Here is a 72,089-nt window from a genome sequence, read left to right on the forward strand (position 1 = left end):
AATATACGAAATACGTGAGATGCTAAAATTTTCTAGAGCACTACTGCCTCACTAGAGCCCTTGAAACCCAAGGGCCCAGAGGCATGTGCTATACAGAGAATCTATCCTAGCGATATTCTCTGGGAAGAGGACGCGCTACGAAATGGATGGGCTTGTAACATGTAGCACATCAAGAAAGCGAGGACTGCTTTGGTCTTGAAAAGCGGTTCTTCACCGAGAAACATAGCCGGATGCAGGGGAATGCAATGGCAGTATAGAAAAGAAAAATGTTTCCTCCTTTCTCTTTCGGCTTCTCGGCACTCCAGCAAGACATGGAGGACGGTCAGCCTGTCGCCACATCTACCCAAGGTTGGAGGCTCGTTACCAGTGAAGAGAAAGTTACGAGTGCCAAATGTGTGTCCTATTATTCTTAGTGTGGTGAATAGGACATCTGTTTGTGTTTTCGTTGTCGGATACCAGAAACCTAGCTTCAGCTCAATTAAGTGAAGCTTGTTACTCGTTTCTGCATCCCACAAGCATTGCCAGTGGCTTCACAGTTTCTTTCTTAGGAAAGGCTTCATGTCTGTGGCAGGGACTGCAGCAGAACGAGTACCCTGCGATACCATTGATTTGGCCATCTCGTCGGCAAGCACATTTCCATCGATTCCTCTATGGCCAGGAACCCAGCATATTACTACATGTCTATGTGATAAGTAGATGTTACATAAGTGTGTGTAGAGTTCACTGAAGACAGGATTTGTATGCTTTTGTAAGGAAATGAGTGCTTTTACAAGGCTTAACAAGTCAGTGAATATGCTTGCTCTGTGAGGTTTTAGTTTCTTTATGTGTTTTACCGCAGACGGTACCGCGTAGGATCCTGCAGTGAAGATACTTGTTTGGGGGTTTAACACGTCAGATTCAGAAAAAGAGGTACCAAGAGCAGCGTAACATACGCCAACATGTGATTTTGACACGTCTGTGTAGAATTCGCTGCAGGAGTACTTCAACTGAAGTTCACGGAAGTGCATAGCGATTTCGAGGTCAGGAGCATGCTCTGTGACATCTACAAAGGATATGTGACAGTCTCACCTGCCACTCCCACGGTGGTAATAGCTCAGCTGGAGGCATTAGGCGATGTTCGAGAACTGGGAAATCCGTTTCCCTGCTAAGTTCTCTTGCATGCAGTGAGAAAGGAAGTCTCATGAAGGATCTATTCCAAAAAAGTGTTTCAACGTCAAGTTGTTTACTGTCGTGAAACACGGATGTTCCTTATTAGAGCGAACCTTAAGAAAATATGATAAGCTGATGTATGTTCTTTGAAATTGGAGTGACCACTCATCTGACTCGACGTATAGACTTTCGACAGGGCTTGTTCTCAATGCGCCAGTGGCCAGGCGGATATCAAGATGGTGAACGAGGTCTAACATCTTTAGCACGCTCAGGGTGGCAGAGTGACATACTACCGCACCATAATGTAATCTTGATCGAACTAGGCTTCTGCAAAGATTCAGTAAATACTTCCTGTCGCTACCCCACGTCGTATGGGATAGGATTTTAAGTAAATTCATAGTTTTTAGACATATTGCTTTAAGACATGTTATGTGCGAGATGAAAGTAAGCCTCGAGTCAAGTATTACAACTAGGAATTTGTGTTCGTTGTTCACAGGTATTTGTTGTCCGCCCAGTTCTACGCAATCTGGGACCAGACCTCTCTTACTTGTGAAGAGAACGCAAGAACTTTTGTGGGGGTTGATTGTAATCCATTTTGGTCAGCCCACTTGGACATGGATTGAGGCAATAATGAAAATTTGAATAAGTCACATCTAGCAGCAAATGGTTGTATGCACATGTCGTGGTTGATTCTTTTGGAGCAGTGGTGTGGTGGCGGCTTTAGGTACGCATCTTTAGTTATACTGATGCAATCTTAACAGGAAAAGAAATTTCATACATGCAGTTAGTTGTCGGCATTCTAACGTCAAGATACTAGCCCTTTTACGCAGAAGTTTCACGCTATCGTAGCGGGAGTAACGGGAATAAATAAAACGGAGTGCTAGGCTTTGAAAGAATTCTTTGAAGTTTCTTTTTCAGATAAGACTGATGGGGGTTCCAAACTATGGTGCTGTTCTCAAGAATGGGTCTTACTAGTCTTATAGGCGTTTAGTTTTACATGGGGGGTGCAGCTGATAATTTCCGTCGGATGAATCCAAGTTGTCGATATGCTTTTGTACATATGTCATCTATGTGGGATTCCCAACTCAATTTTTCAGTAAGTGTTACCCCAAAGTATTTTGCTTCATTATTATGTGTCACAGCAGAACCTGATAAACGGTAAGTAAAAAAATGGCCGTTTTTTTTCCATTGTTATGGTGACAGATGACACTTTGCTTACATTTATTTTCATATGCCACGTATTAAACGAACAGTCAATGTTAGTCAGTGTCAAGTGCAAATTATTTTGGTCGTCTTGTGAACGAATCACAGTGCACACAAGGTCATCTGCTAATAATTTCAGTACACTTGGAGTGACACAGGAAAAACTCATTTATATAGATTTTAAAAAAGTATACGTCCTAATATCGATCCCTGGGAACACCAGAGCAAACGTCTACATTATTGGATTTGGCATTCTTTATTTCGACATATTGAGTACGGCCTGAGGTAAGCTGCAATCCAGAAAAATGTTTGAATTAATACGAATAATTTGAAGCTGCTCGATTAATTTACGATGTGGGATAGAATCGAAGGCCTTCGCAAAGTCAACAAGCACTAGCAGCCATGAAGTCATGTGTAATTTCATGTAATTGCGTAACTGTTGATAGTCACTTCCTAAAGCCGTGCTGCTTTACACATAAAAGCTTGTTGCTTTCCAGATAGATTATGACTGCTTTGTTAATTATATGCTCCGCTAACTTGTAGCAAGAGCTGGTTAGTTATAGGTCTATACATGCTTACTAAGAGCCTATTCCCATTTTTTTAACACCGGGACCACTTTTACACAAAACTAGTTGGCGGGCACGGATGCTCTTTCTATAGGTAAGGAGACATTTTTTGAAGGAGAGACAGTTGTTGCATCTAATGATTTAAAAAAGCATTGGGTAATCCATCCGGCCGAGGCAATTTCTTTTCATCAAGCTGTAGCAGTAAGTTAAGAATGCCGCATTCTGTTATGACAAGATCGGGCATGAGAGAATGGTATTCCGCTTGATTGAATTCTGAGGTAGAAGCACGAGTGAACACAGACTGGAAATAGTGATTAAAGACATTCGCGATACAGTTCTCGTCATCTGTAACGGCTCCATTTCCATTTGTTTGATTGAAGCCCCCGGCTTCGCCATGTAACGCCAGAACTGTCTTGGCTGATGTGTGATAAAATTGGTCAGCATATTTGTGAAGAAATTCCTTCCAAAAGAAATTTCCACTCTGATCATTTACGAAAGTTCGTTTATAGCATCGACGTTGCTTTCCTTTTTTTGCATTCTTTGCAACCTTCCTTTGAAGTGGATAATGCTGTATGTAATCCAAGGTGTCGTGCCACAAGTTCTTCCCATAGGAAATACACGGGCTCTTTGGTGCCGAATTGTCTATCACAAAATTCCCTATATAGTAGAGCACCAAGACCTACGTATCTTCATCCAGAGGAACACTTGCACACACACTTAGTATACTCTCTTAAAATGGTGAAAGCCTGGGATCTGTTTCAAGGTTGCACTCCGGTACGGGAAAAATGACGTGACTCAAACATGGCCACACGCTCTGTTAAGAATGGCGGGCTGCAAGGCAAAATTGCCACCCAATTACGACAAGGGGGGGCAAGACGCGCATTCCGCACTCTCCGTCGCTACAGCTAGGAGGCGTTCGAAGAAGCGGCCTTTGCGCTGAAAACCGCCTCCTTCCACCAGCCCCATCGACATTGTGACGGAACGAGTTCGGTGTGTGAACAATGGTTCCAGAGTTCCCCAACGCGGAGCTGATTTGACACGCATGGACAAGCTGCCGCGGGAATGACGTATTTTGGTGCTTCTCACGCTTCGGCGTGACGCAAAACAACGAGCTACCCTCGATTGGCACCGATACTTCCGGGAACGGCACCCCTCCAACGCCGTCGTTTGGGCATCGGAATGTGTGTGCCTTTGTGTCTGTAAACTGATCTGCGGAGCAGCGGCGAGTTGGTGATGAGTAAACGAACAGTCGCCGCCTCGTATGGCCGGCAGACCGAGTGTATAAAAACTGTGGTTGTGCGAATGCTGGACACACTTCTCTTAAGCAGTCATGTTAGACTGAGTCACTTCTCTCATGCAGTCATGTTGGACTGATACTCTTTTTCTCAAGCAGTCATGTTAGACTGATTTAATTTCTGTAAATAAACCCATTTTCCTCGTTCTCGATGAGAAACAGTTCTTCACTTCATCAACGATCTCAGCGTAAATAAGTTGGACGACGGCATGGGCCAGCTACCTTCGAATTCATGCCGTACTCCAATCTTGGCAAAGGACCACGGACGATGGGATTGAGCCCCCAATCCTGACAGCTCACAATATCATATACAGCTGAATGAGAGATTATTGCTTAGCAGAGTTAATTATTGATTAGTGACTGGATCAAGGTGGATTTACATTAATTACATTACATTCACAGAAACGAGTTGCCGCCATTGAAGCGTCAGGGGACTGTGAAGAAACAAAAAAACTGAGAAATTACCTTAATCACCTTGAGCAGTATGGACGACACAATATGGAAATACACGGCATAAGGTTCACCGAGAATGAGGACTTGCTCAGCAAGATTAACATCTTTGCTAGTGAACTTGGTCTGCAGCATGTCACTACAAGGGAACTCGATGCTGTTCATAGACTTCCAGCTAAACAAGGAAAGACACAGCCAATACTAGTCAGGTTTCAATCTCGAAATACTAAGGAAGAATGGCTCAAAAGAGCTGTCTCGAAGGAAAAGAAATCAACCGTGGGTTTGCATGAGAACCTTACAGCTTGCAAGACTTCAATGCCACTTTTTAGGACATAAGCTCGCATATGATATGCAACATTGTTTTGCGCATTAAGTTATGTTCATACCGTCGGAAAAGTGCAACGCATTCCAGAATCCCCCAGGCAAGGGTCAAGTAATACTTCTCATGTCAAACTTTACGTACATAACGAAGAACACTGCATATTCCTTGTGTCTCTGCATTTTAGTTACTCGTGTGAATGGTGAGAATTACTGTTTTGTTTAACACGCTAAATTCCAAGAACTTTTTTCCTTATTTCTTTTCTAGTCACCAAATACACCTACTCGGCCGTGCCAAAAATTCAATCGCTCAGGTTTAATTACATGTACGCACTATCAGCACTGCCATCTCATCTTGCAGTACTCCTCCAATCACTTTTCTGCCAACGTATTCCTTGCAGCTGCAAGGGTCACCCTTCTGGCTGTGTCACCCACAGCCTGCTGCGAGAGGCAGCCTCTTGTTGATGTAGGTCTTGAAGGCCCTGCATAATTTGGGAAGCACACTAGCTTCTAAGCTGCATGACTAACGAACTGTAACTATGCTGTTTAAGGATAAGCAGCGCAATTAGGGCAGCAATAACAACAGGCAATACAAGTATTCATCTGCATGAGGTTTCATGTTGTACTTGACTGTACATACATTTCATACCTGAAATGTTTTTTGTTTTTTTTCATCAGTGAAACAGGAATACTTCACGTTTTCACTTGAGGAGCATAGACCTTGAAATCGTTATAGAAACGTGCGAAATTGGAAATTACAGTTCCTTTCACAGCCGCACCACTAATGCAGCTCATCGTTTCTTTTATGTGAAGTGAAGTGTTTGCATTGTGCATTTAACCTTGTAATATATCGACTTCCCACAAAATCCCAGTCCCCAGCAGTCCATAATAGCATGTACAATTCAGGCGCATAGGAAGTTTCTTGGTCTATTTTAATCTTTAATTTCCATACCACTGATATAGACGAACAGCCATTCACGAGTGCTCAGCCAAGAACCACATTACATGATGTCACGCAAGTATTGATTTGGCTTGACTATATGTATCTGTTGTGTGACATGGCATTTGCATAAATACATTTGTCGCATTCACCTCATAACAATCTCACTTCGAATTTGTGGAAGTTGTCCGAAATGACTTTGCCATATGAAGCTCTGCCAGTTAACAAAGGTGACATTGGCCCCCTAGAATACACTCCTAGCTTCATACACAGGCAAGCTTTGTTAGCAAGCCACTAGATAATCGCACATGCATGACTGAAAGTTTGTGCAATATTTGTTCAAACGTGCAATGAATACATAGCATGCAGGCATGCATTCAGTGTGCTGTTGTAGTTGCCTTCATTCAATTTTTGCTACCTTTTTGTGGGCATCTCCCATGCCTTAGGTTTGTCAACCCACCAGTGACACTACATACCCTCAAAGAGGTCTTCACAGTGACCTTTGTTCTGCTCGCCAGTTAAAATCATTCATGGCTATGTTCTTTATTCATGTACTGCCACATTACTAAATATCCAAACTACGTAAACCCTACAGCATCGAGATGCAGTTTTTATGCACAAGATACGTAGCATTACCATTCAATACCAAGAGTATCCATGAAGTATGCATTCAGTTTGACTTCACCACTCCAACTAAAACTGAAAGCTAAACGTTCTGCTCCTCAGGTGAGTGTGGTTGAAACATGAAGTTGCCTAAGCATGCACGTAACATATAACATAGCCAATAATTACCAAGACTGTTACATTCATTAGCCAGACGTCTCACCCAACTGCATTTTACCGTGTGGCTGCAGGTGATATTTCCCAACTAAACTGCCTTGTCAATACAAATGCTTGGACCTTTGCCAAGCGTCTAGTGATCAACGGGTTTACAGTGGTGCATTAGAGATATCCTGTTGCATACAGTTGATCCTCAAAAAGGAAAGATTGAGGATTGGGTTATCAGATGACATCCACAATGGTGGAAGCAGGCTTGAGCATTTTGGAGCAGCTCATGGAGCAGTAATAATGCCATTCCGGAGCAGCTTTGGAGCACGAAAGATATGTTTTGGAGCACAAAAATTGTGTTTTGGAGCATGTTTTTTAGAGTAAAGTACTTGTAATAATTGCAACTTCACACTGACATACAAAAAAACGCAAAGACAATCATTTTATTCAGCATGCAATTTGCTTGTTAGAATTACTTGTTAGATTCCAGCGTGGAATCTATCATTCTAATGCGCTCAAGCACCGCCGGCAATTTGGAATTCACATCAACGAGCAAAACGTTTCCAGTTTCCACTTTGTCCATGTCCTTCGATTTTACTCATGTGCTGATGAGTTCCTCGGCACTGGTAAGTAATGCCTTCAGGGTGGATAGACGGCACTGCAGGGTGGCCTTTTCCTCTTTCAGCTTTTTTTCTTCGCTGCTTTCTGTCAGTGGCTCGTCACATTTCCGTTTGCGTGATTTTGATTCTTCTTCCATTTCAACGCGTTTGCAATAACCACTGTACGACTTTCCAACACACTTCAGGAGATCTCTAGTGATTGGCACCTTTGTGACGTCACCCCCATAACGCTTCAAGTATGCTTTCGTTTGACGAAGGCTTGACACACTTGTTATTGACAAAGAGGCTCCATGGTGAAGCGCCTGCTTGTTTTCGCTGAATCCTCTCTCGCAGTCTGCGTTGCCATGCGGCAAGGAAAGAACAGCCCTTACGAGCCTTCCCAGTCTTGGGTATTTGGGTTCGCCAGTGGGCATTTTTAGTGCAAACACATTAACCCAGTGTTCAACAACATTTGTTAAAACATCCCAGTCAGAAATTTCGCCGCAAAGGTGCAACCACTCATCAGTTAGAGATGATACTTCGCTGGGTGGCATGACTTGTGGCAGGGCATTCGCGATGTAGCGCAGTGACGTTGTATAGTGGTCTCCTACTACACCAGGCTTTAAAAATCTACTGTGGAACAGCACTTTGTTGTCCAAAGGTAACCTTGAGACGAGGTACTTTGTGCTGGATATATAGAAAGCTCTGGTCTTGACATAGAAAGCCTTTTTCTGAGTTGGTGTCCAAAGCTCCATTTCTTTCTCAGTATCTAAGCCAAGCTCAGGTTTCACTTTCCAGTTAGCTTGCGATTCAACTTGAACATTCTTCAAATGGAAACCAGTTACATCTACAAACGACTCCTGCCGCAAAAAATCTGCCCATCAGCTGTTTGACCACAGCAACTATTTCATCATAAAATAAATGAAGAAGAGGCTCTTTGCTCTGAAACAAGGTTTGAAACTTGTCAAAGAGCTGGGCGGCATTCTGAACAAAAAGGAGTCGTGCTCGGAGCGTGTTGTCAGAAAATGCAGATGCGAGGCGATTGTGCCTTATAGATGAGGATTTTCTTGGTTCTGCAGCCTTGGAAGAGAAAGACTTCAAAGCATCATACAGCTTAAGCACACGCTGTATACTTGGTAATAGTGTCAGCCACCGCTTACGTGCCGCAGGAACTCCAGCTGTGGCAATCCAAGTTTCTGTTGGAGATCCTTGATGTCCACATGTCTTGTGATGTCCGCATGTGTTTGTAGAATACTTTGCAGCGGTTTTTTTTTTCTCGAAAGTTTAGACTGCACACGAGACAGCTAAATACTGCCCAAGGGCGTATTCTCAACATTCCATTTTCTATGTCGGATCCATTTGGTCCTCTGGCACAGGTTGGGTGACGAAGCCGCAGCTTACAAGCATTTGTGGATAGCAACTGGACCGCTGGCTCCTGTGGAGCGAGTGGTAAAATGCCACAAGATCAAATGGATCCAAAATGACCAGTGGAATGTTAAGAGAATACAGCTCCAGCTCACGTGCGGCCTTACACCACCCGGCATGTAAATGTACAGTAAAATCTAGCCAATTCAGCCTTCAAGGAAATAGCAACCATGTTAAAATTATCTGAAAGTCCAAATTATCGAATGGCCCTAAAAAAACTGCTGAAAACAGTTTGCGTCACAGCAGTTTTATAAAATGAACACCTGGAATATTGTTGCAGTAAATTTGAGATGGAAACAAAGTGACCGCGACAATTTTTTGCAGTTTGGTCAAGTTTTTTTGCTTTTCGCACACTGTCGGGAACGTCGTACAACTGCTCCAGAATCATAAGCGCCTCCGCGGCTCTTTTCGCAGTGTGACGCAGTAGCCGTGGTGCCTATTCACAAATGGCCCCATCACGATTTGAGGATGCTTCACCGCATGAACTCTGATGAGGTGAAGCGTCCTCAAAACCCGGCGGTTTAACATACTCGAAGAGCGGAGAAAGCACGTGGACGCAAGAGAGAGATGCGTAGACGTTAGAACGCCGTGACCTGGCCATCCCAAAGTAAACATACAAAATAAAACTACACGACCCGTGACGCGCAATGTACGAAACGGAGCGACTGGCCGATGCGCACGCCCGGTGGCAGCGGAGGGATGGCTTGAATTTAAGAGATGCAAAACTGAAAATATGCAGCTGATTTATACTTCGGCAGTGGTGGACTACCGATAGACGTCGCGCCTGCCATAGCACACGCGCCTGAGGTGTGCGGGCATCACTGTTCCCTACACAAGTTCGGTGAGGTCTATTAGGTCAATCACTGACATCGCGGGTGGTACCTCGAAGCGGCCCCGCCATAATTAACCAGTGCGAACCTTCTCATGTGCGAACTAGCGAGCGTCCGACACCATAGGGTTTGGGACAGCGCTGCTATTTCGAATTATATGAGAAAACGGGGGTCAAATAATCGAGAATTTAGTATGCTCGACAACCTGACCTGATGACAAGCGAGGACCAACAAATACAAGTGGCACTAGCTTGTTTCCTACTGCATACCATATATCACGAAAAATCAAACAATGGCGCCACATTTTCGTCCACTGCAGCTACAAGGCATGACCACCCAGCTTCGCTTTTAGACAATCCCGTCTGCGCTGCCCTCAAGGCTGAGCATTTAAGTTACATAACTGCTATAATGTAGCATTTTCTAGATTCGGTAGCTTCAATACACTTACTTTTGCTCATGTCCAGGCTTGCAGGCGACCCAACGGCAGCAGCTTACAAACACAACACCAAACCATAGAAACCAAACAGCTTCGCACGAAGTATCGGATCGGATCGGATTGGATCAGATCGGCTGGCCCACAGTGAGAGGAAAAATAACCCATAGGCTTCGCTAAATTTGACGGTAAAACATCGAAGTGGCCGGCGCGGCGGAGTTATGGCGCAAAATTGTTTTAGAGCAGGATGGCTTGCACAAGAACATGCATTCGATTTTAATTGCGCATCCAGAGCTACAGTGCAGTAGCAGAAATAGTTCAGTGAATGGGCATGCATTCATATGTGAGAAAGCTCGAAGTAGCACAAAAAACCGCAGCTAAACGGCAGATAGCACAGAGCAGCCAAACAAAGCTACGGAAGCTTTGTTTCGCAATACAGGCTTGCATATGTTGTGTGTTGTGAGGTTGACATTACATAAGAGTGCATTGTTCTCTTGAGAATGTTTGTAACAATAAGACATATGTTGCAGTGCCTACCCAACAATTTAGCCACACAAAACAATATGTTGGTGTCTCCTTGCAGTGACACAAGCAGCACGGAGATTGAGACCACACACATGCAAGTAGGAGTCGCTTCCCTAGCAATAGCAAGTTCACATGATGTGCTGTCATTGCGACACCTCACCCAAATGCGGGTGCAAACATCGCGGGACGTCACCATGGCGAAACAGCACTGGATGATACCTATGCAAGAGCAAGGTTGCAGCCAACCTACCACTAGGCATGCAGTCCATTTGAGCAGTATGTGAAACCAGCTGTCATTCTGCTGACCGAGAGGCACCAGCCAGACATGCATGCCTGTGTCGAGTCACACCTGCACCACACCAGATGATCAGTCGCCGAAAAAGTATACAAACGCTGCATTGGCGTGTTTAGGCTGGGCCGAAATTGACAATAATCACATGCGAATTGCTGCCTGTGCAAAAAACATCGTTTTGTGCCAGTGAAGGCTAGCCATGTTCACTTACAATGTTACTTACATTGTTACTGTTACTTACATGTTACATGTTACTTACACTTACATGTTACCTACAAGTGACAACCACACTATGGGTTCATTAGACTGTCTACACGTATCGCATGCCTGGCTTTGACACAACCTGACTCTTGTGCTCCCAGTGCAATTGCATCCAGTGCTGCTTCACAACACTACCACTTATTCTCACATATTCTTGTCGTGATGGCGGCAGTACATTGTATTAGCAGCAAGGCTGAATGACTGGTGCTGCACGCTAGTAGAGTGAAAGTAGCAGCCTCACTCTGTCGGTTACATCTCTGCATGTTTTCAGGACAGCAAGTGAGAATGTGACAGCACGGTTTGTTAGGTAGATGTGTAGGAAAGCGCCCAAGTTTGGATGAAAGTATCAGTGCTAGTGGCATTGCATGGCCATGTGTTTTGCCGTCTAAGATGACTACACGTTCAGCAAAACTCTGCCTTTCACAGTAACATGTGTAGAAGCATTGCTGACGAAACATTTCTATTGCAGCAAACTGGTGAGTTACAGACGCTGAACCACCAGGTCAGCAGACTAGCTGACACAATGGAACAGCAGCTGAGGCCCATTTCGGAGTTGGCCACAATCATGGCCTCGTTTATAACGAATGGAACCCAAGTTTAGTGTTGATTTATAAATAATGTGTTATCCTTCCATATGTCAGAATTAAAAGTTCTTAAAAATACCAGCATACGTTTGAAGGTTTATTAGTAATGTAGTGTGGCAATCTCATGGTTACAACTGACCGAAGTTTTTTTTCAGCAATTCTTGGAGCAAGTAACATTGGGTGTTGGAGCAGTTTGGAGCAGACAAAATTCTATTTTGGAGCAATTTGGGGTAGAGAAATTTATTTTGAAGCAGTTTGGAGCGGGCCAATGGCAATTATGGTGGAATGGAATGTACAGGGCACTTCGAAACCACAATGAAATATAAAAGACCAACACGAAAAGAACAATAAAGTATGTCAACAGGCAGCATTGCGCATGTTTTTCTGTATAAAGGTAAGAGCATTGGTGGCACTATGATGGAACTATATATTCTGGTGCCAACGCTCATAACTGCAATGTTATTAAATCATGTGGTCCAATCAACGTGGTAACACACTTTCTGGTTCACCATATGTCACTGCAGACGCAGAGAGCCGCGATCAACCCCAGACTGGTGAAAGTTGAAGCTATTCCAATCTGTTTTTATAACAATAGCAATTACATGGACACTGTAGGCACATTTCTGCCGTCAGTGTTGGTGTGATGTTCCAGATAAATTGCAGGGGTGATAACGACATTGCCATGCACTGTATGCTGTAAAGTATGTGCAAGTCAAAGCATGTGAGGATGAGCCAGCGATGCCATTTGGGGAACTCAAGATGTATTCAAATATTATAATTACAACCTCCCAAGTGGCCGCACATGCCCCGACCAGTTGCAGGAAGCGCTGAAAAGTCCACTGTTGCGAGTGCAAAAATTCATGCGAGAGGCACGCTGGCTTGGTGTGCAACATGTGAACGGCTGTAGACTTTTTTTGTGTGTGTGGAATTCGCTCTCTGTTCGCGGTCACTGCCGGAGCACACATATGCCGCAGTCATTGTGGTGTAGCATGGCACAATTTCCTCCAAATTTATGTTTGTGGCACAGTATGGTACAGGAATGTGCCTTTCTGTCAAGATGGTGCAATCGACAAAGGAGTCCCACCCTTGAAATAATCTTGTCAACTACCATGCACTTCCAGTGCTTTTCAAGTGTGGAGAGGTAGTGCACAACTTTGTTGTGGCATTGGTGTATTGAAAAAAGCCTATCTTTAATCTAATTCTTGCACCCTCACTGCCAACACATCATGTATACTTCGTGTAGATTACACAAATATATTCCAAAGCTATAAATTCCATGGTCCGAGCAGCTAAATCCTACGCTCAAGCTGAAAGGAAATAGTAATGAGGTATTGCGCACTCACGCTTGTTCGTAGTACATACTACGAGCATGACATGTCGAAGTAAACCTGTTTGGTCTCCTCAGACGGAGGAGAAATCTCATGTCATATTAACGACTTCCAACACAAATAAATCACAATGTGTGTCACAATGTAACGTATGTAGGAAACAATATGGAAGTATTCAACAACAAACTAAAAGAAACACGAGGAATATGGCCAATCGTTGAAGGAGGACAAATTATATGAAAAGAATTGTCGCACAAAACCAAGTGAACAAACACAGTCACAGCAGAGGCGACAGAACATGTCTTCCAGTGCATACAGAACAACAAACTGTTGCCACAAACGTTGCAGTGCATACCTTTACGACTTATGCTATCGAAACCTAAACTGTGTGTAATAAATAATTCACATGGACATAAAGAAGGTGGAAACTACGAATTGGCATATAAAGTGCATGCATTTTTGGTTTCGGTCATGAGTCAACATGACCTTGCAGAAGCACATGGAAATACATGGTAATAAAAAGCTTTTCTTTGTCAGCCATTCCACAAAAATCAGACTTTCTGTCACAGCGATGCGGGTGAGACTTTGAGATACGCTTGATATTGCAACATAGCTCGTAACATAACATTTAAGCAAATGTGGTGACTGGCTAATTCCAAAATGCACCTAAAAACAAAAAGCTTCGTGTGATGCACCCCACACTGCTTTTTTAAACAATGCTTCGTTTCCGTTGCTTCATTTCCGTTGATAAAAAGTTTTACTTTTTAACAGACATAAAGCTAACAGTTCAAGTTCGTACAGGTGTTGGAAACATGCTGCCAATTTAATATTGCACATCACAAAGCTTACTGAATGTGCAGCAATCCTGCATACAGTGCACGACATGTTTGAAGATCATTGTTGTGTGTCACTCACGTACATACAAGTGTGTTGTGTTACACATTTCACGTCATGGTGAACCTCTTTCAGTGAAGCTTTCCGAAATTACATGTTAGCGGATTTATTATAACATTTGTCCCTAGGTTACACACAGGTGCCATTTTTCTCGCAAGACCGCAATTTCAATTTTAAACACATTTCATTGTGATTGCTTTGACGGTTAACTCAGGCAAGGCACTTGTACAGTTTGCATGTACTTTAAAAGGAAGCTTTGGTGTTTAAGTACATTAGGATGTTTACATATGCAAATGCCATTGACATTAGTGTTACCAGTGGGATGGCATAATTGGCTTAGAAGGTCATTGCTAATTTTAAATTGCGAACCAAAGCCAAAAGGGGTAGCTGCTTCATATAACGTTGGGATGACTCGGAGATGTCACATCCTACACTAACTCAACATAGATACCTACAACGCTTCTTAACACACCACATATGGTGCATGCGCTGAAAAAAATCCAAGCTGATGATATGTCCTGATGTCATGGAGAACTTTTGTAGGTAACTCGAATTAGCCTTCATCGATTGCTCAAACAGAGTTAGCACTGCAGCATCGGTATTTTTTTTTTTTGGCCACTGTGCAAGGCAGCTGACATGCCTAATCTCAATGCATTGTGCTCCAGGTAGACGAAGAGAAGCACCAGTTGTGACGTCTCTCAAAATGATGATTGCTGGCCATCGACTCATGGAAAACAGATGTAGCTTCGTCATTTGTAGACAAAGTGGTCGTGTAGTGCGACATCACAAACACGGGGGCGCCTCGTGTAAAGTTACACATCTGTGGGCATGGCCTGGGAGCACGCAACCAATATTTGAAGTTCGTGATAAGTAAAACCAAATGATATTTAGTCACATCGTGCGGCATGAAGAATCAGAGTGGAAAAGAGAATGTATGCTCAAAATTTCTATTTCAAGGTCAGTGGACATCCAAAATTTGCCAAAGTTGCACTTTCAGTGAGAATTTTCAGTTGGCCGAGAGGTGGACCTTCCACTTAGATATACGGTGGAGGCTACAAAATGCTTCAACTATTTCAAGAAAAGGAAGTACGCAACACTTTCACATGTTTTGAAAATTCTGCAACATTGAAGGTTAGGAAAATATTACACATTCAGCCTGAAGTAACGCTTTTGTGTTAGAAAGACGCAATCACGTGAGATTAAATCAATAAAAGAATACTGCTCCTCCACATACAGTGAACCAGTGGCGTAGCCAGAAATTCTGTTTGGGGGGGGGGGGGCTCACTTGGAGCTTGGCCTCCTCCTTCAGAGGAAGTTTTAGCTCAGGTTATCATCATCATCAACCTGGCTACGCCAGCTGCAAGGTAAAAGCATCTCCCATACTTCTCCTCTAACTACCCCAGTCATGCGCTAATTATGGCCAACTTGTCCCTGCAAACTTCTTAATTTCATCCGTCCACCTAACTTTCTGCCACCACTTGCTACGCTTCCCTTCTCTTGGAATCCAGTCCGTAACCCTCAATGACCATCGGTTATCTTCACTCCTCATTAAATGCCCCGCCCATGCCCATTTCTTTTTCTTGATTTCAACTAAGATGTCATTAACTCACGTTTGTTCCCTCACCCAATTTCTTATCCCTTAACGTTACACCTATCATTCGTTGCGTCGTCCTCAATTTAAGTAGAACCCTATTCGTAAGACTCCATCCAAGTTTGTGCCCCATACGTGAGTACTGGTAAGACACAGCTGTTATGCACTTAGTTTTACACATGTTACACTTGTTATACATTTAGCTCGGGTGCTCCTATCTAAATACATGTAGAAGGTGAATTTGTTTTTCTCGGCAACCACTGCACCAAATCTGATGAGGTTTGTTGCATGTAAAAGAAAAACTTGAATTCTACTGACTTCTGCTTCGAATTTTTCATTTAGGTTGTCAATTCTTTATTAAAAATTCACCAAAACCACAAATTTTCAAAAATCTAAACTATCAAACTCAGCAATGAACAACAATATCACAATTATGTGAATTGGACCTAATAGTACATCCATAGCGGACAAAATTTCTATGTTACACGTGAATCTCAAGAAATTTAGCATTATGGAAATACACCTTTCACAGAATCCTTGTACACAATGTAACCAATTCACGTAAGATACCAATTGACATACCAAATTTGTCGACTTTGGCTCTTATAATAGTTGCCGTTCACAGAACCGTGATATCTGTTCTTGATGCAGAGCTATTAGTTTGTAAACGTCATTCATTCATTCAAATAACTTTATTCAGTGCCCTGCGATTTGGTGGGGTGGGCCTGGACCCCGCCTAGGTTTCAGCCAAGGGTTGTTGGCCCTTGGCAGCTTCCTCGGCTCGCTAGACGGCCCAGAGTTGGTGCTGCAGGTCAGAGCTGAGCAACGCAGGCTCGCAACGCGCGCGGAGGCTGTCGCTGTTTGAGACTGCATCCCCGTTACCCTGCATTACAGCCGTACATTCCCATAGGATATGCTCCAGGGTGGCTTTAGAGTTGCAATGTGTGCACTTGTCGGTTGGGTATAAATCTGGGTGTATTAGGTGCATGATAGCTGGACTTGGATAGGATCTGGTCTGTAACTGCCACCATTCGACAGACTGGTTTTTGCTTAATTTTGGGTGCAGCGGCGGGAATGTACGCCTCTGCAATCTATGGTGTTGTGTAATTTCGTTAAATTTGGCCATTCGATCTTCCCACTCCCACTCATTGGTAGTCAGTGAGGCAGGGCTAACCGAGGCTTGGTTAAATTTTTTTCGCACTTTCGAATTCTTCAAAATATTTTAAACAAAATTCAGGCCCTAAATCGAAATTCCACTTCCAACAGACACTGGAACTTAACTTTCTTTCTCAAATGCAACAAATTTAATTAAAAGTTATCCAGGGGTTATCTCAGAAAAAAGCGTTTCGGCGTTTTACATGTATTTGAATAGGCCACGTCAGAGTTGGGTCCGAGCTAAAGCTTCCTCTTAAGAAATTTCTGCACTGCACTGCACTGCCCTGCCATTGCAAAAGATGCTGCAAACACAGTGTCAAAAGCAGTAAAATATGTATTTTTTCGTAAGAAAATATACTCGTATGTTGCGAAAATTATGCCAAAACTAACTGATATCAATGTTTCCATATTTCTGTTTATTTTATTAGTAAAGAAAATATCACACGAACTTTAGAACTATATCAGTTTGAACCCAGCAAAGCAGTGCATGCCACTGATGTGAAAAATGTGAAGGCCATGAAATGAACAAGTTGAGGACAAATATGGTAATGAAATTTCGTCATTCAACAACCTTGTTTACATTTTTGTACATATGCAACAGCCAGTGAAAAATCTCAATGACGCTGTCATTTATTCCAATGTATTACGCAGGAGCAGATGTCACCGGTCGTGTATCGTTAGTAATTTCACCGAATTTATTGTCCCAACAGAGAGCACCTATATAAAGACGTTCTGCAAAATATACGAGGGCGAGTCAAATGAGTGAGCCAATGTGAATACATAACGGGGTACTTAATTTAAATGTAGTCTCCATGAGCATTTAGACATTTATCCCATTAACTAACGAGTCGGGTGATTCCAGTCTCATAAAACTCCTTAGGTTGCTGCTTCAACAAATCTGCAACTGACTCTTTAACGTCATCATCCGACCAGATCTGTTTCCCTTGAGCTGTTTTTTTCATTTGCCCCAAAATGTGGAAGTCGCAAAACGACAGGTCTCAGCTGTATGGCGGATGTTGCAGCGATGCCCACTTGAACTTTCCCAGTCTTGTATTAACCACAACAGCGACATGGGGACGGGCATTGTGGAAAAATTTAAACTTAAATTAAGGGGTTTTATGGGTCGAAACCAATTTCCAATTATGAGGCACGCCGTAGTGGAAGACTGGAAATTTCGACCACCTGGGGTTCTTTAATGTGCACCTAAATCTAAGTACACACGTGTTTTCGCATTCTGCCCCCATCGAAATACAGCCGCCCTGGCCGGAATTCGATTCTGCGACCTCGTGCTCAACAGCCCAACACCATAGCCAGGTTGTGGAACAAGATGACCCCATTCATCAATTTTCCACGTCGTTTGTTCTTGATTGCGACCGGCAACCGATCCGGCGTTTCACAATAAAGGAAAGGATTGATAGTCTCTCGGGCTTTAGAAAATTCTATCAGTAATGGCCCCTGACGATCCGAAAAAAACATAGTAAACAACACCTTTCCGGCGGAAATGACGGCCTTTGCTTTCTTTGGGGGCGGTGAGTTCAAATGTTTCCACTGTAAGCTTTGCTTTCGTGTTTAAGGCTCGTAGTAGTGGCACCATGGTTCGTCCCCGATCACAAATGCAGGCAAGAAGCCGTCACCCTCATTGTGATACCGGATCAGATGAGTCAAGGCAGTGCAGAACCTTCTTCTAGCAGTGGTTCAAAGTCTTCGGCATCCATTGCACACGCAAAAGCCGAAGACCGAGACATTGATGAACTATGGTGTGAACCCAACCCCGACTGATGTTTGCACGCTCTGCCAGTTCATCTATGTTTATCCTCCGCACTTGTGTTGGGGGTGATTGCACGATGGCTTTGGCGCGGTCTTGGGTTGCCTTTGCAACTTTCACATCCTTTTTGAACCGTTTGCTAAAAAAAAAAATTAAATTATGGGGTTTTACGTGCCAAAACCACTTTCTGATTATGAGGCACGCCGTAGTGGGGGACTCCGGAAATTTTGACCACCTGGGGTTCTTTAACGTGCACCTAAATCTAAATACACGGGTGTTTTCGCATTTCGCCCCCATCAGAACCGTTTGCTCCAATGGTTCACAGTGGCCAATGAAATGCAATGTTCAACGTACACAACAGCCATACGGCGAATAATTTCCTTTTGGGAAACGCCTTCAGCTGTCAAAACCTCATCCCATTGTACAGATAAACTGAAGTGTTGGTGACACAATCAATAGCCTTCTTCCTAATCTGATACGCCTTGTGTATTTCTCGCTCAGCTATCTTGGCATCAGCACAATATCATAACTTCAGGATCGGTTTACACGGGCATACCAAGCAATGAATAGGAAGGTGCCCACTGACTTTATTATTGAAAATTCATGCCAACACAAGCATATGTTCACACACCTTCCTGTTACCCGCAGTGGTTGCTCAGTGGCTATGGTGTTAGGCTGCTGAGCACGAGGTCGCGGGATCGAATCCCGGCCCCGGCGGCCGCATTTCGATGGGGGCGAAATGCGAAAACACCCGTGTACTTAGATTTAGGTGCACGTTAAAGAACCCCAGGTGGTCGAAATTTCCAGAGTCCTCCACTACGGCGTGCCTCATAATCAGAAAGTGGTTTTGGCACGTAAAACCCCATATATTACACCTTCCTGTTTGGCTTACGTAGACTTCACTGCCTTATAGAGGAATCTGATAGACTACCCCAACACTGCAATGTACGTAGGAATTGGGGCGCTTTATTCTGTACCTTTGGGACCTATTTGTATTTCTTCCTATGCACGAGCATAATCCAGCAAGCTGGCCGAAAATGCAAGTTGGCACCTGTCCTTGTATGCTCTCTGTGGTTGTTTGTTTGCGCAGTTATAAAACTGTTTGCAGAACCACTAAGCTTTCACCAACACTACGTATTGAACTAAAACGGAGACTAACCTGCAGTAAGCAGAGAAGCGTTTCTTCTAGCGACATGGCGGCTTTGGATCCGCCATGCCCACAGAAGACGAAATCATGCCAGTCTTCTTTTATAGCAGCACCAAGTCATGACGTTAGACTGAGATACTTGAAAGGGTAGGCCAGTAGAATTGCGTCGCCAGATGACGACAGCGTTGAGAACGAAGGGCCGTTGATCAACTGGTTCTTGCCATCACAAGACACATCAAGTGGCCATGTGCATCCAGAAGCAGCAAAGCCAAGAAAAACCTGAAGTAAGCTAATGGGAACCTGTGCCTGTCAATATGGATCGCTAATGTTTCCGAAGTTGTACCGCATTGCGATAGAGTGGCTCACAATCTAAAGAATGTCGCCATTAGATTCCAAATACCAGTTGTGTTTCCTGCTCCTCAGAAACTATCAATGTTGTGCAGCCATATTTCTATAGCCCTAGCAAAAATGCCAATAGAATTTTCTATTGGTCCAATAGAGCTGTGCTTTGGGTTCTATAGGTAACTGATTGGAACTCTATTGGTTTCATTGGAATTCTATTGGTACCCATTGGGTCCAATAGGCGACATCTATTTCTTGCCTATAGGTCCAATAGACTTTGCATTGGTACCAAAAGGGGACAGCTATTTGTCACTTATAGAACCAATAGATTTGTATTGGCACCAATAGGGTCCAATAGGTACCAGCTATTTGTCACTTATGGGACCAGCAGAAGTTGTATTGGTACCAATAGGGCCCAGTAGAGCTTGTATTGGCACCAATAGGGTCAAACAGATGGCAACTGTTACTTGTCCTATAGAGCCAGTAGAGCTTGTATTGGTACCAATGGGCATCAATAAGTGGCATGTGTTATCAGCGACCTAAAGACTAATGTGGTTGCTATCAGTACCAGCAGTATACTGCTAAGAGTTTTGAGTTACTTGGTTCAAATTTAGCCAGTAGAACATTATTCCCTGTAGAACCGAGAGCTTCATTTGGATCAACCTTAATAAAATGGCAGTTTTGATTCATTCAATAGAAACTGCATGAAATATATATGAATGAGGATTTTTCAAAATGTGGCAGCAATTTTACTAATACTGTACTTGATGCCTTAATCCCTCAGTAACAATTCTCTATTAATTTAACTTGTGCAGATATTCTGCCCAAAATTATGCTTATGCTATAAACTTGTATAAAGTTGAAGAAGATCAAGGTTCACAGGAAGTGAAAGGCTTCAAGTGATCAAGTGGTTGATCAAAGAATGTCGCTGGAGCATATAAATGATGGAATTGTGTTCATCAGGGCAGGAAATGCTTTTCTTGGCAGCTTTCATGCCCATGTAGCCTACTCGCCCTCAATGCAGTAGGAGTAGCTGGTGCACGAGTAGGGCAAGGGAAGTCAAAGTATAAGGGAAAATTAAGGATTATCTATGTTAGCTTCGTTTTGAGTTATTGCCACCTCAAAAAGAGCCAACAGCAGCACTACCAACTGTTCCCCCTATCACGCTTAACACCTCCCACTTTCTTTTTTACACTTTGATTACCCAAGCTTACTTTGTGCATTGGCTTAATCTCTTTCTCACCCATTAAAGGTATGGGGCGATTTACTCATGCCTAAATGCTGCTAAGAAAGCAGTTGCTGCTCAACAGTACATCATCTTGTGAAAGTCACTCAAAATGACATTCCTTGTTAAATCACTGCTAAGGCTTGTGGCATTAAGGACATGCTTTTTATACATGCTACAAATATGTGCATTTACACATTACCAGGTTTTTTTAATGGCTGCTGTTTTTGTAGTTTCCTCTTTCATCCTTATAAATCTTCCCAAGAACTTGGACAGTGCTTCGGCACCGTGCCTTAAGCAGACTGTTTCCTGTTACCACTAGAATCAACCTTCCTTGCATTCTTTTAGACATAGCTCTTGTTTCCTTTCTCAGTGTGGAAAAAAATATTTCTTTTTGAACCCCGACTTCAATTAAGCAGTTAGTAGTTTTTGTGCACAGATTTTATAATTAGCTCTGTCTTTCCGTGTCACTTCAACGTTTAGGCATTCGTGCAGACCAGCACAATACAGGTATAGTGAAAGTGCAGACATGAACAAAGTGCTGGTTTCCAACAAACATTTATTTTAAATGTGAAGCATACATACACATTGAAAAAAAAAGAAAGATAAATGCGAAAGTGTTGTGGGAACTTGTAATTAACAGTTATCTCCTTGAACCTTTATAAAAGACAAAAATATCAAGTTTATATGATGAGACATGAGAACGACCAAAATCTAGTTGCTAGTGCCACCTTCATTGAGCAGCATCTTGTGCACTGAGTGAGATTTATTTTATATACAGCAAAGGTGGTCATGTGAACAGAGTACACAATGGTCTAGCTGGTCATGTCAGCGTTCACACCCGAAAGAGTGAAGGGGAATAAACTTTATACAGAACATTCACAGCCATTTTCGTCAGGCCACTAGTATCTGATTTGTCATCATGAGAGGGTGAACAAGAACAAAACATAGCCCACCAGCACCACTAGCATGTAAACTGATTCTCCTACAACAATGTGTAGTTGGCACTTTGATGCACTAATCACACACTACTTCACAGTGCTGGTTACTTGGTAATTTCATTTGTGGGGGGGGGGGGGGGGGTTCATTTCACTTAATTTATTTCCACCTTAAAGGCCCGAGGTCATTACATAAGAGGGGGGGAGGGAGGCATAGAGGAACATATGACACGGCCACAGAGGTACAGTATCAGTACAGTGAAGTACAGAGGTACAAGTGTAAAAGCAGATACAAAAATAGAAATAGCAAAAAAAATACAGCACAAAAGTGCAAAGATACAACAGCCTAAAACTACAGCAGCAGATTTCCACACAGCGAGAGCATGAAACACATTAGCTACGTATGTACTATGGAATATGGCTGATTAATATTTCCCAGAATAGCTCGCTGTCAGTGCATGAGGCTATGGTATCGGGTAGATTGTTTCAGTGGGTTATTGCTTGAGGAAAGAATGAGGTTAGCATTGATGAAGTACGGCTGTTAAGTCATGCTATGGCGTTGCTGTGGTTGATACGGGAGGAAGTTCGGTGTGGCGGTTTTAAGACAGGATGTCTGGACTTTGGGTGATAATAAAAGGCTTTGCGCCACACGAAACCCGCAGAGCGGAACACCTGTGCATGTTTCTAGAATTCCACAACCAGCATTACTGTAGTAGACAGAGACAACATATGGATCACAAAGTTATTAAGAACATGGCAATGCATACTTCACAAGCCTGCTACTTTAGCCATTCCTCTAGCTGTGAATGCATTTCTAGCTAAAGTTTGGAAATTTCACTTTCCCTACTTTTCATATTTGTGTTCTATAAATGTCATTCTAACTTGTCTAGTATCATTTTAATGCACAGTTACAAACTGGGACATCCTTCTAATCCTTCCAGGCTTCTGCTAGTTATTTACTTTGAAGATGTTTGTACTTGATTCACTCAACTTCCGATTGACAGACAGCTGACTTAAGCAACCTGGCACAATCGGGGCCTAATTTTCAGTGAAGCTGTTTCTTTTGAGTAGTTGTATTTAAGATTTCAGTTGCCAGTAATTAAGCCACACACCATAAAATATTGGCCGCCTACGACTTCACTTTCAAACATTGCCTGTAAACAGTGCATTCGAGCGCTTTCTTCCTTTTTTAGCAAAATGCTTCACACAAAAACATTTCAGTTAGCATGGTTATGAGCCACTATTATTCTCCCATTTTCAACAAATTTAATTTCCATGGCTGTTATAGTTCTCTCAGGAGAGCAGGCTAAATTATACATGCATGAAACACACGATACTTAGGTGCACCGGAAGAATTTAGTGCAAAGGCCACAATTAACCCACACACTTTAAACTTTGCCTAAAAGAACAGATTGACGTTAACGCAGCTCTGCCAGACAGTCACAAAGGCCATCTACTGAGTTTCGTGAAGGAATTGGCAGACTGTTTTTCAACGTCATCCAAAGTGCGGCGCATGTCCATCACGAAGCGCCGCATTATTACGGTCGAGCCTGCACATCCTGTTCGTCAGCATCCTTACAGAGTGTCTACAGTGGAAAGAGAAGCAACCAAGCATCAGGTGAAAGAGATGCTCCAAGACGACGTGATCCAGCCGTCTACAAGCCCATGGGCTTCCCCTGTACTGTTAGTCAGAAAGAAAGACAACACACTGCGCTTCTGTGTAGATTACAGAAAGTTGAACCGTGTCACCAAGCGCTACATTTATCCATTGCCACGCATTGACGACGCATTGGATCATCTGCAACATGCCAAGTTTTTTTCTTCGGTGATCTTAAATCAGGGTATTGGCAAATTGAAGTTGATGAACGGGATCGTGAAAAACGGCGTTTGTGACACCTGACGGGCTTTATGAGTTCAAAGCTCTCCCCTTCGGTCTCTGTTCCGCACCTGCCACCTTTGAGCCAATGATGGATATCGTGCTTGCTGAACTCAAATGGCAAACTAGCCTCGTATACTTGGACGACGTCGTGTTCTCGAGCACGTTTGACAAACATCTCGCACGACTTGAGAGTGTCCTCGCTGCAATCCGTACTACCGGCCTCACCATCAAGCCTGGAAAATGCTACTTTGGGTTCCAAGAGCTCAAATTTCTTGGCCATGTCGTTGGTCCTCAAGGCGTCCGACCAGACCCCGACAGGTTAGCTGCCGTCACCGAGTTTTCGCCACCCACAGACAAGAAGGCTATCCAACGCTTTCTTGGTTTGTGCGCATATTATACGTGCTTCGTCAAGGGATTCTCGAGAATTGCTGAGCCTCTGACACGGCTTACATGCGACAGTGTGCCTTTCATTTGGGCGGACGAGCAGCAGCAGTGGGCCATTAGTAAATTCCGACCGTACTTGTACGGTATACCCTTTAAGGCAGTCACTGACCACCATGCGCTGTGCTGGCTTGCCAACCTCAAGGATCCTTCAGGCAGACTAGCCCGTTGGAGCCTGCACTTACAAGAGTACAACATTACAGTTGTCTACAGATCTGGAAGGAAGCACAGTGACGCTGACTGTTTGTCACGCACACCACTCCCTACAATGTCATCTGACCCTGACCATGACTTGCCAATTGTCGGCGTTGTAGACGCCATAAAAACGGCGTCAACGTTATAGACGCCATAAAAATGGCTGAGCACCAGTGCGCTGACCCTGAGCTGCTGCCGCTCGTCGAGCACCTTCAAGGAGTTGAAGGTGTTCTACCCCACACGCTCGTGCGCGGCTTATCATCGTACTACTTGCACAACAATGTCCGTTACAGGAAAAACTGCGGAAGCGGTCCCAATACGTACCTCCTTGTCGTGCTGTCGGCGCTGCCCCAATACATTTTGCAAGCCTGCCATGATGAGCCATGCGCGGGACACCTGGGATTCGCCAAGACATTAGCAAGGATACGACGAAAGTATTACTGGCCCCGGCTTTATTCTTCTGTGGAACGGTACATACGTGAAGACTTGCTGCGATTATCAACGCCGCAAGAAACCACCAGTTAAACCAGCTGGCTTTCTCCACCCTGCGGACCCTCCTCAAGCACCGTTCCAACAAATAGGAATGGATGTACTTGGGCCATTCCCAGTAACTTCTTCGCGCAACAGATGGATAGTCGTCGCTACCGACTATTTAACCCGGTACGCCGAAACCGAAGCTATTCCGCAAGCAAATTCGTATGAAGTGGTCAAGTTCTTTGTACGCCACATCATCCTACAACATGGTGCACCGTTTGTTCTCGTCACCGACCGCGGTACAGCATTTACAGCAGAACGTTTGCAGGACATTCTCCAGCTGATGCATAGCTCTCACCGTAAGAGCACTGCATATCACCCTCAACCAATGGATTAACGGAACGTCTGAACAGAACGCTGGCTGATATGCTCTCCATGTATGTTGACATAGAGCACAAAACGTGGAACGAGATTTTAGCCTATGCGACTTTTGCGTATAACACTGCTGTACAGGAGACTACACAGTTTACGCCGTTCAAACTTTTCTACGGGCGTCACGTCAAAACTTGACGCCATGCTACCTCTGGCTGATAATAGTCCGACCAGCGAACATGTGGAAGAGTTCGTACAAAGAGTGAAAGAGGCACGCCAGCTTGCTCAACATCGTATCCAGAGTCAACAGCATACCAACACCCTTCGATACAACCAGGGTCAACGCGACGTCAATTACAATACCGGCACCTGCGTGTGGGCCTGGACGGCCATTCCTCGCCGTGGACTCTCGGACAAGTTGATCCGCTAGTATTTTGGTCCCTACAAGGTTACACGCTGCCTCAGTGACATGACCTACGAAGTTGTCCCCTGATGTTCTGACCCAGGTGCACTCCGTCGTAGCAAAACTGTAAACAGCGAAACTAACTCTTTACTGGGTGAACCTGTGCCCAGAAAAACAGGCTACACTCAAAGCACAATGATAGCGGTGAACACAGTTGGCGATCGTAAAAAATCTGCTCTGCCGGCCAAGCACATCAGCTTTTATACACAAGTCATCAAAGGTTCCGAGTAATTACTGGTGCTCGCGTGTCTTCCTGAATGGTCTACACAATTTTCATTGTATATGCAATCAGTAACTACAGTGACACAGACAGCACACACAACCATCACTAACATTCGAGAAACTTCTGATACATGCAGGCACCTCCAGTGCTTAGACAGTGAAAAGCAGTCACCCCAAAAAAATAAACGAGTACGTGTGTCAATATCAACTCAGTGAATGATCTAGTTCCCCAGGGACATGAAACTGCACACATTTTCAAGCCCTCATAGTTCATCTAACATCTTCAGTGCAAAACTACAAAAAACCACAACCAGTATATTCCCCTTTCTGACATTCACTCAGTGACATTCATGTAAATTCGGAAGGTCTGCAATATAGAGGGTACTTCCCACACTCATCCCCACACATATCTTGTCCACTTCGCTAGTATGTAAAAGCACAGTCTCCTCAACTCCCATTCTAATGTACAAGTGTGATACTTATTTATTTATTTATTCAAAATACTCACAGGCTCCAAATAGGAGTATTGTGTGAGGGGGGCATGTACAGAAAATGAAGGATGCAAAAAAGCAGCTCATGCATCATTATACAATGGGTAACAGTTTCACAGGACACAAGGAGCTAATGAGAAGTATAAAGTTAAAAATATAAGGCCGGAAAAATATTGCACAGTATATGCAATCTACAAAGGAACATTGAAATGGTGGCTAAAAGGGTGACTAACGAAGTACAATGCAGTGAATAAAACAGTTAGAAAAACCAGAGCAATACTTGGTCTTTGAAGGCTGCAGTGTCATGTAATGCAACGATGCGATCAGGAAGATCATTCCAGTAGCTTATGGCACGTGGAAGCACTGATGAATTAAAAGCCGTGGTTCGGCCAAATATGTGCCTAAAGCTGTGGCTATTACAAAGACGACGGGATGTACAATGTGGTTCGGTAACGGGAAGGGTAGTAGAAGGCTGACTATGAATTATTTTGTGGAAGAGACAGAGCAAAGCTACCTTCCTTCGCAGCTCTAGTGTTGGGAGTGATAGCGAGAACTTCAGGTTAGTAATGCTAGTCTGTCGGTCATATATCCTGGTTATAGAACATACAGCGCGGTTCTGAATTCGTTCAAGTGATTGCATTAGATAGGCCTGATGCGGTGACCATATGGGCAAGGCGAATTCAAGTTGAGGACGAACAAAAGTCTGATAGGCTAGTTTTCGAGTGGTTAAAGGCACATCTCGAAGATTACGCTTCAGATAGCCAAGAGTACGTAATGCTTTGGCGGTCATTTTATTATTGTGAGTCTTCCAGCAAAGATTGACAGTGAGATACATGCCAAGGTACTTGTATGAAGTCGCATGCGCATAAGGGTTAGAATTTAGTGAGTATGGGAAGGCTGAAAGCGTCTTTTTGCGGGTAAAAGTCACAGTTCTGCATTTGTCAGGATTCAGCGTCATTTGCCACGATGTGCACCAGTTAATGATTTGATCTAAGTCGTTCTGAAGTTCAAGGTGTTCAAAGGGTGAGCCAATTTTCCGATATATTACGCAGTCATCTGCGAAAAGTCTAACGGTTGAAGTAATGTTAGACGGCAGGTCATTGATGTAGAATAAAAACAGTAATGGACCCAAGACGCTACCCTGGGGAACACCGGAGGAGACATCAGTTAAATCGGACTCATATCCGTCGACGACGGTGAACTGCTTATGAAATGACAGGAAATTACACAACCATGAGATTGTTGAAGAATGTAAGTGCAACGACGATAGTTTAGCTATTAAGCGGGAGTGTGGAACACGATCAAATGCCTTGGAGTAGTCCAAAAAAATGCAGTCAGTCTGGAAACCTTCATCCATGTTAGAAAAAAAGTTCACTGGTGAATTCAATTACCTGCATGTAACACGAATATCCCTTCCTAAATCCATGCTGGTTTGGGAAAAAGAAGTTATTGCATTCAAGGTAATGCGCAATGCCTGATGCGACGATGTGCTCAAGAAGTTTGCATGCGGTACAGGTTAGAGATATCGGGCGATAGTCACTGACATGATTTCTATCACCAGCTTTAAAAATGGGAATAACTTTGGCGATTTTCCAATCATCAGGTATTTCCCTGGTAGACAATGATTGCTCAAATATGTTACAGATGATAACGCTGGAATGATTTACGGTGTTAAGTGTTTTAGAATTTATGCCGTCAATGCCACAGCAAGTTGATAACTTGAGTTTATTGATTAAAGATGCAATACCAGTACCAGTTACGTTTATAGGCTCCATGTACTGATAGAGGACATCGGTTAGCTGTGGGATACTGGCATGGTCTTCATGAGTAAAGACAGATCTAAAGAAAGTGTTAAAAACAAATGGACACTCTTGTTTACTTATGGGTGCCCCGATGTCGTCTTGAAGTAATATATTAGCATGCCTGTTTTTTGGTGATATGGTCTTCCAGAATTTTGACGGCTTATTCTTGATAACAGATTGAAGATCACATGAACAGAACGTGTGTTTAGCTTTGCGTACAGCTTGACAGTATTTTTGATCAGCTGCTTTGTGGTTAAGCCGTGATTGTGGGGTTCTTAATTGTTTAGCTTTCCTAAATAAACATTTCTTTTTGTTCTTTAGCGTGCGCAAAGACCTGTGAAACCAAGGCTTTGATATATTAACCCAGAAGGAAATGCGCGGTATGTATGAGTGAACAAGGTCAGTTAATTTTTCTTTAAATAAAGTCCAGTTTTCGTGGACCGGTCTGCCAGGAAAAGTAGGAATATATGTGCGGCAAAAGTTTTCTAAACTGAGGTTGATGGAATCGTAGTCTCCTTTTTTATAATCCAAGATTTGTTTGGACCATGTGATATGCTGATAAAAAGATGTAATTGTAAATTCGAGAAGCAGATGGTCACTAAATCGTTCACAAAAAGACACTGGGCTGATAAACTCGGGAGCAGTCGTAAGGATCAAATCCAAGATGTTATCACCGCGGGTAGGTTGATTTATTATCTGGACAAATGAAAAATCTAGACTAAACTCTATGAATTCATTAGAGTCGGTAGAAGAAGATGTTAGGTTTTTCCAGTCAATGTCAGGATAGTTGAAGTCACCCAAAAGGAAGGTATGAGCTGTTTGGAATTTCTGTTTAATTGCACTAAGGTTATCGGTCAAGTCTGAAATGAACGAGCTCGTATGATCTGGTGCTTTGTAACATACCCCAAGTAGGCACTTGTGCGCCTGTGAAGGAATATAAACCCACAAGATTTCCAGTGGGGAGGAAACATTAACATGAAAATGTTCTATCTGTTTCTTTATGGCGACTAGGACGCCACCTCCCCTTCTGGGTCCGGTCATTCCGGTGAATGATGTAATCCTCAGTGTCAAATAAAACTTCGTGATCAGCAACATCTAAGCCACGTTTCTGTTAATAATAAGATGCTTTCTAAGTGAGGGCATAGTTCAGTGCACTTGGGGAGAATGCTACGAATATTAGTGAAAGATACTTTAAGCTCCAATAGTCGACTACAAGCATTTGAAGCTCGATTACTAATATCCTATGGACGTGTTGCCGGGGCGCGGTTGAGCTATCTGGAAGACTGTATCACAGTGTTTGAAGCAAAATCATACGTGTATACCTGTTTATCAATCCTCAACTTATCAACGTTAAGCTTGAAAGGCATCTTTTTAGATTTAGCATAGTCAAGCAGATTTTTTCTGGCAATGCGTGTTTGAAGGGAAAAATCCTCATGCACGGCAAAGCCAGTGTCCTTGAATTTATAGCCCTGCTCGAAAACACGTTGCCCGTCTTTAAAGGAGGTAAATTTAGCTATGATAGGCCTACGTTTATCTTCATGATACTGGCCGAGGCGGTGGGCGCGTTCAATTTGTGAAGACTGCAGATTGATACCAAGATGATTCGTGCAGAGTGCTATAACTTTTTCCTCGGCTGTACACCATGACTCGTAAGCATCGTCAGAAATACCGAAGAAAAGCAAATTTGATCGTCGCATTTGGTTTTCGGCGTCTTCACAGCGGGAGTGTAGTATCCTTAGTTTGTTCGGTAAATTACAAGCCTAAATAGATGAGCTAAATTCCGAAGTGCTATGGGCGTTTTTAATCTCCACAGAGTCAACTTCAATTGCACGGATTCTTGCAGACAGCTGCCTCAACTCGACATCTACAGATGCCTGACAGTTCTTTATTGCAAGCAGGTCATCCTTAATTTCATCTTGTCCGGATATAATCTGCTGAACTGTTGCTAAGACCTTCGCCAAAACGTCATCATGCTCAGGGCCTGGATTTCTTTCAATATCACCAGACATAATTCTGCCGAAACATGTACGCCCAAAAATGAAACAGGAAGTGTGGCTCGGGTATTAATGCCAGTGTCTTGGTGTACTACTCGATTCAGCCGCTGGGCTCTGTGAAAGTATCCACTCTTGTTGCATTTCTTTCTCTATGTTCAACTGCCGGCCGCAATTGGTCGTAATGCTGCGGCATCCACAGCACGAAATCCAGCCATTGACAAACATAGGTCTACATAAGGTCTACACAAGTGAGTGTAGCGAATGCCTTGGATGGTGGCGAGAGCGGGCCAACAATGTAGATGTCAAAGTGATAGAAACGGGCATCACAGAGACGAAAGGAGTGCATTGGCGACTTCGTGTGTTGCGTCCTCTTGGAGCGCTGACAGTGAAGGCATTCGCGTGCCAAGCGGCGCATATCAGAGTACACTCAGGTGGCATGCTGGGTGGCACGAACTAGCGGATGACTTGCATGGTGTAGGTTATCAAACACTTGATGAAGGAGTCAGAATGGAATGAATGGCAGTGTTCGACTCCTTGACATGTTGCAAGTGGTAGTGACTGAAGGAAATGGAAAGGGGACGTCTGGAAGCACTAATGACATTGCAGAGAACCGGAGGTCCCGAAGCCCGACGTCTAAGTGCTGCGCCGTAGCAATTTCTTCGATGTCAAGTGTTGCCGTGGATATTGCGTCGATACAGAAGGCATCTGCAGCTGCGTTGACCGGGCTTTCAATGTATTGTATGTGCACGGTGAACTCGGACATGAAATTGAGGTGCCACCAAAGGTTGCGGGTACAGCTAAAGTTAACAATGGCAATCGGAATACAGCTTGCAGTTATGGCTGGTTTGCCCATATCTTCAAGTGGGTACGACTGCCACCAAATGTTGTGGGTTCGAGTGTCTTAACTTCTCATGGGCAGTGCCGATTCTACCTCCGAGGAAGAATGGCAGAAAAAGCTAGTTACAGCATGGGATTCCTTTCAAGGATCCCCTGAGCGAGCTGCCGGTACGTGTCCACGCACACGCTGACATATGCTGTTAAGTACGTTGTTAGTGCACACATCAACAATGACGTCAAATCTAGCTAACACCGAGACATTTAAACTGATCAATTATCTCTATTTGTTTGGAGTTAAATATGATGCTATTGTGTGGCAAACTGGTTTATATTTCAGCTGGAAAATTACTGCTCGTGTTTTTTTTTTCATTAACATGCATATGATTAGATTGTGACCATTTTCCCAGCGAAGTCATCGTCATATTGCGCCCTTGTACGAGTTCATGAATGTTATGTCCAGATAAGAAAATGCTTGTACCATCTGCATATATTATGAATCTGGCATTTGGGTTAATGTTTACAATGTCATTAACATAAATGTTGAAAAGTAGTGGTCCTAATATACTGCCTTGTGGGGCACCAGAATTAATTGGATTTATTTCCAAGTATGATTATGTATGTTGACAAGTTAATATTTTATTAGTTTTACAGCCTGGCTTCATATTCTGAAGTACCACAGCTTCTCTAGAAGTAACACATCATTAACAAGATCAAAATCTTTTGAAAAGTCAAGAAATATTCCCATCACAAAAGTTGTTTTGAAATTGTGACAGAATATATCTTTTTTTTAACAGCACCAGTTCAGTAGATTTGTTTTTCTGGAATACGAATTTACATCTGGTGAGCAAATTGTATTTATTTATAAATTTAGTAAATCTAGAATGCCAAATTTTCTCTACCGTAGAATCCCGAGAAATTCCCCACGCCCAAAAGATAACCCACCCCTAACTAAGGTGCCAGCTTAGGCATGATAAGGCACCAGTCAGGCATGATAAGGCACCAGTTGTTATCTTGGTAAGTGTTTGGAGTGCACACATAAAATCATTAGAGTGCAACACCATCTTAAATTCTTCTAAATTCTTAAAACCTTAAATTCTTAAAACCTTGTTAAACTGTACCACCTTAAACAGTAGTTTCGTTTTAAAAGTAGTAAAGTGAAATCCCTGACTCAGTGGCCATTGAACATAATGTATTTTGTATCTGCATAAACCGTACCAGCTAATTACGTATGTGTCAGTTAACACGCAGTGTTTCCACTTTTCATTGCACAACCACAGCAGTTTATCCCCATCGGGCAGGTTGTAAGAACAAACCTCACAGATCAAAACAACGGCCTTCAATCGTATTGTCTGTTTGTGAGTGAAGCCACATCAACATCATTTCGGTGTCGTACAGGCAAAGACTCGGGCCATGCCGAAGCTCAGAAAAAAAGCACCAGGTGCTCAGCACAGAAGAAAAATTACGACATTCGACCCACTAAAGCATATTCTAGTACACTGTAAATACAGCTGCCCTGGCCATTCCGACAGCGGTGACAACAGCCAAGAGTGGACCCAGGGGCACCGGCCACTTAGCAGGAGCATGGAAAAGTCCAGTGTAAAGAGCACGAAAATTATAAACTGTGCGCCAAGCGCCCTCGCACGGCGTGCAAAATGTGAACGGCTCAACTCTCTTTACGAGAAGAATCCGCTCGCTGTTCGCAGCCAGCACTGGAACACACATGCCAAAGGCGCTGTGGCACAGCGTACAGAATTTGATCAATTTTCCGTGTTTGGCACAGGAGTCCCACCTCTGCTTTTTCAATGCCTTGCACTGCGAAGGCTACGGTACGGCGGGGCGTGCCTACAATTGTCACCTTTGCATAAAGCTCAAGTTTAATTTTTATGTTAACGTAGACACCACGACTTTCAATTTTGGTGCCTATGACGCAGTAAACATAAGCAAAACGTGGTTGTCCTCAGGAAGCCACAGTGCTTTTAGCCAGTGGACTCGTAACTGAAGCCTGCGGTGGTCGCTGTATCTACGCTACGTAGCCGACCACAACAACCAATAGCAGTCGCATATGGGAATCTGCTTTATTATGAAATAAAGTGTAAGCCTGCCTCCTTAAGAGAGTAAGGAGGCAGGTTTCTGTTGAAAAGAGAGTGTTCGAGAGAAAGGAGACTTCGTGGTCTGCTTGCAAGCTCCACGCACCACATACGACAGTCAAACTTGGCTGATACGTTCACAGCAGCATATGCTACCAACGGAGTATGTTATTTCACCAAGCTCGACGGGTGGTTCAGAGCCCCTTTAATCTATGTGCTACTGCTGCTATGAAGCTTGATTCTGAGACACTATTAAACACTCACTCATGTCACAATGTAATAATGTACCGACAAGGGTAACAGAAAAGACAGGTACCATATTGAAACATTTCATAACCAAGTATGATAAGTGTTGCATAAAGGCAGGTGTCATTAATTTTGCGATAAGTGATCACTCGCCCATTTTCAGTGTCCCAGGTTAACATTTGAAAGAAGCAGGACTAATCTTACTTGTAGCGAGACATAAATCCTGCTACACTGTCACAATTCTGGGACTGGTGCAATGTTGTAAATGAAAATGACCCTGACGCAGCTTATGAGCAGTTTCTGTGCAAAGTTAAGTGGGTTATGAGAATTGTCTTCCTTAAGATACCTCTAGTAAGTGCAGAAAACATACAAATCTGTCAATGAATTATGAACTGCTCAACAACTTAAGAAAAAGTGACTAGATTTAGAGAGCATTTCTTCAAGTAAGATGTACTGACGGACCGAAAACTTGTACAGCATTTAGAAACCCCGTGAATAAGGATGGTGACATAGCAGAGAAAAATTACTTTACTCACCTATCCAGCTCTTCTGCAGGAAGATCTGAAGAACTCTGGAAAAAATTAAAATCGGCAATTGGTCATATACCTCCACTTACTAAATTATTAAAGGATGGGGCAAGGGGGTCAACCGAGGGTCCCGATTTTATTAGTCATAAGAAGCCAACAAATATTGACACCAAGGACAACATAAGGAAATTATTGTGCTTAATAAATGAAATAAAGAAACGAAGAAATAATGGAAATTAAAGTGGATGAAAAAACAACTTGCCGCAGGTGGGAACCGAACCCACAACCTTCGCATTTCGCGTGCGATGCTCTACCAATTGAGCTACCGCGGCGCTGTTTTCCCATCCACTTTATTGGGTATTTATGTGTCCTAGTAGAACCCTGGGAGTGTTAGCCAGCGCCACCACACACAGACCTTGGCGGCGGACGTGGGACATCCTTTTTTTTTTTTGGCGCAGGCGTCACGAGAATGTGATCTTTTTGGGTGAAGGCAACTGGTCAATAAACCCACATATGCTACCTGAAGGCATCAATGTAGCCGGATTCGAGACCCTCGTTATGTAATAAACGAGAAGAAAGAGGGTCAACCGAGGGTCCCGATTTTATTAGTCATATCATAAGAAGCCAACAAACATTGACACCAAGGACAACATAGGGGAAATTATTGTGCTTAATAAATGAAATAAAGAAACGAAGAATTACTGGAAATTACAGTGGATGAAAAAACAACTTGCCGCAGGTGGGAAACGAACCCACAACCTTCGCATTTCGCGTGCGATGCTCTACCAATGAATGGAGCTACCGCGGCGCTGTTTCCCATCCACTTTATTTGGTGTTTATGTGTCCTAGTAGAACCCTGGGAGTGTTAGCCAGCGCCACCACACACAGACCTTGGCGGCGGACGTGGGACGTCCTTTTTTTTTTTTGCCACAGGCGTCACGAGAACGTGATCTTTTTGGGTGAAGGCAACTGGTCAATAAACCCACATATGCTACCTGAAGGCATCAATGTAGCCCGATTCGAGAAATGCCAAGGTTGCGAAATGCGAAGGTTGTGGGTTCGGTTCCCACCTGCGGCAAGTTGTTTTTTCATCCACTTTAATTTCCAGTAATTCTTCGTTTCTTTATTTCATTTATTAAGCACAATAACTTCCCCTATGTTGTCCTTGGTGTCAATGTTTGTTGGCTTCTTATGATATGACTAATAAAATCGGGACCCTCGGTTCACCCCCTTTCTTCTCGTTTATTACATAACGAGGGTCTCGAATCCGGCTACATTGATGCCTTCAGGTAGCATATGTGGGTTTATTGACCAGTTGCCTTCACCCAAAAAGATCACGTTCTCGTGAAGCCGGCGGCAAAAAAAAGGGGAAGGGGGGACGTCCCACGTCCGCCGCCAAAGTCTGTGTGTGGTGGCGCTGGCTAACACTCCCATGGTTCTACTAGGACACATAAACACCCAATAAAGTGGATGGGAAAACAGCGCCGCAGTAGCTCAATTGGTAGAGCATCGCACGCGAAATGCGAAGGTTGTGGGTTCGGTTCCCACCTACGGCAAGTTGTTTTTTCATCCACTTTAATTTCCATTAATTATTCGTTTATTTCATTTATTAAGCACAATGATTTCCCCTATGTTGTCCTTGGTGTCAATGTTTGTTGGCTTCTTATGAAAAGATGGGGCGTAGTTCAAAGGTCTCGAACTCTGATGCATTTAATGATAATTTTGTCTCTTTCACCCTCTTGTCTATGAATAGCAACATACCGGCAATAAATTTTTCCTAATGAGCAGACAATTTTCTTAGACTGTGTTAATGAAAGTGAAGTGGTTTCGTCTTTTATGAAACCAAATAACAGCAAGTCTATCGACGCGTCAGGCATACAAATAACACGAGTTACGTATATTATTGACATTCATTATCGTGCGCTAGTTCATATTTTTAATACATGTCTTGCAACAGGAAGCTTTCCACGTAAAATGCATTATGCAAGAGTCGCCGTAATATACAAGAAACGTGACAGAAACGAACCTTCCAATTAGCGTCCTATTTCTTTTTGGCAGTTGTTTCAAAAAGATTAGAGAAAATTACACTTAAATGTTTCACATCCTTCATTGAACATAAAATTTAATTCATTTATTTATTTAAAATACCTCACAGGCCCATTTAAGGGCTTAGGGTAAGGGGGGACACAAAGTGTTTGAACAGGAGTAAACAATATAGATATCAATACAGGCATTCACAAGATAAGTAAAGCAACGTTCAATAAATCTTTGTCTAGGCTAAGCTTTAGACAGCGTAAAAGCAGTAATATCCTCATACACACAAAAAATACAAAAATTCAAGTGTGAAAAACAGGGAAGGAAAGCAGGACAATAACATCCTTATACAATGTTCCTACAGGAAGCTTTGCAATTCTTCGCGAAAAGCGGCACAATTTAAGCATGCTATGTTATCAGGAAGACTGTTCCATGCAGTTATGACACATGGCAGTGCTGATGCGTTAAATGACAGTGTATTGCCAAATATGCGCATGAAACTATGGCTATTGTTAAGGCAGCATGACGTGCGCGCTGGTACTTCAAGCGGCAACAGATGAGTTCGTTAACATTCGTTAACCATTTCCTCTCGCTGCCCCAGGATGTGTGAAGATAAAATTGTCAGTAAGTTCGTTGTTTTTATGCATTTCGCTTTCAGATATCTTGTGTAGAATGAAAGTAAGTTTAGAGTCAAGTATGATGCCTAAAAACTTCTGCTCTTTGTTCACAGGTATTTGTTGCCCTTGCTATTCCATATTGGGATCCGCAGCAAGAACTTTCTTCGTGGTGAAAAGAGCACAAGAACTTTTGGGGGGGTTCACTCTAAACTTATTTTCGTCTGGCCACTTAGAAACTCTGTTCAAGCACTGTTGTACTTGTCTCTAACACGCTGTAAAGTTGCAGGATTTGAAACCTATCTGTATGTCTTCTACATAGATGGAATAAAAAACAGCTGGTGGTAATGACACACAAAGCAAATTCATATTAACGAGAAAGAGCGTGCAACTGAACACACCTCCCTGAGGTACGCCAATTTTCCGTATGAATGCACACAAGAGTGCATACCTATTTTCAGCCGGAACAAACGGTTGTATAGGTAGATTTCTATAATGTTTAACATAATGCCGCCGATGCCCACCACCAACAAGTCGCGCAGGATTCCGTAATGCTAAGTTGTATCGCGCACCTTTTACATATCAAGAAACACAAAGAAGGTTTATTTTTGTCCAAAGGTGTCACGAATGTTTGCTTCAATGCGCATGAGATCGTCGGTTGTAGACCGTCCTTCTCTAAAACTGCACTGATATGGATAAAGAATTGTTTGACTGAAAAAAATGTCAAAGGTGACGGTTTAACATTTTTTTCAAAAAGTTTGCAAATACAAATTGTGAGGGCAATTAGGCAATAACTTGTTGCTAATGTGGGGTCTTTGCCTTGTTTCAAAATCAGGTCAAGGGATTCTTTACCATCTGTACCGTGTGCATGAGCAGTGTTTGTAATTAACCTTATGTTAAAAACCAGTATATTGTTGCGAAAATAGTATAGCACAGGCCCCTTTCTTTCCACAAATGTGGGTTCCTCGATGCGGGGGAAGCCTTTATGTGGAAATAACCACAACAGTGCCTCGGGCATGTTCTCCCGCCCGGCCAACGCTGCCGTACCTGACGGTCACTTCGTGCACGTGTCGCACCCTCTTCTCACGCTCGGCTGTATGGGACGTGAAAAGTTGATTACTTTTGGGCAAATTTATTCTTTATGCAGAGTATTTTCACAAACATTTTTGGACTCTTAAACTCTGGCCCTTATTGGATCCTGTCGGCCAGCCCGATGGGTCGAAATGGCGATTGGTGGAGAAGCCTGCACCTCCCGCCGACCCGCGGGTCCCTTGAATGCTGTGGAAACTTGTTTAAGGAATGGTCCGAGAAGTTTTGGAGAGAGCAAGGAGACTGCAGCACACAGGCGGGAGTTCACCACCTGCCGGTCAGGCATGCCGTCGACGATCGGTGTGTCATCGTTTTGTATTTGATATGTGTAGAGCATAAATCTAAATTCTAAGTTAATAAACCTAGTTATTTAAATGGCACTTCTCGTCTTCGTACCTACGGATCTGGCCTTGCCTCTGCCTGAACTCATCCCCTCTCATTGTTGTCTCCCTGGTGAGCTGATGTGTCAGAAAAGTTACAACTGCGTCACTTCGCTACAACATTCCCTAGATGTCTAAGAAAGCTAAGGTAGTTCCTTTTCACAAAAAGGGTGACAACGCTGGTCTCTGTCATCCTATATGTATTTTATCTTCAATTAGTGAAGTTGCAGAAAATTTATTGCTTTACTGTATTAACAACTACCTTAAATTTAGCTTGCTGAAACCTAGTCATTTCAGTATAAGTTCAGGAAGTTCACCTAACTTGGCTTTGCTAACATCAACTGATTATATTATTATTCACTTGATCTCGGGTACATGTGGGCTCAGCCTTTTAAGACTACTAAAACCTTTAATACAATGAACCATAATGTTCATCATCGGAAGCAGCAGCCTATTTTATGTCGACTCCAGGATGAAGGCCTCTCCCTGCGATCTCCAATTACGCCTGTCCTGCACCAACCGATTAACTAGCGCCCGTGAATTTCCCAATTTCATCGCCCACCCCTCTTCTGCCGTCCTGGACTGTGCTTCCCTTCTCTTGGCACCCATCCTGTAACCCTAATGGTCCGCCGGTTATTTCACCTGCACATTAGGTTACCTCTTTCTGTCTCGTAACGTTATGCCTAGAATTCGTCGTTACATTGCTCTTTGCGCAGTCTTTAACTTGTTCTCAAGCTTCTTTGTCAGTCTGCAAGTTTCCACCCCATATGTCAGCAGTAGATAAAATGCACTGATTGTACACCTTCCTTATCAATGATAATGGTAAGTTTCCATTCAGGAGATGACAATGTCTCCCGCATGTGCTCCAACCCATTTTTATTCTGTGAATTACGTTCTCATGATCAGGGTTCCCTGTGATTAATTGTCCAAGGTAAATGTACTCCTTCACAGACTCCAGAGGCTGACTGACGATCCTGAACTCTTGTTCCCTTGTCCGGCTATTCATGAGTATCTTTGTTTTGTACATATTAATCTTCAACCCAATTCTTACTCTCTCTGTTCAGGTCCACAATCATTTGTTCTAAGTCAACTCCAGTGTTGCTGAACAAAATGTGATCTGCAAACCAAAGGTTGCTCAGATACTCACAGCCGATCCTTACTCCTGAACCTGCCCAAATTAATAGCTTGGATACTTCTTCCAAGGACGCAGTGAACAGCATAGGAGAGATTGCGTCTACTTGTCTGGCCTCTTTCTTTATAGGTATCTCCCTGTTTTTCTTGTGGAGAATAAAGGCACCTATAGAGTTTCCAATATATTTACGTAAGCGTTCAGTACTCCTTGATTACGTAATGCCTCTATGACTGCTGTTATCTCTACTGAATCAAATGCCTTTTCGTAATCTATGAAAGCCATATAGAGAAGTTGATCATACTCTGCGGATTTCTATATTACCTGATCAATGACATGGATGTTATCCATTGTAGAGTATCCCTTCCTGAAGCCAGCCTGTTCCCTTCGTTGGGAACAGTTTAGAGTTGCCCTTATTTTATTGCGAGTTATCTTGGTGAATATTTTACATAATACTGGGAGTAAGCTAATGGGCCTATAGTTTTTCGATTCTTTAACATCTCCCTTTTTGTGGATTAGTATGTTTGCATTCTAGTTGTCTGGGACCATTGAAGTTTGATCTCTATAGATAGTATCGCTTCTGCTGTATAAACAGGAAGCTCCCCCATCGGTAACTATCTTCACAGCACAGCCGTACCTGAGTAAAGTGAATGTAGGGACACACACTAGATAAGAAAGGATTGGGAGACCTGGGTGATGCACTATAGTACTGTGCATACACATTTCCCAAGCGTCACCACATTTTTGGATCTGATTTGATTGCAAAAGTGCCTTTTTAAAGCTAAAACTAGCTGTCTACAGCATTACTGGGCCCTTCAGGTCGCCACTCAAATGAAATGGATGTTGATTGTGCAATGGCTTGATCATTGTCGACAAAGCAAGCTTGTACGCGTGTTTAGCTAAATCTCCCGTTTTTTTTATCATTGTGCACTTTTATTTTTATGCAGAATAAGTGGAGGCCATTCCATCGTAAACCGCTGCTGCTATGATCTGGAGACTGTACAGGCATAGGAGGCTGCTTGGTTGTGCGTGTGTGTGTCTGGTGGAACTTTAGGAATTTGCTGTGCAACGCCAAGGCATGTTTCGTGAACTAGAGGCAACTACTCCATTTTTTTTTAACTTGGTACAGTGCAAGTGCTGGATTTTTTTCATGGCATTGGAACGATTCTGCCTGTCATCTGCATCGTCAAATCACTTGCAAAGTTGTGCTCTTCCTAGGGTCCATCAATGTGGTTTGTGCAGAATTTGTCTGGAGGAACTTCTTACTGTTTTTTTTAAAGTCATGGCCATATTCTATGTTGGTGAAATTGCTACCGCAGCAAAGCCATGGCTTTATGAAACACTGTTACTCTTCTCTACAAAACTTCTGTGCAAAAGCCTTACATTAAGATCTTTTTTACCTCAATATTTCAGAGTATTTCTGTTAGTCCTGTATGTGCATCTACCTGTCGCCTCATTGTTAGCATAAACGCACCAGTGCGTGGTTCGTACACAATGCAGTGCACAAGCGGCAAAAACCAAATGCATGTGTGAAATGCTAAGGCAGTTCATTCCGTGTGAGCGTTGCCCAAATTTCTCTGGACAGAGGCAGTTGGCTTGCCAGGAATAAATTCAACTGTTTTGCAATCTTGCTCATCTGCCCAACACTGGATGACATCTAAGAGACTTTCCTCTTTGTCCTGGTGACAGCTTGCGAAGGAAGGTGTCAGGATTGATGACTGCATATGGTGAGTGCATGGCTTTTCACCGAGATATCACTTGGCTTTACATATTTTTGGGGAAGTACAAAGCAGGGATTTTTCTTTAACCATTGACGGAAGTTTTGAGTATGTTCAGGTTGTTATAGGGTGAACATTTAGCGGCACTAAAGCCAGCCGTGAACTTGAACACACTAAACAAGCTGAAGTTGTTTAACTTGGCCACAGAGTTGAGCCTCCAAACTGTCGAATCGAAGAGAAAGCCAGGGATCATTGAGGTGATCGAAGCAATCGGGGCAGACGACGAACTGAAGGAATGCCTGTAGAGCACTACACGTAAGGAGGAAGAGCGTAAGCGCCTAGAAGAAAAAGAGCTCGAGCGGGCAGCATTTGAGGCTAAAGAAGAGCGCGACCGTGCTGCACACGACACACTCGAAATGAGGCGCCTAGATATTGAGTTTCTGAAGGCTGAAAATACTGAAAGACCTAGCACAGAGGCACGAGAAAGCGAGTGCAGAATGAGACTTGATGGCATCCGACACAGTAGTAGGGGAGATAGGTCTTTTTCTAGCGCAGTTTGAGCGCGCAGGTGAGAAGGCAAAATTTGCGAGAAGCATGCGGCCGCAACACTTATTAAGTTACTGCCACGTGAGGTAGCTGATATCATTGCCCGCATGGGGAAAGAAGCAGAGGACTGATAAATTCAAAGCGAGTCGGCTTATAAAGTATAGATTATCAGCAGAAGCATTCAGGCGAAAATTCAGGGAACTCGAGAAAAGCAAAAGTGAGTCATACTCAGATTTCGCATACACTTTGGAGGTAAGCCTGAAAGAATGGCTCAGAGAAGAGAGTGCACTCGGCGACACAGAAAAGACAATGCAGTACGTTGCATTAGAACAGTTCTTCCGCCAGCCGCCCGAAAACATCCAAGTATTGGGTCCAGGATAAGCCAGGTGCGGACACTCACGAGAGCGGCTGATCTCGCTAAGGGGTATGTAACTCGCCGTGCGTTCGAAGGCGAAGAAGCTCCTAAGGAGAGGAATAAATACAGTCCCGTCAAGCCAGAGCGATGGTCAAAGTTAAGTCAGTACAAATCAAAGGAAAGGTCAGATTCGGTGAAAAATAGTGACAAGAACAGCAAGGGAAAGGAGGAGAAGGGTTGAAATCTGGGCCAGTTGGTACATACTTGAACGAAAAAACCAGTCAAAAACACAAATGACAAGAGAAGAAGTTCACGACACAACGACTGGGGGAGTACAAGTATGTACCAACTGGCCCAGATTTCAACCCTTCTGCAAAGCATTTCTTCTTCCCTGGGCGTCTTTCTAAATGTTCGTACTCCCCGAGTCGGAAAATATACAAACTAGCCATAGGACTACCGATCAGCACCAGCACGGACAAGTTGCTGCAATTAGGCCTACACAACACTATAGACGAGCTCATTGAAGCGCAATGTACGGCACAATATGAATGCCTCTCTAAGACTAGAGCAGGCAGACACATCCTAGAGAGATTAGACATAGGTTACCACACACAGCATGGTGTCAAGGTGGACATCCCGAGAGATACAAAGGAAAGATTGGTAATACCTCCCTTACCAAAGAACATGCACCCAGAACACAATGAGGACAGAAGAAAGAACAGAGCGATGCAAATACAGAACAAATTCGGCAGCGACAAGGACGCAGTGTTCGTAGACGCGGCTCGATACAGTCACAGACGGGGATTTACGGCAGCCGTAATCGATAGGGATAAACGTTGCAAGACATGCGCAACGATACGCCCCTCAAGTAACGAGATAGCTGAAGAAGTAGCCATAGCGCTCGCAGCAGCTCAGACTAACGCAACCGTGATAGTCAGCGACTCTCAGACGGCAATAAGAAACTTTGCCAACGGCCGAATCTCCCCGGAGGCACTACGAATTCTTCTTGCAGGAGGGCAAAATTACAAAAGAAAGATATATATCACCTGGACACCCGCTCACACCCAGCAGTTTGTACAGCAGTTTGTAACTGCCGCCATGCGACAGACTGCTTTTTTGTCAATTTTGCGTGAGGTCGCGGGAATATGCACCTCTGTAACCTATAATGTTTCGTAATGTCATTATATGTTGTCATTCTGTCCTCCCACTCCCACTCATTTACCGCACCGTCACGTCCGGAGGGTGTCGGGGCGTCACTTGCGACTGCGGCTCGGTCCGTAAGCCCTCGAGCCGCGTCATGTGCCGCCTCGTTGTTGCCGTCCTCCGCGAGGGTGTGAGCGGGTGTCCAGGTGATATATATCTTTCTTTTGTAATTTTGCCCTCCTGCAAGAAGAATTCGTAGTGCCTCCGGGGAGATTCGGCCGTTGGCAAAGTTTCTTATTGCCGTCTGAGAGTCGCTGACTATCACGGTTGCGTTAGTCTGAGCTGCTGCGAGCGCTATGGCTACTTCTTCAGCTATCTCGTTACTTGAGGGGCGTATCGTTGCGCATGTCTTGCAACGTACGTTTATCCCTATCGATTACGGCTGCCGTAAATCCCCGTCTGTGACTGTATCGAGCCGCGTCTACGAACACTGCGTCCTTGTCGCTGCCGAATTTGTTCTGTATTTGCATCGCTCTGTTCTTTCTTCTGTCCTCATTGTGTTCTGGGTGCATGTTCTTTGGTAAGGGAGGTATTACCAATCTTTCCTTTGTATCTCTCGGGATGTCCACCTTGACACCATGCTGTGTGTGGTAACCTATGTCTAATCTCTCTAGGATGTGTCTGCCTGCTCTAGTCTTAGAGAGGCATTCATATTGTGCCGTACATTGCGCTTCAATGAGCTCGTCTATAGTGTTGTGTAGGCCTAATTGCAGCAACTTGTCCGTGCTGGTGCTGATTGGTAGTCCTATGGCTAGTTTGTATATTTTCCGACTGGGGGAGTACGAACATTTAGAAAGACGCCCAGGGAAGAAGAAATGCTTTGCAGAAGGGTTGAAATCTGGGCCAGTTGGTACATACTTGTACTCCCCCAGTCGTTGTGTCGTGAACTTCTTCTCTTGTCCTTTGTGTTTTTGACTGGTTTTTTCGTTCAGGAAAGGAGGAGTCACCCGACCAGAGGGCAGAAAGGCAAAAGAAAAAAAAGCTTTCGAGGCAAAGAAACAAGTAGTTTGCTACAACTGCTAAGAAACGGGGCATATCTCCATGGGGTGCAAAAATCCCAAACTAGTGTTGATGTCACTAAGTAGCAATGAGGAAAATCTGAAATTGCTAGAACCGTACAATCGAGACCTCATGGTAAACGGCAAACCGTGTCGGGTACTTCGCGACTCAAAAGCCACAATGGATGTGGTGCACCCGTCGTACGTGGAGGAAGGCCAGTTCACGGGAGAATGTGCTTGAATAACACCTGCTTAACCTCTGCTGCAGGTCGGCCCGGCATTGCACTATCTCCGGGATCGGCCCACGTATGGGGAGTTTTTTGCTTACCACGCCAACACGAACATTTCATTGGACGGTAGAGGTATACCGCTTCGCTGTAATAATACCAATTTTCAAATGAGGCGATTGTGTTTCTCCACTTAATTATTGTCCAATCTCCTTAACCAGCACTACTCGTAAATTACTTGAACATATCATACACTGTCAACTCATCAACTTCCTTGAAGAGCATAACATTATTTTCAAGCATCAGCACAGTTTTTGCGAGGGCTACTCATGTGACACCCTACTTCCCGGTTTTATTAACGACATAAACGCTGGGTTTCAAGTTGATGCAATACTTTTATATTTTTCTAAGGCATTTGATCGCATTCCAGACACTAGGTTGTTGAATTTTTACAACTTAACATTCACTCTAATATAATTGCATGGATCATCAATCCGCTCTCATCTAGAATTAAGTTTACATCAGTTAACAATTCTACCTCATCTTATGCTGATATTACGTCTGGAGTACCACAAGGCAGCGTACTTGGACCTTTACTCTCTCCAATCTATATTAATGATTTACCCAGGTACGTGAGGAACAAAATCAGACTATTTGCAGATGATTGTATATTGTATCAATGTGCAACAAGTAACACTCATAGCCACTTAGTAAAAACTGGCCTAGAAGTGATATGTGCATGGTGCTCTAATTTGTTAGTGCCATTAAATATTTCCAAAACTAAACTGATGTCTTTCACTAATAGACCACCTACTCCCTCGATAACAATGCTGTGTAGAACTCGCCACAACTTACAAGTACTTTGGTATCAAGCCCAAACGCCATCAGAGCGACGGTTTTGAGCGACAAAACGAGCCATCGCGCGAACAGGTCGGACATTCTTTTCGCTCGATTGCTCAGTTATGGAAATCTATAATACATCGCTCGTCGCCCGGAAGTGCTATGAGCGACTATGAGTTCAGAGGGTGTATATGGATGACAGCGCAAGTAAGAGAGAAAAGGCGATGGGAGGAACTCGTTTTCCCCCCAACAGGTTGAATGTGCACAATGCCCTCTGGAGCTCCATGGCCGTCGTCACTTTAGCTGCTTGACAGCTGTAATTATCCGTGACTCCCCGCAGAAGCACTGCAGAAACTACAGCGCTTCCCTTTCTACTACCGTGCATGGCCAGATGGGACACAGATAGAACTGTAGAGAGGAGGAGAGGGAGAAGAGGCAGTTCCAATATAAAAGAGGGGGGAGGTGATGTGTGAAGGCAAGGAAACAGGGTGTCTACCAAGTTGGCATTCCCAAGTTCCCTGAGTATTCCAGATTTTCCCTGAGTGCCTTTGCAAAATTCCCTGAGTGATTCAGAACTGTTTTATGTCAAGACAGGCTGAAGCCATATCGCCCGATGCTGTCACTCTCTAGTAAGCATATGAAGAAAATAAAAAAAAAACTTATGCCAATGTGAATACTAAGGAGTAGTGTTTATGTTATTCAAGAAGAGAATCGAAGGGAGGAGTTAGTAAAATGCACAGCAAATAAAGTGTCTTCTAAAAAAATTTCAAATCGAGTCGGACACTCTCAAAAACGAATAAAAAGGAGATGCATACAGAAGCAAATATTTTCGAATATGAGCTATTTCTATCAACTGATAGCAAGCTCATGGGTTATGAGGCCCGAACTTTGTCACAATTGAGACTCTCTCTCAACAGCTCGTAATTAAGTGAACCTCAACTGCCCTGACATACTCTCAGCCTGCGCACGATGCCTTAGTGTTATGTTTCACTGCTTTAAAGAGTTTATTTTGGTTTCGATGAAGGACACCTGCATCTCAGCATCAGCCAACAGTTTGTTTTTTGAGCTCGAGCTCCTTCAAAACGGCGGCAGCACGCTTCCTTTCCCGTTCATTTCTCAATGCGTAGGTCCTTCCAGTTCTTGTCCTCCTTCCGCCACTCCTTCGTCCCACGGACCATTTGATGCATCTTCTTGGTCAGTTGCACACTCCACGTGCGATTTTTCTAACTCCCTAGGGGGCTCGAAAACGTCCGAAAAATCGGCCAGTTGGAAAAAATAAATGCATGTCATTCGCTGGCCTTGAGAGCTCAAACCGCCACAGGCACATTCGAAAACACCTTGAAGGCATCTTGATACACGTATTAGACATATGGGTGCACGCGTGTATAATTAAGGAATACATACTGTGTACCGTGGCAATAGCCCCTTTCCACGCTTGTTATGCTTCACTGCAATACTTTTGCGTATGCTACACCAAGTAACATTTCAGTACAGAGGCGAAGCTGACTTTCGGGAACCGGCATTATACAACGCGTGCTTTCCAAGCTCCTAAGCCAATCGCGAGGGCCGCAAAGGCGGAGCCCGTGCCATTGCTGACAGCAGCGAATTCTTTCAATAAAATACACAACACCCAACGGCAAGAAGCTGCATAGCGAACGTCACCGCAGTGGTGGTTACGGCTGCCAGCGGATCTGCGTGCGAGAGCGCCGGTTCGAGGCGGCGAGGTAATGAAAATGGCAGAGGTACGTGGTGGCTTTGATTATTGCCGTTTCGGACCTGCGGTCACGGCAAAACGTCCGGAAAATCGGACGGCGAAGAGTTCTTGCGTCAAAAATATCAAACGTTCTGATACATTGACTCTGTGGGGTACGTGGTGGTGCCGTGAAGCCGTCCAAATTGTCGGGAATACGGAAAGTCGGTCGTTGACTGTACACTGGCAGCTCTCCAGCCGACGACAGGACGTCAAAGACGATTCATTACGATTCCCGACTGTTACTCAAGCCAGCATTACTTTCGACCCTTTCAATAAAATTGCAGCTAATTTTCCCTGATAGCGGCACAAATTCCATGAGTTGTCCATGAGTTTTTCCAGACTACTCAAAATCCCTGAGAATTCCCGGTTTTCCCGGTTGATAGACACACTGGGAAGCACCACTACTACACGACAGCAGTTGCGGGGAAACAGGATACGCTTAAGTTCAAGATACGGTGCAGTACGTTGCTGCTATTTCTGAAAAACAAACGCCATGCAGATATGTCAAGCGGACAAATTACGCAGGGCGTGCTTAAGCACAGCCGCATTAATTAAAGCCCACTGCAGGGTCTGGGAGCGGTCGACCGTCAAATCAACAGTTCTGAGCCCACCGCGGTAGCTGCGCGGCTATTGCAATGCTAGAGGTCGTAGCCGGATGTGGTCCCAATCGCGGCAGCCGTATTTCGACGGGGGCGAAATAGAAAACTCACGTGCACTTAGATTTTGGGACATATCTTAAAGAACATCACAGTGTCAAAATTAATCCGGAGTCTGCCACTACGGCTTAATTGCCCCATAATCCGAGTGTGGTTTTGGATTAAAGTACAGCCCCCATAATCCAATTCGATTTTAATACTTCTGCCACAATGCGTGCCATGTGAGAAAAATGGCAACGCTCTACCCTCTCAGAAGTTATAAAATATGGCGCACAACTACGCGTCAAGCAAACACCCCTCCCTGTGTGTTCTGTGTACTACGCAGAAAAATAGCAGTGGTGCGGGCAAGGTAACGTTAACATCAACTCACCACTCTCGTGTTAGCCTAAACATTGAATAAATGAAGCTTTAGCCGTAAACATCACAAATCAAAGAATCCGGCACGGAAAGCTTTGCTTTCATCGATTCCCACAGTGCGTGGGATCTGTATAGTTTTTTTTTTTTTACCTTTGGGACTGTGCTAAAAATCCGCACGAAGCTGTAACGATAACAACGATCCCACCGCGGCTCGAGGCCGCAACGAGGTGCTATGACCAGGATGTCCAAGCCCAGTCCGTCGATCCAGCAGATCTCGGCAGCCCTCGAAAGGCAACGACCGAGCGAAACCGGAGGGAGGCTGCCACCCCAAAAGAGGGGCAGGCGCAGTCGACCAAAGGAAGTAGTGCGGCCGCGGCCGAAGTAGAGGCGCCACACACCGCGAAGACGTCATGGCCGCGTCACGGTGACGCCTCCCTAAAAGGGGAAGGCTAACCGTTCTGCAGGCATTCATAACAAAGTTTCTTCACTCACTCACCCTTGCTACCTTGCCTCCACTAACCATACTCTCGGACTTCTTAAACATAAGTTAAAAGAAGCCCCAATGCATGTTAAGAAACTAGCATACACCACAAAATCCGTCGCAAGCTCTCCCGAGCCTATAATGAATATGCGCAAGCAGTGCAGTTGAAAATGAAGTACGTATGGCTTCAACTTCTACGTGGAGTGCGGAAAGTAAAACTTGTAAAATGGCCATGTACTACAAAACACGTCAGCAAATTTCACTAACATACAACAAGAGATTCAGACCCAGAATCAAACCTACATGTAAACAATATCGCAGCTATTGCTGAAATATTCGTCGAGTGCAATGTACAAGAGACGTCAGAAAATGTCGGAAAAATCTAACGAGTGACAGGCTGGGTATGGAAATTATCGCTGACCACAGTATAAACGCAAAACGCAGCACGTGGTTGCAAAACGCAAACGAGCTCACCCTTCCGGTATTGCCTGCACTTAGGGCTTACATCAAGTAACCAAAATAAATAACAGACCATTTCACAGACATCCATAGCCGTCATTTATTAACAAGGAGAAAAAAAATTGGCTGTGGCTTAGCTCTGGGTAAACCTGGTTGAATTGCGAAAGCAAAGTTTCCTGGGCACGTTGTAACCTTTCTCTCATTCTTCCTAGCTTGCTTAGCTTTCGCCTTATAATTTAACCGTTTCGAAGCAGTAGATCAACTAGATTCAGATATAGACTCTTCGTCGGTAATTTCCATGGCGAGATTAATCAACCAACGCGTAGCGCACCGCTATTGGCGGCGAGGAGTTACGGAGTCGCCATCTATCGGAAGCGCCTCGCTGGCGTAGTATGAGGGATCACGTGGCGCGCTCCTCATAGGTTTTGCTGTCAGCGCTCACTGAAAACACTACGCGCGAGCTCTCCCGGACATTTCTGTAAGTACTTTCGAAACGAGAGAAGTTTCTTACTGTCTAAATAATAATATTGGGCAAACTGAAATCACACAATCGTTTACAGACGCTATCTCTTTACCGAATACGTACAGCGAACGCCACTGCGCGCGGTCGCCGCGATGGAGTCTCCCGAACCGGCTTCTTGCCTGAAAGGTAGGTAAACGCTGGGAGCAAACTATGTGAAATATCTTCTTATAGTGTTTGTATAACTAAATGGAGTGTAATAGAGCGAAGCCTCAATGCAGCGACCGCGCAGATTTGCAGCGACCGACTGCGCATCTGCATGCTTGTCCGCGCACTGTGTCGCTTTCTCCGCGCACGCGTTTTCGCACCGTGCCATGAGCTTTAGGCCGCAGAATATGAGCATTTGACAGTATACAAGCAACCATTGTTGCGTGGGCGCTATCAGACCTGTTCAAAAATAATTTCATTGTAGAGACTTCGACGCCTACGGGGACTGTGATGTGCCGTCGCGACGATTCAATCTTTTTTTCTTCTAAATTCTTCGACCTTTCAATACTATTTCTCGAGTTGCGTCGCACTGATATATGTTTATCGGTGTTCTCAGCGTGCAATTTCCCGCTGCTCCTTTTTTGTAATCCAGTGCATTAATTCATAACACAAACATGACCTTATGCCATGCTTTTTTTTTTAGATGTGCTTCTTACCGCTGCCTTTCCACTCCACTGAACTTGCCAGTATCTGTAGCATCGACAAGTTCATAGACCAAACCGTCATGACATTAGTCGGGCAGCGGACTCGGGCGAGCGTCTCAGTGGACGTTTTCAGAACATCGCAGACCGGGCACCGTAGCAGAAATCTTCCTCGCGTCTGTGCTTGCTGCATACCCGAGTTGTAGCCGATGACTGTTTGCCGGTTTTATGTTTCGCGAGCCAAGCTTCACGCAGCTTCTTGTCCTGCGGCTACGTGTGAATAAGGCTGCCACCGGCCTCCGTTACGTGCGTCCGGCCCTGCGGCACCGAGCAGTAGCCTACCATGCTGCGCGCCTTCAAAGGCAGCCACTACCTATTGCAGTGCTTTCAAGCGTTGTAATGGAGACACTCGAAGCGGAAAAATTTCGCCACTAAATGAGGACCGCAGCGTACGAGGAAATTTACACTCGTTTTCAGCTCGCTTCGGCGCGCCCGAAGCAGCCGACGCGGCCGCTATGTCCACGTGATCCCTCCTAGCACGTCACGCCGACGGTGGCGCCAGCTTTTCCAGTGGTGGAGCTCGAGGCCAATATATCCCAGTGAAGCCGCCACCGAGCGAGCGCAAGGCGAGGTTGTCGTCATATCAACGGAGAGACCACCTAGGCGCGACGCATGCTCGGGGGCCACTGTACACGCCACGAGCGGGAAGCAAGCCGACGTCACGCGTCGTCATAGCAACGGAGAGAGCTGACGTCACACCAGCTGCTAAGCGCCGCGCCGGCTCTGGGGGAGCCACGGCGTGGCCACAGCATACGCGACGAGCGGTTAGACCTGGCGTAGTATTAGACAGCTTTAGTTACACGTACGTGGAGACTTCACGTACGCAAACGTGAAGAGCCTACAAACCTTACGTGCACGCTATCTGAAACGCTTTTAGCTACACGTACGCGACGCGCCCCAAGAGGGACCACGTAGCTCCATCTATCGGGAAATGTGAACCCGCCGGTAGCCAATTCATTCCTGTCACCGTGTTTCGATGCAAGCGGTCTTCGCGTGCACGGCCCGCTATCGCTTGTTCGTGATCTCGCGGAACTCCCGCGCGAAGCTGTCTACGTGGGCAACAAACGCACGCAAAGAATTGAATCGCACGTACGTCCGTGAGACTAGCGCGCGGCCGGTACGTTCTACGCATGCGCACTGCTTACACGTAGAAGCTCTACGTACGCAAAGCCTCTACGTACAGTCGAGCGCGATTTGAAGGTTATCGCGCGAGCGTCGACCGAGAACGCGAACAGCGCCATGGCCAAGAATTCTCTGCCGAGGCGAGGGAAGTATCCGGCTGCTTCCCTCACTCTTTCTGCTGTTCCTACAGCAGCCGTCACTCCCTGCTGGGCTATCAGTTTCTTTCTTTTTTTGGTTCTGCGAACAGGCAGTGATCGCAGTGCGCACGACGTATTCTTCGGTATTATCTGAAATTGGACGTTACGAAGCTGTGTCTAGCCTATATAACGTCATTGCTGCTGAGCCAGGAAGAATGGGTGACCAGGAACATTAGCTTAAGCCCGCGAAGATACGAGGTAACCAAGTCCACACTTTATCGCAACAAATAGAAAGCGTAGAATACAGAGAAAGGGCGGTGAGTTTGTCTCGGAGTGATGGTTGTTGTATGTAACAGCTAACGATGGAGAGAAGAATGCGAAATCATGATTTTTCCTGTCCCGAAACCGGCCGCCAGGTGCCTGGAGTGCTGGGCTGGCTAACCCTCGCGCGATAACCTCCAAATCGCGCTCGACTGTACGTGCAACTAAAACTATCTATTGCTTTCGCAATAATAAATACTTTAGAAAGTCGGGAAGCCTGCAGCAGAGGAACAGCGCGAAACAGCTGCTCCGAAACAATACGGCACCCTCCCTCCCCACGAAAACGGCAAAAATGGCGGCGAGGCAGATGATTCCGGTACGTCTCCAGTTTCACGCTCGAGCTCGCGAGGGTAATGGGCCCGGCGTCGAGCATCAGCTGGTCAACTCAACAAGGTCTTACTCTATGTTCGCTGAGGTCGTGCACAATTACGAAAACCGCTACAATACCCGCCTCTTGTTTAGATGAAGCACGAACAATTGGGCGCGAGTTCGGAGAGATGACAAAAGGGCAATAGCTTCTTTATTTAAGTGCTTAAAATTATGCTCTTTATAACTCGAAGAGACAATGAATAGAGCAGTGAACATATTTCATATGTACTCACATTTAGAAGCCCTGCTGTGCGTTCTCAAGGTTTGCACCGACGAACCGCATTGTTTCCCCGGGCAGCCGTCCCAACTCCGCACAACATACCCTCAAAGTTTCGTCGACGAACACCACAAGGAAGACAAGAGTTTTGGAACACATCGATACGTAAGCTGCCGAAGAACAGGAAGCAGCTTGTCTTGTCGAATCGTCCAACCGGTCCACGACCAAATGACGCAACCGTTGCGCGGCAAATTTATCCCTCCGCGAGACCCAACGTTACTTTGGCGAGACCATAGTCACACAAGGGGAGAGAGGGTTAGTAGCGACCGCCAGGCCCGGCGTCTCCGCCGCTTCTGCGAGCACCGAGTGCGCGCCAAATCACCGGCCTGGCTCTTAAGTGCCGTGTGCAGGCGTTGTCTTATTGGTTAACTTGAGCCACGAGATCTGCCGCTTCGCTAGTCGCACGAAGAGTTTGAAGGAAGGCGCCAGTGTTACGCCTGACCTTGAACTCGTTGACCGGGCCAGCTACTTCGGCTTTGGCGGGAAAAGGCCGACTCCGCACGTTTTCGTTTCGGTGGGGGAAAGAGATGTCGTCACCCTACAATGATGACGCCTACTCGTTTTCGTTTCGACCGGCCCGTTCAGTTACTTAATGCGTCACTAGTCACTGTGTTCGTTCTATAGAAAGTGCGATAACAAGGAAAATTTCTGTTTGTACTGGCAAAGACGTAATCGGGAGTACGTTCTTAAACAAATTTACACTCTTTGGGTCGTATCTTGCCACACAAGAATAATCGTCATCTGTCTTGCTTGCGTTTCCTTTCTTGAAAACGCTGTGCTCGCTACTTTCCTGTCGATAATGCTCTCATGGTGATAACGCGCATGCCGTTCGTGACTTGGAAGGGCTGGGCTCACAGCGTTTAAGAACGGAAATGCGGACGAGAAAGATGACGATTATTGTTGTGTGGCAAGATACGAGCAAAAGGGTGTAATTTTGTTTAGGAATCTATGCACTAGAAAACAACTATTAATTGGTCTGTTGTAATATCTTCGAACTGGCAACGCTCAAAGTGTGCGCGACAGTGTGGCCGCTTCCTTTGGTTTTATCCCGTCGTATTACCTTTGTTTGTTTTGTGTATACAGGGTTTTTTTAGCTGCACCAAATTTTTAAGATTAGAAAAACGTAAATCACGGTAACGTTATGTTTACCTTTCGAGTGTATGGATTGGCGGCCTCATACAGAGCAATTTCCGCACTTACGTGGACAATTAGCGAAGTTACGCTAAATTAACTAATTTCTAATTATCAACGATAGGTGGCTACAGCAAACCAGTACTTTGGGGCCCATCCCCGACACTACCTATACTAGCAATCAAATTTTGAATAGCGGAGTTCATTTGGGAGCTACGCGAACGATTAATTCCGCTTGGCAGGTTCCTTGAAACCGAAACTGGCTGGAAAAAGTGCGTCTTTGTCGTCAATGCGCCGCCCCCCCTCCCCCCTCTCCCTTTCGTCACGTCTCTGAGGTCACCGCTGGTCCGGCGCCGCAAGTAGCTTTCGTTATGCTTTCGTTATCCGCTTGCTGTCTGCGGGTTTGGCCTAGCGCTTCAATGCCGGCGGGCCGCTAAATTTACTTCGTCATTCCGTTTGGCGCCACGTGTGTGTCCATGCACTTCCACCGACGAAATGCCGTTTCAGGCTGTGGATGAAAACGACGTTTAATCAAAATTCACTTTCTCCGGGAAAGCTATCTCGAACGCGTGAGCGCGAGTTGTGTAAATGAAAACGCGCAAACTGAAACAGATATGAACATAACTCACCAAGTGAAGGGGAAAAAAAGAAAGGAATACTACTACTGCAGCAAAGACAACCTGCTCAATGAACCCGGAGTTTAATGCACTCAACAAAGCTTTAGTGCTGGAAGCCACTGCTCAGCAAGCTACTTGTTAGCAGGCTTATACGTATTTCACACACACATACACACAAAGTGTTGTTCCAATCACATGCCTTTAAAGGAACTGTTCAAAACGATGGCCATTCGTGGCAACACACATCATCAACCTATCTTTCATGCATTTAAATACTCGCTTGAGAATTGCAGCACATGCAGCAGTGATCCTTGCTTTGAGGTCTTCCACAGTGGCAGGTTCAGTGGCGTAAACAACATTCTTCACGTATCCCCAGAAGAAGAAATCTAGAGGGCAAACGTCTGGAGAGCAGTAATAGTAAGTGACTTTGAAGTGGGAAAAGAAGAGATAAGTGCACTACCGTAACTGTCTCTCGCTTAGGATGTCACCTCAACAGTACTGCACGGGGGAAGGGGAATAAAAGAGTGAAGAGAAATAAAGATGGAAGAGGGGGACGAGCGTTAGGCCGCGAAGAAAAACAAACAAAAAGAAGCATTAAACGGGGCCTATGGCCGCGAGTAAATGTTCGAGGACTCAAAGAACTCAATGAGAGCTGGGAAGGCTCTTTTGAGTAAAGCCGAAAAATCCCTAGGAACTAGACAGTCCTCAGGACGGGCTGTGGGGAGTCTTATGCGTCGATAGGAGGCGATTAGGGTTTCTCGAGCTGAGCTGTAAGCCGCGCAGTCTAGAAGGATGTTTGCGAGAGTTTCATCAACGCCAGCAGTTCAGTTCTGGCAAACCGAACTGACTGCGCCTGAATGGCGAGAGGTCCGCTCCGCTGTGTTGAAGCAGCCAATGCGGATTAAAAGGGCGCTATCGGCCTGTGAGAGTCCCAGTTTTGGTAGCAGCCGAGGTGGAACGCCAGCGGCGACGCGATTGTCAGGGTGTTTGCTTCTGACTGCATTTGAGACCAGCTGGCGTGCAGTGTCAAACAGGGAAACGAAGTTGGTATAGACGAGGCAACCTAAAGTTTGCCCGCGCGGCACAAGCGCCGAATGCTCCCCTAGCGGACCGATGGAAGTTTCGAGGGTGGTCGCTGCGCTAGCACGCGCCCGTGTTCTGTACGGCGGGAGCGCTCGTGCGCGTGGTTTTTGCGATGCCGAGTGCGACCTCATCAGCCAGGAAAGGTGGCACGCAATACTGATGTGCTGTTGATTGCCGCAGCAGCCTCGAAAACACGAAAGGTCGTACGCCGCCCGTGAAGTTCTACAGATTTCCGGGGAAGTGGTACGAGAAGGACAGACGACAAGCATGGATAACTGCAGTGCGCCGAGTCAAGTAAGTCTCATACTTTCGCATTCGCGTGTAATATCTTGAAAGCGGAATAGTCATATGCCTGTTTTTAGTGCACGGCCGTTTGTTTAGTCGTGTCGCGTTGTTGCATTGTGGTGGCATCCGCCGTTTGTTAGCGGTAAATGCATGCGTGTTGCGCCGCTAAGCTCTACGACGCGTGCTCGATTCCCAGCCACGGCGGCCGCATTTCGATAGGGGCAAAATGCAAGAACACCTTTGTTACCGTGTGCTTTGATTTTTGTGCATGTTAAAGAACCCCCAGAGGTTAAAATTATTCCTGAGACTCCCCATTACAGCGGGCCTCATAATGATTTCGTGGTTTTGGCATGGTTTTGGCTCTTAGAACCCCCGAATTTATTTGATTGCACTGTGCCTTCCCTCGCGATCGGCATGGACGAGCTCAAGAGAATTATTTCCCTTTTCCAAACGCCGCAACTTAAATTACTAGTTGTGCAGGTAACGAAAGGGGCCGCGCGCTACTTTTGTGTGGTAGCAGACCGTATTTAATGCAAGCCGCGGTCGTCGCGTGCGTCGGGAAGCGGCAGATCGGAAAGCAGCCGCTCGAGACGTGCGCGTTATGTTTGTTGTTTGCACATGCTTTCTAAGTATCTAAGTGTGCAAGTATCATAACTTGTAGTGGTACCACTCTTGTAGAATAATATATGCACACAATCACAGGAACGTTACCTTTGCAAACATATTATTGGGAGTAGTTTAATCCCCACAACAAATAGGCACACATACTGTTTCATTTATTTGCGATGCAGATGGAAGCGGCGCCAAACAGACCAATGGCACTCATAACAGTCTTCTCAGCAGTCAGCACCACCGGGACATGTGCTTTCGTACTGCAGCGACACAGCTCTTGAGCAGCAACAAGACACGTGTGAAACAGACTCCAGAACATGCCTTTTAGAAGTGACGGAACCGTCAAGAAGCAGCCCAATGGATCTGCAGTCATCGAGTAGTATGACAACAGAAGTTCCTGCTGCCAGTGTGACTTATGCTGTAATTGAAATAAAAGTGGCTAAATTTCTGAACATGGCGCGTACCTCTAACTCGACGTCGTCTACGATCTTGTCGGACACCTGTGACACGCACTTGGCTTTCACTCTCACATCACCATCCACAATTTGTTCAACGCCGTACACGTTCGAAAGCAGACGCTCCCCTATCGTGAGGTTGCCGCCACGAAAAAAAGCTGTCGGCGTCGGCAACCTTCTTGAAACCGCACGGCAATCTTTGCATCGCTGTTGCGCAAGCAGGCGATCTGCCACCGTCAGAAACGGAGCGCCGTGAGAAAGACCAGCGAAGAAAAGCGCGGACGGCACAACGTAAACGAAGCGGAGACTACGCCACGACGCGACCACGCTGCTTGGCGTTTCCACATTGGGGCGCCGTCAGGAGAGGCGCAGTAGCGCCGCCTGGCCATGGTTTTCTCGTCTATACAGCCACCGTGGCCGGGATTCGATTCCGCCACCTCGTGCTCAACAGCCCAACACCATAGCCAAGTCGTGGAACAAGATGACCCCATTCGTCAATTTTCCACGTCGTTTGTTCTTGATTGCGACGGGCAGCCAATCCAGCGTTTCACAATATGGGAAAGGATTGATAGTTTCTCGGGCTTTAGAAAATTTTATCAGTAATGGCCCCTGACGATCGAGAAAAAAAATAGTAAACAACACCTTTCCAGCGGAAATGACGGCCTTTGCTATCTTTGGGGGCGGTGAGTTCGAATGTTTCCACTGTAAGCTTTGCTTTCGTGTTTAAAGGGACACTAAAGGGAAAAATGATTTCTTCTGCATCAGTAAATTACCGTTCTACAATACCAAAAACACCACTCTTACAACGATAAGACGTTTGGTAAGCCAGAAAAAGCGCAACAACGAAATACAGGTGGCGACGCCTACTTAAGTTCCCGCATCTGGGGGCTGTGACGTCTTGGATTTTGGTGGCATCTTCTAGGGCCTACCAATTATATATAGCGGTACAGATTGACTACATTGTGTTCTAAAGGAACCAAATATTAAACATGGCAAGTTTCGGGAAGCTTTATTCAGCCAACGCGGCCCAAATGCGAAAACATAGTTTGGAATCCCTGACGTCACGCTGACGTACAGGCGCTGGATTTTCGGCGCGAAATTCAAATACTGATACTTGGAACTTCATTTTCTCATCTAATAATCAAACTATCTTTTTGAAATGACTGCCTGCAGGGTTCTCAAACAATGCTGCATTAGTCTATACTTATTTATTGTTTCGCTTTAGTGTCCCTTTAAGGCTCGTAATAGTGGCACCATGGTTCGTCCCCGATCACAAATGCAGGCAAGAAGCCGTCACCCTCATTGTGATACCAGATCAGATGAGTCAAGGCAGTGCGGAACCTTCTTCTGGCAGTGGTTCAAAGTCTTCGGCATCCATTGCACACGCAATAGCCGATGATCGAGACATTGATGAACTATGGTGTGAACCGAACCCCGACTGATGTTTACACGCTCTGCCAGTTCATCTATGTTTATCCTCCGCACTTGTGTTGGGGGTGATTGCACGATGGCTTTGGCGCGGTCTTGGATTGCCTTTGCAACTTTCACGTCCTTTTTGAACCGTTTGCTCCAATGGTTCACAGTAGCCAATGAAATGCAATGTTCAACGTACACGGCAGCCATACGGCGAATAATTTCCTTTTGGGAAACGCCTTCAGCTGTCAAAACACTCACGGCACCCCGCTGCTCAACTTCTGAAGTGTCCAATTATGTCACGCAACCACGTTCAATCCAGTGTATGAGACCATTAAACAACATTTACCCTCACATCTGCATGTCACTTTTGTAAATGAAAGATGCCTGTGTGCTATGCGCATATGCCTCGCAGATAATGGACCGAACAATTTTTGCGCGGGGTGAGTAGGCTCACTTTCATTTAACTCGCCCTCATTCATTAGAAATGCAAAGATGCAATGGAATATACAAATGCTTGATAAAGGGCAAAAAAGTGTCACTGGAAAGTTCACTGCACATGTACACAAAACCTCGCAAAATATCTAAATATACGTACAAGTCTCCAATAAATCTACGTGTCCAAGAAAAAGTCACTATACATAATGCGTCAAACAAGGTAAATAAACATGTAGCGCAATCACAGATTCACAGAATCCTAAATCCCGCCCCCATTACATCCACTCCCCCCGATGTATTGCGTGCGACGGAAGGCAGCACGCTTGCTCCCCGCTTTTCTCCTTTGTGCACACAAGACTGAAAGCCACCATCGTTGGCTCACTCATTCCACCCCCCGCCCTAGGCTTTCACTCGCACATACAGCATGCAGCACACGGTCACGATGTTATCACCCTTGCATTTCAAATGGAACATGATGGCGACAGCGACAGCAAGAATGCGACTGAAGTGTCCATATAATTGCTGTCGCAATAATATAAGAGTATCCAGCGACTGAAGAGTCTCGTGGCCAATTACTTTCCACAAAAGAAGAAGTAACAATATCGAACTTTCACCATGCGGCAATTCGCTGCTCCGCAACAATGTATTTTTTTTTTCTTTTATGGGGCGGGAATGCCGAAATGATAGAAGAAACGCAGAGGAGAGTATGTTGGGGCCACAATCCAATGCCTTCTTTGGAGACCTAATGTGGATACCGAATGAATATGGAAGAAAACGTGAGACTCTTGGTCCACTGAGAACCACACGCATACTCCTCAGCATCCTACATCAACGAGACAAGACTTTCCGGAGAGGTTGCGCTCAAGCGAACCCAGTGTAATCCGTCGAGTCCTCACAAGGATGGCGGTGAGCGACCATTGTTTCTTTTTTTCGTCTGTTAGCCAGAAAGCGTCCAAAACTCTGCCAGGTAAAAAATCCACTCGGCCAGAGAAAACAAAACGCGCACTGAATTGCACTGCGCGGTGGTCAGATTAACGGGAGAAAAATGCATGCGCTCTGGCTAGCTCTGGCAGCCCACAGGTAGAGTGGCGAGAATAAAAAAATTGAAGAGGCTCAATGTGTCCTCCCGAATGAAAGTCAAAGTAGAAAAAAATAAGTAAGAACGTAGTTACCGAGGCTGGCTTTAGTGTCTTGTCATGGATGCTTTGGCATAGGTGAAAAAAAAAATGTTGAGATTTTTATGCGACATGATGGCACAAATGAACCACCACAACGCTTCATCTCATCAGACCTCGCTGCATTCTTTGTGAACTTGTCTTATGGTGTGTTGATTTGGCTTGCGTCATTGTATGTTCTCATCTAAGGCTTTAGAAAAGTCAATGCACCTTTGGCGTCAAATGTTTTATAACAACTTTAAACCCACCAACTTCCGCAATTGAATATCTCAAGCACAACTTTGGAAATGTCAATGCACCTTTCACATCAAAAGTTTATGACACCTTTATGCACATAAACTTTCAGAATTGACATCCATGCGCTTCGTAATCACAACGCCCTTGAAACTTTGCGCTCGGATGGGGCTGCTTGCGTTATGACTCCCGATGCATGGGCGTTTTTGCAAACTCCAGCCCGAGTTCGCAATGTTCACGTGAAATATTTTTTTTTTTTTGAGCGTGAACAACACATTCTTGATAAAATCCAGTGATTTCCGGCGCTGGGGGGTTGCTTTGGTCGACGGCGCATGGACAGCACGAAAAAATTTCGGGGGGGGGGGGGGTTGCTGAAGCCCCATAAGCCCCACGCCCCCCCCCCCCCCCCTGGCTACTCCCCTGCGCTGAACATATGAGTCGCACTTTCATTTAGGAAAAATTGTTCTTCCAGTCTCATGCATTGTTAAAATTGCTTCACGCAAGCCTTTCGTCTATGTTTTTGAGGAAAGATGTTGCCCCTCAAAAATTAGCGATTCAACACTAAATGACTCATACGAACACTTGCAATAGACCACCTCGCTCTACAGTGGTGCAACAAAGTTGACACGAAGTTGGGAAGACGCTGTCAAGGGAAATGCGACACTGGAACCACTACCACAACATCACTGTTATGATACTGCCGGAATGTCACAATGCCGACAGCACAGCAACCACTGAATGACAGTTGTGGATGAAGCGCATTAATGACAACAAAGAAACCATGGGATGTACGCAATGGTGTGGTGATGATGGTATTATGACCACTGCACAGCAACCATGAGATGTTGATGCTATGTAGGAAATAATATGATGACAATGGCCTAACACACACAGTGAGATGACATGATGATGGAATCATGAGCCCGGTATGCTGACAAAATCAGGATGACAATGGTTCCATCATGAGATAAAAGGCAATGATGGAAATGGTATTGCACAATTCTGACTCGAAGATGCTGGCACAGTGAGTGCATCGGCTTGACTGATGTAATAATGAGAGCTGATTTCACGGTACGAAGACAACGGCATGGACAGCAGCACAATATGTAATGGCAAGGCAGTGAGAGTGATACTGAAAATGACACAAAGTCGATGAAATGACAAGAAAGGAATCACAACAGCATTAGCGGTATGAAGTAATGACATCGCGACGGCATGCTACAATGTCATTACACTATGATGCTGGAATGTTGTAATGATGTGAAACCATTCTTAGTGCTCTTCTTTTTTAAACACTATTCATGCAAGAGGCACGGTGCACTACATTCGTCTACTGCCAACAGAAAGCAAGAAGACTATAGCTATACATACCCACACAGCCACACAGGTGTTGCGTCTTGGAGGCGGCAAACTGCTAGCTGAAGCCCGAAGCACAGCACACTAGCAATTCTGCAAATAAGTTTACCCACACCGCACGAAACACAGCCACACAGGTGTTGGGTCTCAGAGGCAGTAAACTGCTAGCTACAGCCGGAAGCACAGAACACTATCAAACTGCAAGTACGCATACGCACACTACACGACACACAGCATCACAGGTGTTGCGTCTCAGAGGCAGTAAACTGCTAGCTACAGCCGGAAGCACAGCAGACTAGCAAAACTGCAAGTATGCGCACCCCCACTGCATGACACACAGCGACAAAGGTGTTGGGTATCAGAGGCAGTAAACTGCTAGCTACAGCCGGAAGCACAGCACACTAGCAAAACTGCAAGTATGCAGACCACCACTGCACGACACACAGCCACACAGGTGTTGCATCTCAGAGGGAGTAAACTGCTACCTACTGCCCAAAGCACAGCACACAACTGCGAGTATGCACACCGCCACTGCACGACACACAGCCACACAGGTGTTGGGTATCAGAGGCAGTAAACTGCTAGCTACAGCCGGAAGCACAGCACACTAGCAAAACTGTGAGTACGGACACCGCCACTGCACGACACACAGCGACACAGGTGTTGGGTATCAGAGGCAGTAAACTGCTAGCTACAGCCGGAAGCACAGCAGACTAGCAAAACTGCAAGTATGCAGACCGCCACTGCACGACACACAGCCACACAGGCGTTGGGTATCAGAGGCAGTAAACTGTCAGCTACAGCCGGAAACACAGCACACTAGCAAAACTGTGAGTAACTGTAGTTCCACCACATGGAGCACACTGACGCACATGTCGGGCCGTGCCGGAAGTAAGCTCACTGTGCATAATTTTTTAGTTGTCCAGTGCATGACGTTGTGCACTACGGCGATCTTGCTCAATGTGTAGGAATTGTGCATTGTGACTGATGCCATAAAGTGCTATTTGCCTATCCTGTGTGGCCTTTCCCCTTGCATACAGCACTCTGCTGCCACGAGTCGGACCACCGTCATCATTTGGCAAGACGTCTTCCTGGTCGTCGTCGTGATCCTCACCGGAAATGTTACTGTCGTCATCAAGAAGCAGCTCGCTGGCATCGAGGAATAGGTTATGCAGCGCTGCACAAGCCACAACAATCTTTTCGGCTACAGCGGTGCAGTACTGCAGCGGACAATAACGCTTCAAGCAGCGGAACCGGCTCTTCATAAGGCCGATGCAGCGCTCCACCACAGACCTCATCAACCCGTGAGCCTGGTCGAAATGGCCCTCCGGAGACAACACCGCCGGATGCCCCAGAACTGCCTGCAGTGCACTGTCGCTTGCCCAATAAATGTAGCACAGGTATTGCGCCGAATTCATTACAGACACTGGATATGGTTCATAAGAGCATTTAGATGCATTTATGTACTGACCAAGCAGAAATTCTCCTCTGTGGACGATGTGATTGTCGGCGAAACTTCTCCACAGGGCTGAACCATGCCGCACGTCCGCGTCGAGGCAGAAGCCCGCGAAGCAAGGGTCGGTGGCCAGCACTGGCATGTTAGAGTCGCACACCTGTGAATTGTAGTACATCAGTAAATTATGTCGCTGTCGGGACTTGGAATTTCTTATACATATGATGAGTATAATAGGTAGAGCATGCTTAAGACCATGGTGTTCAGCGTATAGTATCCCTTCTGGCACCAGTAGGTCTGCTTCTCGGTTGGGGGCAGGTCCGGGCCGGTTATCGCAGTGTAGGTGCCATCCACGCATGCGAAGACGTCAGAGATGTTGCCGCTCCGCAAGAAACCTTGCTTAACAAGTGCTATGTCCGATCTTGTACGTGGAAACGACACCCAGCGCTGTTCGGTGCCGACACAGACGATTGCTTCCGATATGGCACAAACGCAGCAGCTCACAGACGGCTGGCAAAGCGATACGGTGGCTTCCCTACCGACAGCCATTTGGAAGCCACCGGTAGCATAAAATCGAAGGGCACAAATCACCTGATCTTAAACAGTGAGCCCTTCTCTCTTGTGCACCAGGTCGTTGGCTAACCGCTCGCACAGCCATATGGCATTCGTTTTCGAAAGGCAAAAGTGCCTCCATAAGACTCGTCTGACATGGGGAACGGGTCCCGTTGTTTTCGAAGTCACCTCTCCTCCATTTTAAAAAAGCAAGAAAAGCAGGCCCACGTCCATTGTAGTGCCGCAGTCTACTCAAAACAAAGGAATGGCAGAAAGATCCATTGATGCGCTGTGGCTGTTTGAATCACGTGTAGGCACCAAAGCATGTTCAGTTATGAGACAAAATGTGAAGAGTAAGTGCAACACCACTGACGTCAATCTGACGTTTCAGAAAGGAACCGGAAGCTAGGTGCGCCCGTCGTCATCGTCATTCGTAGGCTTACAGACAATCAGCGGCGGCCGAAAAGGACAGTCCGCTAAGTGGACTCTTGCAAAATAGCCCCCCTGGAGGCTTACGAAAAGGGTTGTACTTAAATTGAGGACAACACAACAAGGTGTGGAAAGAAGAATGATGGGTGTAACGTTAAGGGATAAGAGCAGATTGGTTGAGGGAACAAATGCAAGTTGACATTTTAGTTGAAATCAAGAAAAAGAAATGGCCATGGGGAGGACACGTAATGAGGAGGGAAGATAACCGATGGTCATTTAGGGTTACACACTGGATTACAAGAGGAGGGAAGCGTAGCAGGGGGCGCCAGAAAGTTAGGTGGGCGGATGAGATTAGGAAGTTTGCAGGGACAAGGCCACAATCAGCACTTGACCAGGGTTGTTGGAGAAGTATGGGAGAGGCCTTTGCCCTCCAGTGGGCGTAGCCAAGATGATGATGACGATAGCAATAGATGAAGGTGGATTAAGGTTGGTTAAAGTGAATGAAGGATTAGGCTGGCTCAAAGTCAATTATGGGAGATTAAGGTGAATTAGGTGGATAAGGATGGAGTAGGATTGAGGTAGATAGGTTGGATTAAGGTGGATTCAGGTGGATTAAGGCCAATTATGATGGATCACTTAAGCTGGACTTAAGTGAATTATAAAGGGTTAAGATGGATTAGGGAGAATAAAGATGAAGTAGAATTATGGTGGATTATAGTGAAGGTGGATAATGATGAATTTAGGTCAATTACGGTGGATTAAAGACAATCAAGGTAGATTGGGATGAATTACAGTAGGCTTTAGAAGCATTTCTGACCTTCGCATTTCAGCGATAGCAAAGCACCCCTGGGATTTTTTTGTTGTTTTCCTGTCTAGTGACTACCATTTCTGGCAGCCCTTCTGTCGTAAGATGCACAATTTCTCACTTCAGAAGACGAGTTGTTGCAAAGTTCCACTTTAGAAGGGCACAGGTTCTGCATCTGCACCCAGCCATTATACCACAGCAGCATGCGGAACCAGAAGTATATTCGAGTATTTTTAACCATTCAAAGTTGCAGTGAAATGCTTCCCTGCAGCTCCATCTACCCACTGAAAGCGTCAAAATTTCAAAAATGAGCGACATCCACATGCGTGCTTCCCCAAGGCAACTAGTTTCAAATGACTTCGTCTCAACATTTCCTTTCATGTGATACCAAACACGGCGCCCTATGTCACAGTGGCTGATTTTTAATTTTCATCCGATCAATGATACTACCATCTCTCGCCATGTGACAGAAATAATTAAATAAGGACTACAAAAGTATGTATCTTGCCAACGGCTTTGTCTACAACCACCAAACAGGTATGGTTGGATTCGTCTGGAAGAGACCTTTCAAATGAGCTGATCCAAACCGCCACGTACAGCACGTTAATTACAAATTCAGCAGAAAAGAATGCTCAGAATAATATACAACCACCCATCTAAACCACTCTCTAAGAAAGACAATATAATGCCAATTCATGATCCGTATGCATATGGCCTAATTTGTATCTGCATATATTATGAATCTGGCATTTGGGTTAATGTTTACAATGTCATTAACATAAATGTTGAAAAGTAGTGGTCCTAATATACTGCCTTGTGGGGCACCAGAATTAATTGGTTTTATTTCCGAGTATGATTATGTATGTTGACAAGTTAATATTTTATTAGATTTACAGCCTCGCTTCATATTCTGAAGTACCATAGCTTCTCTAGAAGTAACTCATCATTAACAAGATCGAAATCTTTTGAAAAGTCAAGGAATATTCCCATCACAAAAGTTGTTTTCAAATTGTGACAGAATATATCCTTTTTTTAACAGCACCAGTTCAGTAGATTTGTTTTTATGGAATCCAAATTTACATCTGGTGAGCAAATTGTATTTATTTATAAATTTAGTAAATCTAGAATGCCAAATTTTCTCTACTGTAGAATCCCAAGAAATTCCCCACGCCCAAAAGATAACCCACCCCTAACTAAGGTCCCAGCTTAGGCATGATAAGGCACCAGTCAGGCATGATAAGGCACCAGTTGTTATCTTGGTAAGTGTTTGGAGTGCACTCATAAAATCATTAGAGTGCAACACCATCTTAATTTCTTTTAAATTCTTAAAACCTTGAATTCTTAAAACCTTGTTAAACCGTACCTCCTTAAACAGTAGTTTCGTTTTAAAAGTAGTAAAGTGAAATCCCTGACTCAGTGGCCATTGAACATAATGCATTTTGTATCTGCATAAACCGTACCAGCTTATTATGTATGTATCAGTTAACACACAGTGTTTCCACTTTTCATTGCACAACCACAGCAGTTTGTCCCCATCGGGCAGCTTGTAAGAACAAACCTCACAGATCAAAACAACGGCCTTCAATCGCATTGTCTGTTTGTGAGTGAAGCCACATCAACATCATTTCGGTGTCGTACAGGCAAAGACTCGGGCCATGCCGAAGCTCGGAAAAAAAGCACCAGGTGCTCAGCACAGAAGAAAAATTGCGACATTCGACCCACTAAAGCATATTCTAGTACACTGTAAATACAGCTGCCCTGGCCATTCCGACAGCGGTGACAACAGCCAAGAGTGGACCCAGGGGCACCGGCCACTTAGCAGGAGCATGGAAAAGTCCATTGTAAAGAGCACGAAAATTATAAACTGTGCGCGAAGCGCCCTCGCACGGCGTGCGAAATGTGAACGGCTGAACTCTCTTTATGAGAAGAATCCGCTCGCTGTTCGCAGCCAGCACTGGAGCACACATGCCAAAGGCGCTCTGGCACATCGTACAGAATTTGGTCAACTTTCCGTGTTTGCACAGGAATTTGCGTTTGTATCAAAACGGCTCCATTTCCGCAGGAGTTCCACCTCTGCTTTTTCAATGCCTTGCACTGCGAAGGCTACGGTACGGCGGGGCGTGCCTACAATTGTCACCTTTGCATAAAGCTCAAGTTTAATTTTTGATGTTAACGTAGACACCACGACTTTCAATTTTGGTGCCTATGACGCAGTAAACGTAAGCAAAATGTGGTTGTCCTCAGGAAGCCACAGTGCTTTTAGCCAGTGGACTCGTAACTGTAGCCTGCGGTGGTCGCTGTATCTACGCTACGTAGCCGACCACAACAACCAATAGCAGTCGCATATGGGAATCTGCTTTATTATGAAATAAAGTGTAAGCCTGCCTCCTTAAGAGAGTAAGGAGGCAGGTTTCTGTTGAAAAGAGAGTGTTCGAGAGAAAGGAGACTTCGTGGTCTGCTTGCAAGCTCCACGCACCACATACGACAGTCAAACTTGGCTGATACGTTCACAGCAGCATATGCTACCAACGGAGTATGTTATTTCACCAAGCTCGACGGGTGGTTCAGAGCCCCTTTAATCTATGTGCTACTGCTGCTATGAAGCTTGATTCTGAGACACTATTAAACACTCACTCATGTCACAATGTAATAATGTACCGACAAGGGTAACAGAAAAGACAGGTACCATATTGAAACATTTCATAACCAAGTATGATAAGTGTTGCATAAAGGCAGGTGTCATTAATTTTGCGATAAGTGATCACTCGCCCATTTTCAGTGTCCCAGGTTAACATTTGAAAGAAGCAGGACTAATCTTACTTGTAGCGAGACATAAATCCTGCTACACTGTCACAATTCTGGGACTGGTGCAATGTTGTAAATGAAAATGACCCTGACGCAGCTTATGAGCAGTTTCTGTGCAAAGTTAAGTTGGTTATGAGAATTGTCTTCCTTAAGATACCTCTAGTAAGTGCAGGAAACATACAAAGCTGTCAATGAATTATGAACTGCTCAACAACATAAGAAAAAGTGACTAGATTTAGAGAGCATTTCTTCAAGTCAGATGTACCGATGGACGGAAAACTTGTACAGCATTTAGAAACCCCGTGAATAAGGATAGTGACATAGCAGAGAAAAATTACTATACTCACCTATCCAGCTCTTCTGCAGGAAGATCTGAAGAACTCTGGAAAAAATTTAAATCAGCAATTGGTCATATACCTCCACGCAATAAATTATTAAAGGATGGGGCTTAGTTCAAAGGTCTTGAACTCTGATACATTTAATGATAATTTTGTCTCTTTCACCCTCTTGTCTATGAATAGCAACATACCGGCAATAATATTTCCTAATGAGCAGACCATTTTCTTAGACTGTGTTAATGAAAGTGAAGTAGTTTCGTCTTTTATGAAACCAAATAACAGCAAGTCTATCGACGCATCAGGCATACAAATAACATGAGTTACGTATATTATTGACATTAATTATAGTGCGCTAGTTCATATTTTTAATACATGTCCTGCAACAGGAAGCTTTCCACGTAAAATTCATTATGCAAGAGTCGCCGTATTATACAAGAAAGGTGACAGAAACGAACCTTCCAATTACCGTCCTATTTCTTTTTGGCAGTTGTTTCAAAAAGATTAGAGAAAATTACACTTAAATGTTTCACATCCTTCATTGAACATAAAATTTAATTAATTTCTTTATTTAAAATACCTCACAGGTCCATTTAAGGGCATGGGGTAAGGGGGGACACAAAGTGTTTCAACAGGAGTAAACAATATAAATATCAATACAGGCATCACAAGTAAAGCAACGTTCAATAAATGTTTGTCTAGGCTAAGCTTTAGACAGCGTAAAAACAGTAATATCCTCATACACACAAAAAATACAAAAATTCAAGTGTGAAAAACAGGGAAGGAAAGCAGGACAATAACATCCTTATACAATGTTCCTACAGGAAGCTTTGCAATTCTTCGCGAAAAGCGGCACAATTTAAGCATGCTATGTTATCAGGAAGACTGTTCCATGCAGTTATGACACATGGCAGTGCTGATGCGTTAAATGACAGTGTATTGCCAAATATGCGCATGAAACTATGGCTATTGTTAAGGCAGCATGACGTGCGCGCTGGTACTTCAAGCGGCAACAGATGAGTTCGTTAACATTCGTTAACCATTTCCTCTCGCTGCCCCAGGATGTGTGAAGATAAAATTGTACCTGCCGTACCTGACGGTCACTTCATGCACGTGTCGCACCCTCTTCTCACGCTCGGCTGTATGGGACGTGAAAAATTGATTACTTTTGGGCAAATTTATTTTTTATGCAGAGTATTTTCACAACCATTTTTGGACTCTTAAACTCTGGCCCTTATTGGATCCTGTCGGCCAGCCCGATGGGTCGAAATAGGCCATTGGTGGAGAAGCCTGCACCTCCCGCCGACCCGTGGGTCCCTTGAATGCTGCGAAAACTCGTTTAAGGAATGGTCCGAGAAGTTTTGGGGAGAGAGCAGGGAGACAGCAGCACACAGGCGGGACTTCACCACCTGCCGGTCAGGCATGCCGTCGACGATCGATGTGTCATTGTTTTGGATTTGATATGTGTAGAGCATAAATCTAAATTCTAAGTTAATAAACCTAGTTATTCAAATGGCACTTCTCATCTTCGTACCTGCGGATCTGGCCTTGCCCCTGCCTGAACTCATCCCCTCTCATTGTTGTCTCCCTGGTGAGCTGATGCGTCAGAAAAGTAACAACTGCATCACTTCGCTACAAAATTCCCTAGATGTCTAAAAAAAGCTAAGGTAATTCCTCTTCACAAAAAGGGTGACAACGCTGGTCTCTAACTATCATCCTATATGTATTTTATCTTCAATTGGTGAAGTTGTAGAAAAGTTATTGCTTTACCGTATTAACAACTACCTTAAATTTAGCTTGCTGAAACCTAGTCATTTCAGTATAAGTTCAGGAAGTTCACCTAACTTGGCTTTGCTAACATCAACTGATTATATTATTATTCACTTGATTTCGGGTACATCTGGGCTCAGCCTTTTAAGACTACTAAAACCTTTGATACAATGAACCATAATGTTCATCATCAGCACCAGCAGCCTATTTTATGTCGACTCCAGGATGAAGGCATCTCCCTGCGATCTCCAATTACGCCTGTCCTGCACCAACCGATTAACTAACGCCCGTGAATTTCCCAATTTCATCGCCCACCCCTCTTCTGCCGTCCTCGACTGTGCTTCCCTTCTCTTGGCACCCATCCTGTAACCCTAATGGTCCGCCGGTTATTTCACCTGCACATTAGGTTACCTCTTTCTGTCTCGTAACGTTATGCCTAGAATTCGTCGTTACATTGCTCTTTGCGCAGTCTTTAACTTGTTCTCAAGCTTCTTTGTCAGTCTGCAAGTTTCCACCCCATATGTCAGCAGTAGATAAAATGCACTGATTGTACACCTTCCTTATCAATGATAATGGTAAGTTTCCAGTCAGGAGATGACAATTTCTGCCACATGTGCTCCAACCCATTTTTATTCTGTGAATTACGTTCTCATGATCAGGGTTCCCTGTGATTAATTGTCCAAGGTAAATGTACTCCTTCACAGACTCCAGAGGCTGACTGACGATCCTGAACTCTGGTTCCCTTGTCCGGCTATTCATGAGTATCTTTGTTTTGCACATATTAATCTTCAACCCAATTCTTACTCTCTCTGTTCAGGTTGTTAGGAATGGCCGTACGGGGTGGCAACGTGCCAGCTTTCAGCCCGCTGCACGTGTTCCAAGCCCACCAGACAGGGAGCCCTTCCAAGAACTGCGGATGACCGGCAGCCATGTGGCGCGCGGTCAGCTCAGGAGTGTGGTACGGAGCATAGTTCTACGAAGCCCTCGGTCGTCGACACCGAGAGCTATGCGGCACCGCGAGCTATGCGGCACCGAGAGTTCTATGAAGCCCTCTGACGTCGGCTCCGGAGCCTTTGTGTGTGGGCGCTCGAACTTGTGTGCCGTGGTGTGTGTGGGCCGTACTGCGGGGCGGCGGCAAGTTTACAATGATCGGACGAACATTCCCGACCACTCGGACTCCGTCCACGCCGAACGATGACGTCGAACTATGTCGTCAAGCGGAGAGCTTATAAGCAGCGTTTGCCGGCTGCTAGGGCGTGCTCGTGTCGTGCTCGTCGTCGGGAGCTGAGTGCTCGTTGTCATGCTCGAAATGTAGAAATGAGCTGTGTGCTCGTAAACTGTTTGATGTATGCTAGTTTTGCGGGCTCCATATGGGAGTCGCGCTAGACTGCCAATGTATCTTGTCTTAAAATGTAAAATCCTGTAAATAAATCCTGTTCCCCAAGTTCATCCCTACGTCTACGACCTGAAGTTCAACTCTTACATCTGGTGGCAGCGGCGAGATAGTCCGACGACTCCTACATCTGGTTGACAGCGGTAGGATCGTCCGCCAAATCTTACAAGGTCCACAATCATTTGTTCTAACTCAACTCCAGTGTTGCTGAATAAAATGTCATTTGCAAACCAAAGGTTGCTGAGGTACTCACAGCCGATCCTTACTCCTGAACCTTCCCAAATTAATAGCTTGGATACTTCTTCTAAGGACGCAGTGAACAGCATTGGAGAGATTGCGTCTCCTTGTCTGGCCTCTTTCTTTATAGGTATCTCCCTGCTTTTCTTGTGGAGAATAAAGGCGCCTATAGAGTTTTCAATATATTTACGTAAGCGTTCAGTACTCCTTGATTACGTAATGCCTCTATGACTGCTGTTATCTCTACTGAATCAAATGCCTTTTCGTAATCTATGAAAGCCATATAGAGAAGTTGATCATACTCTGCGGATTTCTATATTACCTGATCAATGACATGGATGTTATCCATTCTAGAGTATCCCTTCCTGAAGCCAGCCTGTTCCCTTCGTTGGGAACAGTTTAGAGTTGCCCTTATTTTATTGCGAGTTATCTTGGTGAATATTTTACATAATACTGGGAGTAAGCTAATGGGCCTATAGTTTTTCCGATTCTTTAACGTCTCCCTTTTTGTGGATTAGTATAGTGTTTGCAATCTTCCAATTTTCTGGGACCCTTGAAGTTTGATCTCTATAGATATGAGTATCGCTTCTGCTGTATAAACAGGAAGCTCCCCCATCGGTAAAAATGTTCACAGCACAGCCGTACCTGAGTAAAGTGAATGTAGGGACACACACTAGATAAGAAAGGATTGGGAGACCTGGGTGATGCACTATAGTACTGTGCATGCACATTTTCCAAGCGTCACCACATTTTTGGATCTGATTTGATTGCAAAAGTGCCCTTTTAAAGCTAAAACTAGCTCTCTACAGCATTACTGGCCCATTCAGGTCGCCACTCAAATGAAAAGGACGTTGATTGTGCAATGGCTTGATCATTATCGACAAAGCATGGGCATGGGAACAACACTAGTGGGCTGACAGGGCTGTAGTTGAGTGGGCATGGGAACAACGCTACAATGCGGCTGACAAACATCTTCCGCTTCTGCCTGTTTCAGCTCGTGACAGCATCCAGCCCAAGCACCGCTGCGGCGCCTTATCGGTGCTGCAATGGCGCTTTGCCACACGTGTTGCACACTGAAAACCCAGCGCCAAGTGACGCATCCTCCGGCGATCCACGAGTTGCCACGCCAGCGCCAGTTCCTGTGACTCTCCCTGGGCGGTCCACTGCATCACCATCGACATCAAC

The 72,089-nt window shown here is 44.8% G+C and overlaps 1 long non-coding RNA gene across 2 annotated transcripts; it reads right to left on the reverse strand.

Annotated features, from left to right (window-relative positions):
* Positions 1-21,631: 21,631 nt before the first annotated feature.
* On the reverse strand, positions 21,632-52,828 carry LOC139053477 (uncharacterized). Of its 2 annotated transcripts, XR_011510515.1 has the most exons (4): positions 52,283-52,828; positions 34,062-34,096; positions 24,862-24,933; positions 21,632-23,608 (listed from the first exon to the last, which is right to left on the reverse strand). It is a non-coding gene; the product is annotated as an uncharacterized lncRNA (long non-coding RNA). The 2 variants fall into 2 exon arrangements; XR_011510514.1 differs by lacking the exons at positions 21,632-23,608; positions 24,862-24,933 and adding an exon at positions 32,041-32,761.
* Between the last annotated feature and the right edge of the window lie 19,261 nt (positions 52,829-72,089).

Source organism: Dermacentor albipictus, unplaced genomic scaffold (genome assembly GCF_038994185.2).
Source record: "Dermacentor albipictus isolate Rhodes 1998 colony unplaced genomic scaffold, USDA_Dalb.pri_finalv2 scaffold_137, whole genome shotgun sequence".
In the NCBI taxonomy this organism is placed as follows: domain Eukaryota; kingdom Metazoa; phylum Arthropoda; class Arachnida; order Ixodida; family Ixodidae; genus Dermacentor; species Dermacentor albipictus.